General features: G+C 42.5%; 2 protein-coding genes across 2 annotated transcripts; one reads left to right on the top strand and one right to left on the bottom strand.

Moving 5' to 3' along the window:
* The first annotated feature begins 4,350 nt into the window (after nucleotides 1-4,350).
* On the top strand, nucleotides 4,351-6,556 carry HEY1 (hes related family bHLH transcription factor with YRPW motif 1). Its single transcript, XM_032182947.1, has 5 exons — nucleotides 4,351-4,442; nucleotides 4,571-4,646; nucleotides 4,770-4,853; nucleotides 4,965-5,046; nucleotides 5,802-6,556. Exons 1-5 carry the CDS (start codon nucleotides 4,351-4,353, stop codon nucleotides 6,383-6,385), a joined length of 918 nt encoding a protein of 305 aa, XP_032038838.1. The 3' UTR covers nucleotides 6,386-6,556.
* Nucleotides 6,557-29,229: 22,673 nt separating this feature from the next.
* STMN2 (stathmin 2) lies at nucleotides 29,230-65,235 on the bottom strand. The gene is made up of 5 exons (XM_032183333.1): nucleotides 65,010-65,235; nucleotides 42,718-42,813; nucleotides 41,899-42,071; nucleotides 34,235-34,426; nucleotides 29,230-30,594 (listed from the first exon to the last, which is right to left on the bottom strand). Exons 1-5 carry the CDS (start codon nucleotides 65,026-65,028, stop codon nucleotides 30,535-30,537), a joined length of 540 nt encoding a protein of 179 aa, XP_032039224.1. The 5' UTR covers nucleotides 65,029-65,235; the 3' UTR covers nucleotides 29,230-30,534.
* Nucleotides 65,236-71,815: the final 6,580 nt, after the last annotated feature.

Below are 71,815 nucleotides of genomic sequence, written 5' to 3'. Positions count from 1 at the left end.
CTCTTTGGAGAAGGGCCTCCCTCTCCAACCATCAGTGTACCACATGAAGCATGTTTTGGTCACGACTCTTACAACATTAAAGTTGCAAAACTGCACAGGAAAACCTGGCTAGTTAGATTGTTCCTTGGTGGACTGCTAGGATTTTGACAGCAGAAAATAAGAACAAGTTTCTGTATTATTATTTCTTGGTCCAATCACAGGAAAAGTACTGCAGGAGCAGAAGAAAACTGTTTTGGCAAACTACAGATGACTTGGTTGAAAAAGTTCAGCCAGAAGAAAAACACGGTTTTACTGTGTGGAAGCCATACTGTGTGATTTTGAGGAATGAAGACAGGGTTAAATAAGCTGCCCAGCTATGGTGAATTTTCCCCCTCTTGGGAAGGTGTCTGTAGCTGCCATGTATCTGTGGCCATTGACCCCTCTACAATTTGGCAAAGCTGATAGAAGTTGTCCTGCCAACAGCACATTACTGAATTCCTTTTGCTATTTTACATACACTCTTATACACATGGACACTATGGCATTTTCCTGTAATTAAGAAGGTGGCTGCAAATCAAACCAGCATTTTCTCCTCCCCCCCAATGTACTCTGCCCCCTTCAGCATCTTCTGCAACCTGGTGTTGTTCCTCGTGGAGGAGCTTGGCTTCCTGCAGCACACACTGCAGGCTGTGCCTTGTGAGTGGGAGAAGGGAGGTCTCGTGGAAACAGCTGCTGCCTGGAAGCACCTTGACTCAGAGCTTGCATGGAAAGAAAAAAGGGGTTGGCCTGATTGGAAAGGAAACCAGGCGGTAAAATAGCCAATCTGCCTGCCCCCACCTCAGTCAGAGGGCTGACTGAGTGAAAGGTAGCTCTGCCTGGGTGGCTTCAGTGTGTGCTCGCAGACTGGCCTTGTGTACAGTTACATCCCAGGTCTGGTTCTGGAGATGAGCTGAAGCCTCCTCAGGTGAAAGCAAAGACTACCTCCATTATTCAGGGCTGTCCAGAAGAGGGATGAAGCTCTGCTGTTGCCAAGATGCTGACAGTGTGACAAGTGACAGACTTGCTCACTCATCACTATACACAGCTCCCCTAAAGTGGGAGCTGAGACCAGTGCTGCAGCACAAGTGGTGCAGCTGAGGCACTCAGCTTACGGTAGGGACTTTAGTGTGGCAGTCATCCCTGTCCTTGGCCAGTCTGAAGGAAGAAATGCATTCCCAGCACCCAGCACAGTGAGAGCTCCCCAACGAGCCTCTGTGTGGGTGCCTTGGCCTCAGAGATGTGCAGGTGTGAATGTCGGCAGCCAGCTCCTGCGAAAACACCCTCGCACTCAGAGTGCTGCTCGCAGACCACACAAAAAGCCTGAAAAGCTCTTCTGCTGTTTCCAACAACTTCGCAGGCACTTCCACACGACCTGTGACACAGCCCTGAGCCGTGTCGGTGGCATGGACAAGCCACACAAGTTCAGCAAGAAGCCAGCAAGGAAAATCACAGGAGCTGGAGCAGCAACTTCTTGCTTGCAGGGCTGACACCGCAGCTTGGTATGTGCTGGGGGGCAGGGGGGGGCGTTGATGTTTTTGCAGGGCCGCAATGAGAGTGCCAGAGCCACTGCTTGAATTGGGCACCGTAACCATAGAAACAGCAAGTTTCCGGGCGGGGATGACAGGTTGATGGGATTACTCTTCAAAGCACTTGCTGCCTTGGGAGAGCAGGCCGGGAGGGAGGGGACCAGAGTTAATTTAGCGCACGCAGCAGAGCGGGGGGCAGCGGCGGCAGGTCCCTGCTGGAGTGAAGCCTGCAGCAGTGACAAGCGGCTCCTGTTCACCATGACTTGTGCTAGTCCTGAAATCAACCTAGGAGGCACACAGCGATGAAGAATGGGGGGGTGCACACAAAAAAAATAAGGCCACCCCCTTCTGAGTGACAGTCATGACCAACAGGTGCTGTGCGCCGCACTGCTGAGGCTGCACCTCGAGTATCTTGGTCAGGTTGGGGCCCTTACTACAAGAATGTGGAGAGAAGGGCAACAAAGCTGGTGAAGGCACTAAAAAACAAGACTTATGAGGAGTGACTGGGGGAATGGGGTTGTTCAGTGTGGAGAAGAGGAGGCTGAGGGCAGACTTCATCACTGCCTACAACTACCCAAAGGGAGGCTGCAGTGCCTGGCCCTGGTGAGGAGGTGTGAGGGGAGCCAAGGGCCTCAGTGTGTGTGAGAGGAAGGGTGTGGGGTACAGCTGTGGGGCGCAGCGTCCAGGGAGGTAGCAGACCAACTGCGGCATGGCACAGTATGGCATAGTATGGCACGGTCTGGCATGGCATGGCACGGCACAAAATGGTGGGGGTCTCTGAGAGGGAAGGCTGCTGCCTTCTGAGGCCCATTGCCCCTATGCTGCGGAGGCATTGGTGAGGTGCGAGATGAAGTTCTTTCAGACGTGCCCTTCTCGTGCACACTCTCCTTTTAATTCCCTCGGCCTTGGGCATGCAAAAGGCTGCTCTCCTGTCTGCCCTCCTGACCGCTGCAGGCAGAGGTGTGAGAGGTGCATGACGGCGCTGTCTCTACATGTTAGCAATTTCTGGCTAATAAAACTGCCCTTTGGGCCATGGTTAACAATTAGACCGACTCTGAGCACTGGGCCCTGCCCAGTATCACAGAGGCACAAGGTAATTGAAAGCTGTTCGTGCTGCTGTTCCTCCTCGTGCCGGACGGAAAGGTCGAAACAAACAGACAGGCAAACATTTCTTATCTTCCCCCTGCAGCTGACAGCCAACTGCAGTTATTGCCTCCGAGCCCCAGCCACGCTCTGCCTGATGGCTTCTGCAGGTCACCTGGAGAAGGCAGCGCCTGCAAAGAGCTCCCAGAGCATCCCTGGTGGGCCTGGCCCCAGTGCTTTGGGAGCTATGGGTGGGCTGAGCTGCAGGAGGCGACTGCTGGGACCTGGAGGTCAGACCCCACGCACATGCAGTGCGTGCTTGCTGCCAGGTAATTTCTCCTACCACATTTTTTCCCCGTGTTAGGAAGGGGTTACATGCACCTGGACGGGAGATGTCAGGTGCAGCATCTGCAAGCCAAACAGGCAGAAACGTCACGGCGCCTGCCAGGGACCTGCTTCTGGTCCTGCAAAAGTGAGTGAGCGCTGCAGACAGCTGTTTTCCAGCAAAAACACACAGGCTGGAAAGGTGGATGCACTGCAAGTGCTGACACAAGCTTAATTACACAGCACCGCAGAACAGACAGACTTATGAAAAATGCAGTGTGGGAACAGAATATTTCTACCACCTCCTGTTAGCTGCTTACAGGCAGCTGCAGCACTGCTCTGGGTTTCTCAGCTGCAGCTCCTACTGCCTGTAGTCTGGTCCCTTCTCCCTGCTCCTTTCCCAGAAGGGGTGCTTGGTGAAAATACAGGCAGCTGACTGAAATGTGCAGCAAGTGCATGCTGATTTCTACCTCAACAGCTGGGAGGCTGAAGGATGCTGTTCCAGGGGCTCGTCGCTCTCTGCTGTGACACCGGGCACGTGCCTGTCACCCTCCTGCCCTCCGGCTGCGACAGTCTAAGGGATCAGCTTTGAAAGGGAGCCCTGCTGGAAAGCCTTCGTGTGCATGAAAACTGAATCGTGACGAAACTGTCTCAAACAGCACAGCCTTATCTCACCTGTGCTTGTTAGTAATATTGTTATTTTTTATTATTTAGTACTATTTTTATTTTTAATAATTTTTATTATTTATTTTTATTATTTAGTACCCCTTTATTATTTATTATTATTTATTTTTATTATTTATTTTTATTATTTAGTACTGTATTTTATTATTCTTGTTATTTTATCATTTTTTCCCTTCCTGCCCGCACCTCAGCTTCACACAACAGGAGGCAGCGGCTGTGTGCGGGGAACACACCCAGGCCCGGCGGGCCTTCATGTACGGGCTCCACACACACCCTGCCACCACGACACGACACCACGACACCACGACATGACACCACCAACCCCACACCGCAGCTTTCCCACGGCCGCGCGCCGCGGGGGCGGCGCCGCGGCGGCTGTGCCGGGCGGCGATTGGCCGAGCGCCGCGCGGCGGCGGCCAATGGGCGAGGCGGGGGCCGCGCGTGGCGGCGGGCGGCGGCTGCAGCTGCTGCTGGTGCTGCTCCTACTGCTCCTACTGCTGCTACTGCTGTTACTGCTCCTACTGCTGCTGCTGCTGCTGCTGCTGCTGGCCGCGACCCGCCCGCGGCGGCTCGAGGGGCGCGGCGCGGGGCCGCCATGGGGGAGACGGGCGCGGGGCGTGCGCCGGGCCCCCTGCTGCCGCGCGCCCTCGTGCCGCGCGCCGCCCGCCGCCTGCCCAGCGGCCGCCCTCGCCCCGCAGCCGCCGCCGCCGCCGCCATGAAGCGGGCGCACCCCGAGTCCAGCTCGTCGGACAGCGAGGAGCTGGACGAGGCCGTCGAGGTGGAGAAGGAGAGCGCGGATGAGAACGGGTGAGAGCAAGGAGCGGGGGGGTTATGGGGTGTGGGGGTGTGGGTATGGGGGTGTGGGGGGTGTCCCGTCTGCTGCGCTGCCCGCTCTGCCCTCCTGCCCCCCTGCTCAGCCCCGCTCCTCCCCGCAGGACGCTGGGCTCGCCGCCGGGCTCCGTGTCGCCGTCTGCCACCTCGCAGATCCTGGCCAGGAAGAGGCGCCGAGGGGTGAGTGAGGGATGGATGGAGGGATGGAGGGATGGAGGGATGGAGGGATGGAGGGGGGCAGTGCCTGCCCGACGGGACGGGCTGCCCCCTCCCCGCAGCCCCTCACCCCGCTCTGCCCCGCAGATCATCGAGAAGCGCCGCCGCGACCGCATCAACAACAGCCTGTCGGAGCTGAGGAGGCTGGTGCCCAGCGCCTTCGAGAAGCAGGTCGGTGGTTCCCAGCCCGGCACCGGGTTTGCCCTCCCCGAGCCGCTCCGGGAAGGGCTCGGGCGTCCCCGGCCCTGCCTGGAAAGTTTCCCGCTCCCCCTTCCCTCCTAGGGATCGGCCAAGCTGGAGAAGGCAGAGATCCTGCAGATGACCGTCGACCACCTGAAAATGCTGCACACGGCAGGAGGGAAAGGTACGGTGTCCGTGCCGCACAGGAGGAGCGTGGCCACCCCCAGCGTGCGGGAGCTGCTGGGGAAAGTGGATGGAAAGCCTGCTGGGTTTTGCCAGCTCTTTAGGGCTTTCTTCTTCTTGGGGAAGATTTACAGCCCAAACGTTTTACAGCACTAGCTTCGGCTTGTTGTAAGGGAGAAGAGCTGCAAGTCTAGCACTGTGTCAGCCCTCTGAGGCGAACTGGCAAGTTGGAAAACACATATTTCTTGCTGTTGTCGAATGTTTGTTTCTCTGGCATTCTGAAATTTCAGAGCAGAAGCTAAAAAACAGCTTTCAGCGAGTAGTGCAGAGAATGAGCAAAAATGGTGAAATGTGCTGTGCAGCGAATAAACAAGTTGACTCTCTAAGTCAGGACTTGTGTTTCAAACGAATTTCACTGTGCTGTGGTTTTGCTTGCACTGGGAGACGTGAAAAGAACAAAAGTACTTTCCTCCCAGTGGTAGCGTGCAATTTCAGTTTAAAAACGGCAGTCTGTGACCGGTCTTGGGACTTGCAGCATCACAGCACAGAAATAAAAGAAAACCTTGTTAGCCTAAAAAAACTAAAAACAACAGCAACAACAAAAAGAAATAGAAAGGAGTTTGGCAGCTAATCTATGGTTGGGAATACTAACCACATCCAAGTGAAATATGCTTTATAGGGCAGGGTGGAGTGGGGAGGCAATGTGTAGACAAGGACTAGAAAACAGCATCTTAAGACTCCATTCTTTTCTCATAGGTTATTTTGATGCTCATGCTTTGGCTATGGACTACCGGAGTTTAGGGTTTCGAGAGTGCCTGGCTGAAGTAGCTCGATACCTTAGTATTATAGAGGGTCTGGATGCCTCTGACCCTCTGCGGGTTCGACTCGTGTCTCATCTCAATAACTACGCCTCTCAGCGGGAAGCGGCGAGCAGCGCGCACACTGGCATTGGACACATTCCTTGGGGCAGTGCCTTTGGACATCACCCTCACATATCTCACCCGTTGCTGCTGCCTCAAAACGGGCATGGTAACACCACTACTACGGCGTCTTCCACGGAACCGCATCACCAGAGCAGAATCGCCGCCCCACACGCTGAAACTTCCTCACTCAGAGTGCCCCCAAATGGCAGCGTCGGACCAGTGCTCCCCGTGGTCACATCCACGACCAAACTGTCTCCTCCTCTTCTCTCCTCCATGGCATCTCTGTCTGCGTTCCCCTTTTCGTTTGGCTCCTTCCATCTGCTGTCTCCCAACATGCTGAGCCCGTCTGCACCAACGCAGTCAGTGAACCTCGGCAAACCGTACAGACCGTGGGGGACTGAGATTGGAGCCTTCTAAGGACTAACCCTTTAGTAAGGGTGGGGAAGCCTGCAAACCTAGCTGAGCTGGGTTGTGCCACGCTTAAAATTGAAGTTTTTAATAACTGGGACAAAGGTACAGCTTCAACTTAACTAAGTTTGTCTAAAAACTTTCTCTTTGGATTTTTTTTTGTTCATTTCTTTTCTACATTTTTGTATTAGCTTTTTTTTTTTTTTTTTAAATAGTTGCTGAAGTTGTCCAAAAATAAAATTACAATAGTGGATGTTAACACTTGTGTTAGATCTGTTCTGAGCATTTAAATCACTTTTGTAAACAGCTTGTTTCCAATGTTCCATTTTTCCTGAGTACATCAGACCGCCTTTTTATGAAGAGATATCACCTGTTATTGTTAGCAACAGCTTAGTTTAGCTATTAATTTTTCCAAAACCACTCTTCTCAGCCTTAACAAGCTGTGTTTTTGTTAGTATTTTGACATTGAGATTTCTGTAACGAATTACTCTTTTTGTAAACTATATTGGAGTCTTATATTTCTGAACAAAGCGTTGACAAATCAGATGGACCAGCTTGACCAGCTTTATCTCAGAGCCCGATTTCTATTTCTTCTGCAGTGACTTGGTATATTTGGTGATCATATTCTAGTCCCTAGTGGACATTTATTCGCATCACAGAATCACTACATTATTTCTTCCGCCCAAAAGAGCAGCATGTGCTTTAGAGCAGACTCTGAAATGTGGAGGGTGCAAAAGTGAAATTACAAACTACACTGGTGGTGAGTTTTGTTGCGGGAGATGTGAAGGGGAAAAAAAAAATTGTCACCCACAGTAGTCTTACAGCCAGAGCAGGTCATATGCATATTCATTTCACAGGGCCAGATTCTGCTCTGAGTTACAGTGGAACGATTGTTCTGTTACCCTGTGTGCTCGGGGAACTGAAATCAGGCTCTTTCCCTCTGTGAGCTCCAAATTTGCACCTGAAAAAAGTTATGCTGGTATTTAAATAGCCAATGGGATGGTACAGTGGGAACCTGTTCAGTGCCCAACCTTATTGCTTAACAAATGTATCCTAACTGGTGGATTCTTTTTTTTTTTTTTTTTTTTTGGTTGTGTTTTACTTTTAGGTGCAGTTCAGTGCCACTCCTCATTTTGTAAGGGCGCTGCTGCATTTTTGTGTGTGTGAGTGTGTGTGTGTGTGTGTGCATTTTGTTTGTTTTCCTGAGAATCTTAATCTGAACAGGTTTATCTAGTGAGTTCCACTGGACTGAGTTTGACTGCTCTTGTATTTGTGTTGTGGCTAAATAAAGGAGAAAGAACAAAGTATTTTAAATGACATGTTTGTCTGATATATATTATATATCAGTGGACAATTCTGTGCCTCTGCTATCATATACACTGTTGAAGAATTGCTATTGAGTGTGTCTGTGGGTATATGTGTTTACTTTTTCCTTGCTCGTGTATTACCTATGCTAGCTGAGTGTAGCATAAAGAGCTGCTGTGCCTCAGAGTAACAACCAAGGCAGTGAAAGTTAAGGATGCATTTTGTGTGTTACTGCTACCTGCCTGGCAGCATGTGGGCAGAGGGTGAGGAGACCTGGGTTGCTGCTAAAGAGGAGGTTGAAGCTGCACAGCAACTAAATATTACTGCTTCATCTTAATATTAAAAAGTGATCATCTTTACCAACGCGGAGGCCTTTCTGGTCACTCATGAAATCTGTAACTGTTCTGTAGCTCTAACACAGGTCTGTACTTGGCAGCCTAGTTGTGTTCAGATGTACCCACGGTCTCTGACAGGTTCTGTATTTGTCACTGAGCAGTGTTATCATCACAGCGTGCTGCTTTTTGGAAGCACCAGCCTGACAGCCTTAAACACAGAAGGAAGGTTTTCTCCTTGAAAGAGTTGTGAGCGGATGGATCCATCCTACCTGCAAATCTCTACCTGGAGAACATCAACAACTTCTGGAAGTACCTCACTTCTTCCCTGTGCATTTGAGTTTGTAGTACACTTGCCTTGGTACATGCTGTATCCCTGTGGATTTAGCTCTGCCAGAAAATAGCAGAAAGAGCTCGGTCCTGTGGGAGAAGACTGCTTTGTTTGAAGAGGGGCTCTCGGGCCAATTAAGGAGTGGCGTTGACGAGAGGCTGAGAGAGGGCTAGGCTTTCTCGGAAGGATTGCCATGAGGCTGGAAAGAGTGGGAGGTTATTTGAGTGTGTAACCTTGTTCTACCTTCCGTCCCAGGCTGCCTGGGACCACTGCTAGATATGAAATGCAGAACACTGTGGGCAGCTAGAACTACACAGGTGTTATTGAGGAGAGATTAAAGTGTATAGTATTTCATGTATAAACATGAAACAGGAGGCTGTAAAATTCCAAATCTAGTTTCCTCGTCACAGTGTGTATTGTCTCCTGTTTAATTATGCTCTGCCCTGTCCCTAATAGGCTTTTATATTAAATTAGCAACTCCAACGTAGAAGATTGCTATAGTGCATGCAACTATACTTTACATCTTCTAATCAATGACAATGCTTCTCAGCCTTTTAATGGTTATTTCATTGACATTCAGATGACTTTGCCTGCCTCTAAATAGCTGGCTCTTTTATTTAGAAAGACCCCTATAACTATTTCTGTCCCACTGTCCTAATCTTAAGCAAAATTGAGAAGCATTTCACAATAAATATTTAGCTGCTGGTGTTTATCTATATGCAGTCTTCTCTTTCCATTCCCAATGGCAAAAGTATTAAAGACAAGTACCAATCTTACTCAACTAGTTCAGTAAAGCTATGTTAACTCCTAGAGACTGAAGAAACAAGTCCAGGGCTATACAGCGACTTGTGCTGCTAACTCAGTATTTCATGCCTGGCAATCACTTAACGATATCCGTTTTGTCAGCAGGGAAAAAGGAATAGCATTGTTTGTTCTCCTTTCTTCAGGAGACAGTGGTAGCTGGAAATTTTCTGTGTAAGTGACAAATGCTGTTGTTTCTTAAAAACTGCAGTTCTGAGACATTCTGCTATTTTTATTTCCCGTAGAATACAAGGTTTCTGCAGACAGACTGAGAAAGGCAAGATAAGCTTGCTCCCATAGGCAGCAGATAGCTCCTGAGCCCAAAATATTTACTTGTTTACCCTAGTGTAAAAAAAGCAATTCAGGAGCAAAAGCTTACCAGAGAGGTAGTGGAGAAGAAAGGAAATGCAGATGTGACTTGATCCCATGACCCCCAACTACCTTAAATCTCTTTGGATGAACCCTGTCTGTCCGGAAATCCTCAGGCTAGCATTTTGTGTGGGATGTAAGACGATGTGGTATTTTATACAAGCAAATATTGTCTTCCTTTCTTGAGGAAGCTGGATTCAAGTGCAGGATGAATTTAAGAAGCTGGAAATACTGCATATAATCAGATACAAACCTTTGGAAATCCACTCCGATTTGGCATAAAGGAATAGCTCTTCAAAGTGATATTTTTTGCTTTTGGAAAGAAGCTGTCACTAGTTCTTAGGCCTGTTTCTGTTCAGCGCTCCCGCCTTACACTTGCAGCGTGACATGGTTTATTAGGATCACGCTAAAATACACGAATCCTGACTGTTGCCCTCTTCACTCACACATCAGCGTGTGAGTCCCCAGGTGACAGGAGCCTTTCCAGGCTATTACTTAGTGGTGGGAAGCCCACGTTTTTCCGAGAAACAAACAAGCCCAAGCGAGCACAGATAAACTGAAACCCTTCTTCCTGTTTTATATTGTGTGCCTATTCACAGGCATTTCTTGCCAGAAACTCCCAGTTTGGATCACAATATACTCCATACTGAGCTGAAGCCTGCAGTGAATAATGTGCAGGCCACTGGCTTTGTGCTGGAAGGCAACAAAAACGATTTACAAAGCCCTTTTCTGAGGCCTCACATGAAAGGTTGTAGAGACGGGCTGTGGTGCTTGCCAGGTGACTCAGCACACGAGGTGTGAGCGTGCCCATGTATTAACCGGTCTACCTGGCCCCGTAGAGCAGCCCATGCTTTGCCAGTAACCGAATGCCTCTCCTTCCACTTGCCCAGCTTATAAATAAAAATGAGGACAGGCCCTTTCTTCTGGAGCCAGAAGATGCAGGCACTGACTCATGCTTGCAATATACTAGCTTGACTGCAGTAATAAATGTTGAAATGCCGGTGCCAAGCAAGATACTGAAATTTGAAGGTGTCTTTTGGGAGTCTGAAGAATTCATCTGGATGAAGCCTTTATTAAAGAAGTACTTGGGTATTTCATGTTGTTCTCTCTTATTCCACCTCATCCCACATATTTTTTTTTTTTATAGCAAATTCTACTTATTATTCATATAGGATGAAGGAGTTGACCAAACTGCCTTGTTTTGACCCATACTGTCTGCAGCCTGCCCAAGCCTTCCCAGGACCCCAGAGTTCACAGACAGAGGTTCTCTTCCAGCTGTGTCTTGTTCTTCAACATATCCTGTAACGCAGCTGTACGATGCAGTGCTCAAAACAGCTGACCACTTGGAGCATCGTGCCCTGCTTATAAAGCCCTTAACCACGTTCCATTGCTTGGACCTTTTCAGAGGCTTTTATCAGGCTTCTTTCTTCAGGAGAAGCCTCCTGGAAAGGAAGAGGAGATAGCTGGAGCCAGTTCTGCATATCTTTCGTGCTTCTGCTTGTCAGGGCAGCCTCAGCACAGGGAAACCCCTGCAGACCACTCTCTTCTCTCTGCATTGGAAAATCTTCATGGAGTATTCCAAGCAGCTTGCATGGTCTCCAAGGTAAGCTGTAATATCCAGGAGCAGACAGTAGTAATGGGTTAAATCCTGGTGATGTGTGCGTTTCTCTGTCTTGCCCTGTTTCACAGAAGCAAGGATGTTGGAGCAGAAAAGTTGGTGGAACAGCTCTGAGAAGAGAATGGTAGAGAGCAGGAAGGAAGGCTAATGTGGATCAGAGGAAAGCTAAGGCTGTGAGCAGATGAATGAAGAATCACAGAATCACAGAATCACAGAATTTCCTAGGTTGGAAGAGACCTCAAGGTCATCGAGTCCAACCTCCAACCTAACGCTAACAGCCCTCCACTAAACCATATCCCTAAGCTCTACATCTAAACGTCTTTTGAAGACTTCCAGGGATGGTGACTCCACCACTTCCCTGGGCAGCCTGTTCCAGTGCCTCACAAAGTTGCATTGCCAGAGTTGCATTGTTTGCATTGCCTGTTGCAAAGATACGGAAATAACTGTCGTCAGATGACAAAATAAGCTGCATGCAAGTACGTAAGTGATTTGGAAAGGGGAAGGGAATAATCTTAGTAAATCACAGTTTTGCTCAGTCAGCCAGAATCAAATGAGCAACACACAAGAATTGAGGCAAATAATTTAAAAACAGTAAGGTGCTGGAAGAAATGTGTGTGGATATCTTTGTCTACTCTGGTGGGTCATCTCCCCAGCTGGGGAGGAAACAGGGCTTGGGGGACCTACTGCAAGAATGCATCGCAGCATGATTTGCTGGTTGTGTTTGTACAGTCTGGTCAAATGACCGTAAGAGAGTGAAGGAATTAAGTGTGGCCTGTGAATGAGACGGGGCTTGTAGCCTGACATGATGGAGAATTTGATATATTGGGATAACTGATATAAGCTCCAAATGACTGGCAGCCATTTCCACGAATTTCTCAGTTTCTCACCTGCTTAGCTCCCAAATTTTGGTACATTTGATTTTCGGTATGTGTTAGTCATCGACATAGGTGTGAGGTCTCCTTCACCATGAAGTGAAGAGGGCAGGTGCGTGTTCTGGTAGAGAGAAGCTAGACCTAGTGAAAGTGAGTATGGAGCCACTTCTCTACTTCTAGCAGAGAGCACCAAGAGCACCTGACTTGCTTTGCATTATATGTAGGCTATTTATAGTGCAGATAACGACTTTGTAATACTGGTTCCTATTATCACCAAGCCTGTCTTCTTTATCAGAGAGGCCATTTCAGAGACTGAATTTCAATATCAAAAGATGAAATGAAAATAATTGTCATCTATTGTTGTTCAGTGATGGTTATGTAAAAACTTGTGGGATTTTATGCTGATTTGAAAAAGTAGCGAAGGGAACTGAAGTGGGTGCTGTAGGAACTCTTTCACATGCTACACAGCAGGCAGATCTATTTTTTACTTCGTAAGGGAAACATCAATTTGATTGAACAATGTTCCCTGTATAATGTCGATGCCTAACTGTCTGTAGATTGCCCCTTTGAATTTCTCTGGGATTCATTGCGTCTTCTGTTAAGAGGAAATTATCAACAACAAGAGGAAATCCTGTACTAGTACTGAATAGTCCTTATTTTAAAGGTACTTCCCTTCTTGTGGGAATTGTATATAATCAGAACAACACTCCATAAAACAGACGAATTATTTTAGAAGGAGACGGGTCAGCCTTTTATTTAAAAGGTCTGACGTTATCGTACAGAAGAAAATCAATTGTTAGAGTGGATGACATTCTTCCATGAGTTGCTTGTGCTTCACAAAGGTGGGGCAAAGTTTAAGGCATTGGTAACAGGAAGTTTGGGCTCCTTAGAGACTTGTTTTTTGGAGCACACAATGACAAAAGTACTCTTTTTCTTCCCAAAAGCAGCACGAGGAATAAGAATGATTAAACTTTACCCTCTTAAGAATTTGCATGGGTGGGGATGTGAAGGGTGCGCGTACCTGCTGGACAAAACCAAATACCCTTCACATTTGGTGGGGAAGGGGGCAAGATGCACCAGTCAGCAGTGTTATAAAGGACATGCAGAACAGCAGCTCATTAGAAAACAGACCCTTCCCTTATATTTTGGTTCTGAGGTACTGCAGTTATGACTACACAGTGTGTTTTTTTTCCACCACATCAACCCGTACAAGTTGAGCAAGAGGCAGGTGCAGCCCCAACCTGAAGCCAGGGGCTGGACTGCAGTGTCCCAAGACTCGGGGCACCAAATCAAACAAGCGCACCGACAGGCGTGATTGCAGATCCGAGGCCAAGTTGCTGTCACTCCCTTGCCTGTTGCAAAAGAGAGGCTTGAAACCCCACATACTCCTCTCGGCCCAGCCAGCCACAAGCCAGACATGCACTGAAAGAAGTTCAAGCAAAATCTGTTACAGAGCTATAAAAATCTGTGGGTTGTTGTTGGTTTAGGCAACGTTTGTCCAATTTTTATCTCCTCTCTGGGAAGGAAGAAGGCTCCCTGCTTTTCCACAGTGCTGACAGAGGTCTGTGTGACTCCTTGCATAGCCCCTCAGGAATGCCCTCATCCTGCCTGTTAACAAACTGAGGCCTCATTTTCCGCCCCGGCAGCACAGCAGTATCCCAGGCTGAAAGCACAGCTTCAGTGACAGAGCTGGCCGAGAGCCATAAGGGCCCAATACTGGGAATTCCCATGGTCTGCCCCCAGGGACAAAGCTGAAGGAGTGACGCATCAGGTTTCCGGTTAGAAAAATCCCTGCTTTTCTTTTTTTCTGTTTTACACAGCATTAATATCCTCATAATGTGCTAGCCAGACAGTCTGACTTTATGCATTTTTTAAGCAAAAAGGGAGCCGTAATGAAATTGTTCATTAGCTTTCATTTTGGCTGTATGCTTTCAAGTAAAAAAAAAAAAAAGAAAAAAGAAAAAGAATCCCCTCTTATTGCCAGCTCCTATGCTAGGAAGTGCAGCCTTCCCTCCATATTATTTTCATTGCCTTGCATGAAATAGAAACCCAGTCTGTATCAAACAGTTGCTGAGAAAGCTGTGATTCAAGCTTTATATAATGAAATACTTTTATACCGAAGTCTATTGGGATGCAGCCTGTTCAGCTCAGCTATCTGCATTGCATTAACTTTTATATCCCCAAAACTCCCATCAGAAAGGAGATTTTTATGAGATTGCATTTGACACACCCCAAACAAGGTTCCTTTAATAACTATGTCTGAAGCTTCTGACTGCAAAAGGCTAAAGAAGACTTTGCCAGGGGCTAGTGCCACCTCGTATTTAATTTTCTGGTGACACTATCTGCTCCTTACTCATTTGCAGCAGACAAACTGTTGCAACAATGCTGTTAATCCTAGGGAACCGTGAGAGATAATGAAGACAAATTTGTATATGCAACCCATACTCAGCATCTTTGTTGAAAGACTGCAAAAGTTGCAGGATGAATTGTATTCAAGGGGAGTTGGTAGGGCACAGCAGAAAATTTCAGACACTTTTTTATATTTAAATCTGACTAAAGAGGGGATTTTTCTTATTAATCCTCCTTCTCCCAATCACCAGGGCTTTTCAGTTTCAGCAGTGTTTTGTTTGCTCCTCCAGAGTTAGGTGATCTTTGCAATGTCCCATGGAGGTGTAGTTCTGGGTAGGGACCTGGGACTCAGAAAGGTGAAAACAAAACGGCTGGTTGAGGTGTTTGGCTGAGGTGTATGGACCTGTTGTCTTTTTTTTTTTTTTTTTCTTTTTTTTTTCCCCCTCTTTCAGCACTTAAACAAGATTTCCTGGACTCAAAGCACAATGGCTCTTGACTTTCTGGAAGCCATGGATGATGAGTACTTCTTCACATCAGACAGAGTTAGTTCCCATGTCAGAGTTCTAGGCAATGAGGAACACTGGCAACCCTTAGAAAGCCTTTTCCTAGTATCCCAAAGCACTTATGCAAATGGAAGGAATAAAAGAACCCAGTTCCCCCAGCACGCTTCAATCCCCTTAGCAGTAGGGCTGTATTTCTGTATTGCACACTCCAAAGTCTCCAAACACCTTCATCTACTTCAGCAACAACTAGATCCCTTCACTACTCCCTGATGAAAGAAAATCCAGCCTGTAGTTGGAATGAAACAGAGTTCTTAGGCAAAATTAATGCTCCCCTTAGATGCATTTTTGTGTATTTGACTTCACAACTCAACATCATGTTTTTAACATACTCTTTTGTGTATTATGTACTAGGTCTTAAAAAAAATATTTGAAGGCACAGCTTCCCATATGAGGTTTCAGATCATCATGCATACAATTCATTGGTAGGGCTGAAGGTTTCAGATTTTCTACTTAGACCCCTTCAGCTGGAAGGGATAATTGGTGACACGTGAGGGTTATCTTCATGTGGACCAGACCTAGAGCAAAGCGAGTGTACAGGGAAGGAAAATTATCTGTCTAAGGATTTCTGTGTGGGGGTGGTGGTGCAGGATGCACAGCTGAAGGCTCTGTTAGGATGGCACAGATTGCCAATGTGGGACTGGGTTGTGGTAGGAACATGAGGTGCAAGGTGGGATCGCAATGGGAAACCTTGCAGTGACAAAAATGTCAAGGAGGTGGAGTCCACCGGTATAGCGCAGCTTTGGGAAGGATTTAAAGAGATGAAAGAAAACCTGGTGGGACTGTGGAGAGAGGATAGGGCTGAGGAAAAGTTCGTGATTGAACGGAGAGGAGGCTCCCCCCAATACTTCTCATTGCTAGAAATGGTGGTTAGCAATCCTATGTGATTTATCAGAAACTTGGACAGGAGAGGTGGGGGATGAGTGAGGTAGGATAACTTGGACTGTACCCTTATTAAGATTGGGGTTGCCTCTATTTACAAAATGAACATAATTATCCAGATGAGAAGCTGGCAGTAAAATAGCTCTCCTTTTGGACAAGGTGGCCTGAAGCCTGACCTGCTGCAGACATGTCTGTGCTCTTACAATCTTCCCTGGACATAAGCAGTACTGTTTTAGATTTTATTTTTCCTGACTAATTGCTTGTTTCCCTTCTGCTGCCTCTCTAGTTCTACTGCCAGATACCAGCAATAATCACAAATATGTAGCACTAGATAAACAACTACATGCTTTGGCAAAGCATTTGTGCCTACACATGGCTCAGTTGCCTCAAATGGCAAATCTGTATCTTGCAGTGATGGCAAGAACCTATTCAAGAAGTGAACAAAGAGTCCTTATAACCTTGGGCAAATGGCCCCTCATGATAGTGTCAGGACAAAAGATGTAATTTATACAGGAGACCTGTTTAGGGATTCTCAGTAAAGAGAGAAAGGCTGAATCTCTTTTCGGTAGGAAGGAAAACTCTTTTCTGGAGGACATACAAAACTATGTCAATTATGACTTTCCTTAGGGAGCATGCAGAAAACACAGTACAGATTAGTGTCTCTGGAACAGTTTTGGTTTATGCTCTGGCTTTCACAAGACTGGAGGAGGAAGCCTGTGAGGCAGCAGAGCAATTGCTGTGTTTATTTGGGTGGCCCATGGGAGCGAAGCAGCGCCATTTGGGGGCGGGGGTGTTGGCTCTACAATAGCAGTGGAGCTGTTTGGGTAACACTTGCATACAATTTTATGAGAGAGAGAAAAAAATAGGCTTCTATAGAAATAACTTTTACAACTCTGTTGATTTAACAGAGAAGGAGAGTGCAATGAGAGTGCTTTTGTTCCAAAAAAGGACTTTATAGCATGCATTGTCTCCTGAAGTCTCAGTGGCATTCTGCAGGTTGAGGCACAGGGGGCTGGCTCTGGTTTTCCTTCCTGTCCCTCTCTAAGGCCAGCAACTGTGGCTGGGCTCAGTTCTAACACATAGGGCACCAGGGAAAGAGGATTTCCTTAAAAACCCAAAACAAACCAAAAAAAAAAAAAATCGGTGCAGAGACTTGGCACAACACATAATAATTGAAATTTTCGCCCTGCTGTTTTCATGGAGGCAAGATTCTTGTAGCAGTCCAAGAATGCCTTTTCTTCCTAAGACCTGTGAGATCAAGTGTTACGTGGTCAAAACTGCAAAACAATTATTATATAACCAAGCAGGGAAATTTCCCTTCCAGAAAGTAATCTAGTGTCGGAAAGCATCTTTTGTCCCAGAGCTGTACTGGCAACTCTGTGGAGCAAGAATGCTGTGCTCCTGCAAATGCTTTTTTCCAAACGAGGGGCTATGTTTCTGCTGGTGAAATAGTCACTGTTATCAGGTTTGCATTAACTAAAAATGGGGATATTGTTCTGCAAAGGCCAGTCTGAAAAGTAAGTCACGGTGGACACACTGAATTATCAGAGCCTCCTGGCTTACGAGCAAGCATACATAAAAAGTAACACCAGTTGTAGGCGTCACTGCAAATCCTCCCTCCTGGCCCCTGAACTTTCTCTTATAATCTCAGAGATAACACAGCCTGTGCATGACACACAGGGAATGACACCGTGTGACCTTAAAGTTTAAAGACACGTATGCTTCTAAGGTGTCCAGAGGAGCAGGGAAGGATCTGTATAACATTATTATTATTTTTTTTTTTTTCCTAACAGATGCTTCGTTCTGAATGAATCATTGAAGAAGTGAGGCTAATTTGAACCATGTACACTAGTGGTGTGGAGAAAGCGTAGAAAGAGTCATGCTACTTTGAATTTTAAGAGGCAGAGATGCCTTGTCTAGAGAGGAAGCATGATGGCAAAGCGCAGAAGTGCTGGCCGGAGGATTTTGGCTCTCGTATCGCCAAACAGACAGAAAGTAAGGCCTCATCCTGGGAGGGAATGTTTGCCATCTACTTCCCTCTGTTGACTGAGTTACTGAAGTACACTAAACTTGGGTAAACCGAAGGCAAATCTCACAGACAACAAAGTGGGATTCAAAGGCAGAAAATCAGCCAGATTCTTGGTGTTTGTAAACTGGTGGAGTCTGGCTAAAGATGTTGTAATGGCTGAGGACCGGACCACTGTGCTTGTAGTTTAAGCAGCCAACTTTTTATAAGACCATGCTCCCAAAAAGAAAAGGCACGTATTACATGTACACACTTCTGCAGGCGCTTCTCCTTCATCTTTTTTATGTCTAGATAATAACACCCCAATCTAAATTTTTCTTTGCATCCAACTGTCAATCATAACCTGCACTTGGCAATGAATTAAAAAGGAAAATGAAGCAGAACTACATTTTTCTTGTTCCAATCCTGTTTTTTAAAACAACAGCCTGGTATTAATCACCACAGCTACCGAGTGTGGGCAGTGCTTCAGGAGAGCTTTCCTTGAGTATTGCTTTCTGTCCCTGAAACATTGGTAAACTCACACGGGCTAGGAGAGTCTGTTTCCAGTTCTTCATAGAGTGCTATGGAAATGTGATGTGCCTTATAGAGGGACACCTTTATCTCAGTAATATCAACCCTCAGCAGCTCATTTGCACTGGTGTCCAACTGCACAATATCTTTCATCCTATCACGCTCTGCCTTGACCACAGAGTATACATTTTCCTCTTTTGGGCAGTCAGAAATGGCAGCAGTGACTCATGTTTGACACTTATGTCATTCGATATGAAAACCATTTCCACTGGAGACTTGCAAGGCCCTGTCTTGCAGTTTCTTTTGTTTTCTCACTACTTCTCTGGCATCCTCCTACGTGACATTATGTTTCAGAATGCTAAGAGGGTTGCTCAGCTGGCACAATTTCCACACAATTGATTTTCTGCTGACAGAAGAGTGTTATTCAAAGGGGCTTCAGCTCTCCCTAAAGCATCCCTCAAATTTCAACAGATTTATGTTTTCGTGGTTGCCTGAGACACTGCAAAACAGCATGTCTGTGCTCAGAACCAGACTTCACCCATGCTAAATGCACCTTCATGGCCTTGACATGACCCTCCTTCTGGGTGTATGGATGGCTTTGCCCCATCACCCGCTGGACACTGTTTCACAGCTCAACCTGCACTGAGATGTGACTGCTTGGGAGAGAGCTTAGAAATGCTGTGGTTCTCTTTAAGAGAAGGTTTGCAAGTCTCTTAAGGCTTTTTGGCAACAAGAGGTGATCATCTGTCCATCCGCAAATTATATTGGCTGGCCACCACATGGTAGTGGTCAAAAATAGCCATGGGATCTTCCGAACTTGCCAAGGAATGCTGCAGCACTTTCTTGGTGGCCTTTGATCAGAGGCACAGGCTCATGATTTGCTTGGCTCTGTTCGGGAGATACATGCTTTAGGGCTCTGGCTTTAGCTGTCATCACCAGGCATCATTTATTGTTATCCTTACTTTGGGCCTGTGCTGGTACATACAACTACCAGTGGATTTACTGTTCAAAGGTCAGTCGTTTTTTAGCACTGGCACAAATCGGGTTCTTCTCTCTTTCAGCTCCTACCCTCCCTTGGGTTATTCTGCCAGAATCCGAAGTAATCCCAAGCGACGTGGGATCGCTGCTGAGCTCCGCTGCTCCCAGCACTTTCTTCTGGTTCCATCAAATGCTCTGAGTGCTGGGTCACTGAGGGCATGTTTGAAAACATACATCACAAAACAAGTCCTCATCAAGGTTCTTCAGGTGAATCATTTGCAAATCTCTATCTGCAGATAAAGAAACTCTGCTAAACATCAAGTTTTTTTTTGTGGATAGATTAAAATAATGATAAGTAATCTTTTCTGTCATCTCCACAGGTTCCTAAATACAACCTATATATCATCTCCTTGACTTTAGGTTTAGCACAGTTCCAAATTAGCAGCAATGTACTTCCTATTTTAGGGCATGCTATGAGGTGGCATCTAGATGAAAAGATGTTATCTGCAATGCCATAGCATGTGCCCTATTTTATTTACTCTAGAGACTCTAAATGTTTCCCTTTCACAGTGACTAAGCCTTTCAACTGTGAGATCCTGAATGACATATTTGGAGCTTGATTCATCATTTACTAACATTAAGGAACAAATTCCTGTTGATATTAGTGAATATTAAGGTCAGATCCTTTACTAGCTGTGCAAAGATCAAATGAGCGAAAAACACCTCTTAAATATTACTTTGTCCTTTTCTATGATGTTGCCAGTTAATTTTAAATAATGTTTGTTTCTTTGTTTTAAGTTTCTGTAAGAATACAAAGGTTTAAACCTATAACTAAAAATATTTTCCTCTGAGGACATATTTATTTGTGGGTGTTAAAACACTACTGTTTTTTCTTGGAATAATAAAAAATGAGATAATGTTTCAACACCAAAAATTAATTCAGTATTCTCTTTGGGATGAAAACATGAATGATCAAAACCAAATAATGCTAACATAATACAAAACATTTGCAGCAGTTATTAACAACGTCCAATTAAAATATTCCTTACATGTTCATGAAGCCACAGCCATTTCACTATAATCCATACATTCTTCTTTGAAGCATCCATGAAAAAGGTTCAGGTTTAAATAAAATTATTGCTCTGTAATCAGATTGTGATTAATGGTAAAGAAAAGGAAAGAAACTTTTCCTTCAGTAATTTTGCAGATCCACATCTTTTTTTTTTTTTTTTTTTTTTGAGAGGCAAAGTCAATTCTTCAAAAAGTAAAACACTTCTCCAGTTTGACAAGTGCTGCATTCTGTGCAATTCCTTGTGTGTGACTTAAACAGGTTTTCACAGGGTAAGCACTGCACTGTTTCAAGAGGTGCACATGAATTTATGAGGTCCAAACACTCAAAATGATGTGTTGCCCTGTTATTTATGTTGCTTTATCCACTCATACAAATCCCAAAGAATGACCTATGTTTGCCACACAATGTTTTTGTCAGGGCTTGTAAGTATTGTCTTATTTTATGGTATGATGGACAAAATATCTAAGATGGGGTGAAACAGGCATATTTTAGAAACTGTCTTTTCCTTTGCATGTCTTTCTCTACCATTGCCTCAGGAGAACTCTTATTCCAGAAGACATTAAGCGGGTTGTAGTAAGAGGGGGTCCTTTTTAAGACATTCATTAGCCCTTAAGAAGTTCGTAGGTTCTCATTCTCTTTTGACTGCTGTACAAAATGAAGCACAGTGCCATTCACGGGCTTAGTCAGAGGGTGAGTAGCTTATGTGGGCAAGTCAGAGTTGTCTGTAGGACTTGGGTCATGAGAGAAGCCTACCTAACTAAGGTAGGGAGTATGTGAGTCATCCAAAGTGTGGGTGAAAAGACAAAATTAGTGAAGCTTTATTTTCTGCTTTAAATTGCCTAGAATCTAATACTCTTTATAGGAACAGCACCTGTGCTTCCTTTGAATTTCCAAGGGCAGTTTAAAATGTTATTGGTGACCTGTGTGATGGCAGAAACTCGAACACAGGACATTTCCACCCAAACTGCTATCCATCTGGCCTCCTGTTTGCAGCAGTGGCCATTCTGTGTCTTGTAGGTGGCTTCCTGTTCCTGAGCAGGTTGTTTCTGTGTAGGACTAGAGGCTGTTTCTCCTCTACTGCGTGAAGAATCCTCCTGATGGGTCCCTTGTCAGAGGGTGTTTTTTTGTGTGTTGTTTTTGATAATTATGTTAAAATAATTTTATGACCCTGTATGGAGTTGTTAATGCTTCACAGTTTTTTTCAGTGACTTATGATACCCAAAGTCTTTGAAGTTATGTAGTTAATGCTTTGTCTAGTAGCAGGCCGATTGCAACACTTGCTATTAAACATGCCACGTTTGTAATTTCATAGTAGGGTCATTTCTTATATTTAGATGTAATAAAATAACTGTAGTTACTGACGTGGTTACCTTTGTTGACAGGTAGTAGCTACCTCATACGATGCAATGAATAACATGAATATTCATGGTATCACCCACATACACATTTGCTTTCGTACTCCCAAGGTCTATTGCTTCTTTGGTGTGATTTATCTCCATCTCCAGGCATTTTCTCAGAATCAGCCATCAAGACGGTAAGATTCATGAGTCTTACCTGATTCTGTGAAAGTTATGGAGTGGTTCTGACTCTCCTCTAGGCATTTTGGTACCTCACATTCACAGTCTTTCTCTGAGGCAAGCAGCTGAATAAAACTACAACTGCTCTAGCTACTTGTAACCGTATTTTCAGCCAGTCCTTGTCTAGCCAAGTGTAATGGAGATTATTTTATATTTCATTTCTGTTTGCTTTCTTTTTTCTTTCATTTGAAGAATATTACTGTCTTCACAGTAATGCAAAGATGTGAAAGCATTTTTAAGCCCTTTTCCTAATGAGATAACATGCACGGTGCAAAAGATTTTCTGTGCTTTCAGTCAACTATAGCTTCTAATAAAAGGCTAGTGGAAAGAAAATAAGGCCTTTTTAACACCAGAATAATGAATAAATCTGAGCAGAATAAGGAGAAAGATAATGTTTTCCCATGTTACACAAAGAAAGATTAAGTTTATGTGTATCGCTATTCCGGGATTCAGTATCAGAGTATTTGTGTTTGATTTCCACTTCAAGGCAGCAAAACTCAATACTACATTCAGCATAAATCCATATACTGCTTGGAAACACAGTGTGTTTCTTTTTTAATGATTCGTTTTATTTACACTCCAGATCCATACATCATTCAGTTACTGCTAACTGGGTGTGCTGGTCACAGGACTTTAGAGCTACAGAATGCGTACAGAGCTCTTAACCACCAAGCTGAAATACTTAGCTGAGGTCTTGCTTTTGTCCCACCTTTAAGCCATTGGAAAATGGTCTGAAATGTGGTGGGAAAAAGGGAGAGATACAGGCTATGCCTATGTGCTTTATTCCCTTAGGAATCAATTATCCGTGCTTTAGAAACCTCTTGCCTTGTTCTCTTTGCCTGGAGAATCAGAAGAAGGCTACAGGTAAAATAGTATCTGATTGCATGTTTGTCACTGTGTATTAAAGGACAAGAGGCAAGCAGGAATCCCTTTACAGTGTAGGGAATAATTTTTCTCTGAAAGAAGAAAAATCTAGTTTCTATGTGAAAGGAGTAAAATGGGAAAAAGACAAAATGTTCTGTATATTTTATGGGTACAAATAAAAAAAGATGATTTTTTTCCAGTATTAAAACTTAGAGGAAAAAAAAAAAAAAAAGAATCCAGTTTTCCAGTTTTCCCTGTAATCTGGGACAGTGCTCTGAGCTTTCAGTAGCAAGCAGTAGCATGTCTGGGTGGCCTGTGCCAGCCAGGAGGGCTCCCGCGAGGGTTCCTAGGTCTTCACCCTAGGCCAGACACTTGGAAAACAGACAGTGCACGTGGGTATTCATTTTCAGTGAGCAAGGAGAAGAGCCACTCCATTTCTGAAACCCCAGGTGGAGAGAGGCCTGCTCCTCGGGGGCAGGATTACTCTGGGCTGGTGTTTGCCAAGAACAGGAGCTGGCTTGTGCAAGCCAGCAAGGCACATCTGCACGGCTGTTGTGGAGTGCTGTGGAGCACATCTGTTAAAACAAACCGACACCCAGGAGCGCTTACGCTGGGAGGAAATAGGATGATTTGGTAGCATACAGGCAGCCAAGCTGTACTTTTGAGGAACGACTCTGCCTTCGTACGGGTGTTTGAGCAGGGGGTGGGTGAGCTGGGTGCAGAGAGATGGGGGTGCTGCTGGTCTGGAGGAAGAATTTTGTCCAGGATACTCCCCTTCTGTGACAACAATTTCAAAGTTTTCTGTCTGCTTCTGTCTCTGTCTCTCTCTTTTTCTCTCTCTTGAAAAAACTGCTGAGATTCTCAAAGATGTGTCAGGTGGCAGACACCACTACCAGGTGAAATCAAACCTGTGGGGCCCATACACCCGTGAACGTGAGTTCACACTATGAGTTTCCATAGGCCTCAAAAAGTGATCAGTCATATTAATAAAAGAAAATATCCCATCAGGGATGTTAAATGTACTGTGTAATTCTTGCTTGGGCAGCTTCAGAGGTACATGTTGTTGGAAGCTGGAGAAGAACTGCCATGAGCCTGTCTTGTTCTTATACTTGCCTGTGAGCATCTGCCACCACCCACCAGACAAGACCGAGTAGGTCTTGACCAGAAGGACACCCTCTCTTCTGCTCTGGAGAAAAAAACAAAGACAAAAACAAAACCAAACAACAACAGAGCTTGGTGCAAGATAAAGTGCCAACCCTGCTTAGGCTCCATCCGTGCAGCCGTGGTGTCCCTGCCTCCCCTCCGCAGCGGCTGAGCAGAGCCAGCTGTGAGCTGGAGCCCATGAGTTGTGCTGTGGCAGCCAAGTGCTTGCACTGGCATGTCCTGGGACTCCCAGCACGGCACTGCTTGGTGGGGGAGCTCCTGTGTGCAAGCTGAGCTCAGCCAGCTCTGAGCCCAGGCCAGGGAGCTTGGGGCTCTTTGGATGCATCCTCACACATGTGCTGCAAGAGCCAGCAGCTGCCTTGGGCAATGCAAAGGCCTTTCCTTAGCCAAGACTGCTTGCTACATCTGTGAGCATTAAACATGCCTCGGCACGGAGGCCAAATGGAGCAAACAGTCTCTTAGTGAACTCTCACAGGGACCAAACAACACGGCTGTGTGCAGGTGGGAGTGTGGGGCCCTGCCTGTGACCTGCCAGGCAGAGCAGCACCCTGCACTGGCCAAAAGGTGCCCAGCAGCACTGTACTGCTCTGCATATTCCAGAGCTCAGAGTGAAGATGTCCAACTTATCAGCTCCTTGTTAAAATGACCAGGTAGGGAAGACTGATTTTGTGTGGCTCCTTTATATTTAACTCTTTTCTCTTACTCATCCACAGATACATAGTTTTGAAAGAAAAAAAAAAAAAAAAAAGGAAAAAAAAAAAAGTATGTGGTCTTGGTGTGGAGAGACTGACCATGATGGATCCATGATGGATAATGATAAAAATAATGGAAAATAATAAGGGAGAATCACCCCCCCCCCCCCTTTTTTTTTTCATATTGAAATGTCCAGCTCGGTTTGCTGATGAGATGTATCAAAGCCATGGAGGTATCCTCCTGAGAGAACAGAGATGCCTGCCTGTCTTCCAAAATTATCTCAAGATAGAGATAAGAGGGGGTGCTGCAGCACCCCCTGCAGCACCCGACGCATGTCTTCTCCTTCCCCTCCAGCTCTGCTGCAGGCTGTGGTCAAGTTCAGGAACCCCAGCTGACACTCCAACCTGTGCTGAGTCAGGCTCCTTCCAGCACTGGTAAGGAGCACAAGAGAAGGAAATCTGAGCTGGCCCCTCATAGGGATGTCTAAGGTCTAGCAGGAACTGTTAATTCAGGCACAGGCTGTGTTTTGTGAGCAAGCAGCTCTGCCGCTCCTAAACCTGTCTCTGGAGGCAGAAGACATGCATTCATCTGGCGCTGCTCCCAAAATAATACCTATGGCAGGGATAATCTGCAATCTGAATAATACGTTCATGGTTGATTGAAAGCTGTTTATATGGCATTGTACTCCACCAGTTTTTCATCATTTACAAAGGGGGAAGTGTAAAATACAGTGCAGATGTTGAGTCCGGTCGCTTCTTCATCATCCTTTCCTAAGCTGCTCTAAATTCAACTTTAAAGGAGTTAGGTTATACATAAAACACAATATATACAACACGACATATACATCTCCTATATTTATATTGTCCCATTCTACTCTGTACATATTCTACTGTACATATAAACTCAAATCGAGATTTTAGGGCAAATAATAGAGCATCAATCTTCGTGATGTCCTAAAGCACAATAATGCACAGCCTGACAGGTTTTTCAAAATAAAACTCACCGCCCACAGCTGTATGTTAAATAATCAGAGTTTGCCCTCTTCTGGTCACAAGAAGTTGTACATGACGATTTTTACGAACTTGTGAACCTACGGAAATCATCATCTAAAAGACTCTTTGGCAAATTACATATTTGAAGAGGTAATGTTTCAAAAACAGATTTTATTATGGAATAGTTGTATTCCATACAACTTTGAGTTTGTTTAACAACCTGTTGCACATATAATAGGTAAGAGAAATTTAAGTTGTAGCTTGGCTGTTTCCTTACATCATTATCTCCTTAGGTCATAATTTCCTGGGATGTATCTTGGATAAAGTCTTTCACGTCCTTCTTCTTCAGGAGCTGCCCAAGAGCTTCCTTTCCCGGGACCCGTTTGACCAAAGCCAACCTGTTACAGCAGGAAGACATTTCCCAGCATCCATTTACTGGTACCCAAAAGAAAGGGAAGCTGACATCCCAATGTAGACTTGATGGAAGTGGATGTTTCCCTAAGTAAATTATCAAATATACATATGCTTACAGTCTCTGTGGACCTCTGAATAGAAAAAAGAACCTCCCTTAATTTTCCCAGAGGAAGATTTAAAGCTCAGTTGCTATCAGCATAACACTGAAGTTGTGAAAGCTCAAAGTACAGGCGTTTTCTTGTACGTCAGAGAAATGTACAAGATCCATGGGGAGTCTATAGCAGACTCTTGCTTCTGCAGCTCACAGAGCTTTGGGTATATTTGCATGCTTTCTGCAGGCTGGGTTTGAGGGTCCTCTGTCTCGTGCCAGTGTTTGGAGAGGGAAAAAAAGAGTTCAGTGTTTTTGAAGGGTGGCAGACCTAAGGATGACCATCCTCTTTCTTCTCTCTGAGCTGTTTCATGGGTTATTTAGCCTCTGATCTGATGGTGTTTTTTTGATGCTAGCTTTTCTTGCTGTTCCATACATTTCTGAAGTTGCTTTTTTTTTTTTTTTTTTTTTTTAATCACCTCCCCAGTATCAACTTCATGGGCTTCTGAATATTGCCTGTTGCTTTTTAGACATATTTGAAGCTGCAGAAATGTACATGTAGATACTCTCACAGTCACAAGTTTCTGATGGCATTGTAATTCACACACAAAAAAATATTGTTTTACAGCAACCCGTGGCCATGTCACTCATGTTACACTGGAATTAAAGCTGAAAATATCTGGGCTAAGTCTCCAGATTTCAGAGCCATCATTTACCCTATATAAAGACCTAGTGTGAACTGTGCAGCAGGATGTAATAGCTATCCTTCAGAGGCAAGCCTTGCAACCCCGTGTATTTAGAGATTATCTCACTTCTTAAAACCGACCACTGCATGGCACTGTTGCACTATTATCACTGCGGCACCACCCCTGATGCACAGGGAAGTTTATCTGTAATTCTCCCACTGCCCGGCGAGAGCCCTTCGGCGGTGTGAAGTGCTGGCTCCATCCACCGCTGAGACGTGCTCAGCACAGGGCATGTGCTGCAAGGTGCAGGGAGGTCCTGCTGCTCCCCATGCAGTCTTAGCTCCTTTCCACCAAAAACCTGAGAGAATTTCATTTGACGTGATGGTATCTGAAAACAGTTGGATAAGGTAGGTGTTCGTGCTGACCCAAGCATAGGTTTTAAGCCATATCCCTCTTCTGGGAGAAGAGAGAGAAGCACTTCTTGGTATGGCTTAAGGTGTCATGAATAAAGCTCTTTCCTACACTGCTCACACTTCTGAAAGGCCTGCTAAAAAGCGATCAGCTCTGTGTACGTGTGCACCCTACATCCAAACCTCCTGACTTTGGAAATATTTGAGTCTGTATGAGCACCAGTTTTGTGGCTTCAGTAGACCACATGAACTTTTCACAGATTTGCAGCATTCCTGTCTGAGTACTCAGCCAGCCTCGATCTGACTGATGGATTAACAAAAAACAGAGCCCTTACCCCATTTTGGAGACAGTCCTGGGACATAGGTCAAAACTGCCTTTCTCACTGGGTTGCCAGCTCTGCCCAGCAGCTGAGCCTTCCCAAACCTCAGAGGGAGGAGGGAGCATCTGCTCTGCGCAGCACTGGCGCTCCAGGCTCCCTCCTGTCCACAGGGAGGTTTCAGACAGCCTGCAGAAAATGCTCCCCACAACAGCACCAGCTGCTCTAAGCTCACAGTTAATCCATCTCTGCAGTTAATCCAAGAAGCAGGCTATTTTTATTTTTATTTTTAAGTCCGGAGAATGCTACTGGCCACTGAATTAAAAAAAAACAATCTGAGATACTTCAAGTAGCCAAATGGTAATGCAGGGTATTAGTCAGAGGCTTTTAGAATATATTTATACTTTAATAAAATGAATTCTACACCCACAAACTATTAAAATATCCAAATAAACCCAACAGGAGCAAAACATCAGCTCTGACACTGAGCTACTGAGGCCACATGGCCTTTTTCTTCATTGATTTCTCTGGTGCAGATTTGGTAGCCATGGAGAAGCATCTCCCAGGCAATGCCCAGGTCTGGTTCTGTGGAGGGCATGTGCCATGGAGCCTTCCAGCAGACACGCTGGATGTGGACACCCTTGTTTGTGGAGGCTGAAAGGCACCAGAGGTTTGTCCTCGGCCTGTTGTCCTAGCAAGTGCAGCCAGCAGGACAAACAAGAAAAGGGCCTGAAACACAACCAGGTCTTGTTAAGTCAATGGACAGGGAGAACTCTGTAAGTGACTTGTCATTTGGAAATGAAACCCAAATCCAGGAGACCTCAACCCAAAATTCGGGACCTTAAATAGAGATAAAAGCTTGACTGACTCTTTTCATTGGGGCTTATAGCAAAATGCAAACTTTGAAGACTTGGCAGCACTGAGGCTTGTGTCATCCAGTTTCAGAGTTTGCTCTATGAATCCCCGGCCAGGTTTAATTCTAATAATCTTGCCAGAAAGACAAGGAGTTTAGGCAATGAAACCAACTTGCCATAAAAAATTTGTATTGTGCCTTTCACGCCGTTACAGAGCTCATTGTGCACAGAGCTGACCTTGCAGCCCTGTGCCTGGGTGAGCTTCTGCAGCTTGTTGACTGCAGGCCAGGACTTCCAGGGACATAACTTGGCTCCAGATTAAAACAGGCTGCATAGGTCAGAAACCGACTGTTGCAGATCTGGAACTTTTGGCCCATCTCTCTGAAGGAGCAAATGATGCCACTTTCATCACTTTAAATCAGAAAACTAATCCTAGGATCCTAGGTGTAATTCTTGATCACCTTTTGAGCTTTTACCCTGAGTATTTTTCCCCCAGTATTGAGTGAGGATTAAGGGAACATGTGCATGTGTGTGTAGCTTGTTCTTTTTTAATAATCCCAGTGCTAGAGGTCACATTCATAGGCTCAGTTTATACAGTAATCTTTAAAAATAACCAGCCTAAGCACTGAAAACACATAGCAGGGGTCAGTCCTGTATTAGCAAAGAAATAGGCTTGATTTATTAATAGGTCTTATTTAAATTTAATTTGCATGCTTTTATGACTTCATTAGACTTTCACCTCATACGGGCACATGTCAGAAGTAATGGAGCGAGAGAAGAGACAAGCCCTTTTTCAGTTCACAGAACCCCAATTCTTTATTAATCACAGCTTGCTCACAATGACATACAGGAAAATAGCACTAATGAAGAGTAGAATATGCAGGCAGCAACCTCCGGGGGGATAGGGACAACTTCAAAACTGCAGGTATTTTGGGGATGATGTGTTAGGTTTCGTGATACTGTACTTGGCACGAGCACCCTGTCTAGTCATTCCTGCTGCTTCAGCCCTCTTTAGTCCTAGATGTCCGTCACTAGGTAGGGTTGGCTAACACTGAAGAGTAAAGATCATGATGAATGGAAGTCAGCAGTGTCAAAAACAAAAAATAAAAGGTAACACCTGGCTCATGGGTTCCTGGTGAAATATTTGGTAGCCTCTTTAACTGTTACACACGTACTATGGTAGCATCAGAGAAGTATCATAGATCATGGCACCTACAAATAAAGCCATTTGATGCTATCTATTATCTGCTCCATTAATAAATTTTCAAGTGGTGAATTAAGCTCACTTTACAATTAGCATTTGTATGGCTGTTTGGCATCATTTAGAATTTGTCATAGCTGGATGGTTACAATGTGCCTTTCAAATTCACCTCAAACTGATACCACTTACTTTTGTTCAGTTGCAAAGCTGTATTTGTTGCCTCTTGCCTCAGAAGCAGAAGCAACAAGCACTGCACACGGTGATTTAACCTCAATTCTACTGCACGCTACAGAGTCCTGTAGCACAAGTTGCATTTAAAGAAACTACATTTTAAGAGCCTTTTGTCTCGGACAGCTGAATGTGAAGTCACGATACCTGTGATCTAGTCACTGTTTCAACAAAGCTTATCGATGGCAAAGCGGTCTAGGTTATCAGGCAATGACTGGTCTCTAGCACCATAGAACTACTACTGACCTCGTGGTGGGTGGGAATGAAAGTCGCAGGGAATGGAGTTAGACGTGAGGTGCTTCAAATGAACAGACCCAGCAAATTCAACTGAGTGGAAATAGACAACATCAGAAGCCTGTTACAGGACATGTAAGATTATGAAATAACTTGCATAATGCAATACTTGTATTTTTTAACAAAAATGTAAGTATTTACAAAATAAGATCCAAGTTTTTTAAACATCAAGCAAATCATTCTGCAAAGAGACCGCATTGTTTTTGTTTTTATTTTTTGTTTCTTTTTTAAAGTTTTTTATTGAGTTCTTGATTTTTTTTTTTTTTAAACCATGTCATACATTTCCCATACTGATATCGCATGATCCATAATAATATAGGCAGGGGGAGTTTACTAATGGTGGGGATGGGTCACATCCACCATTGCTGTTTTCAGCCAGACAGTTCCACCTGGAGCTCCTTGTTTCTACGGACCTCTGCAGCATGCCTCTCCTGGAAAACATCAAGAAGGGAAAAATCAAACCTCTTTCTCATTCTGCCTACCTCGGAGGCCCCTGATGCTAACACATTTAGGTTGTGCATTGGATACCTGTGCAAAACGTGTTTCGCAGCACAACCATCTTTAGAGGATGCAGCTCAGGAGGGGTGTCTCCTACCTGCCCAGCCCAAGGCATATTCATTGCTTACATTCTCTTTATGCTCTGGAGTTCAGTTTTTTATCTTTTATGGCCTTATAGTTCTCAGCACCTCAGAAAGGTTCATTTTAAGGGTCCACATAGAGAGGTGATTCTTGCGGCCTAGAATATGTCACATGCACACATTTCCTCTTTGAATTCCTAGATACTGAACTAAATACAGGGAAGGATGAATGGGCTTAAATTAATTGTTTGCATGTTGTATGCAGAAGAAGTGACAGCTACTGTGTTATCTAGAAGCCATGAACAAAAGTTCACAGATTGTAGTTCTGCTAAGAAGCGTCAATCTGAGTGTTTTGAACATCCGGTACAAGGGCGGAAGGCATGTCCTATGAGGAGAGGCTGAGGAATCTTGGTTTGTCTGGTTTGGAGTAAAGAAGGCTAAGAGGTGACCTCACTGCTCTCTGCAGCTTCCTGAGGAGGGGAAGTAGAGAGGGAGATGCCAGTCTCTTTTCCCTGGTAACAGATGACAGATGTGCAGGAACACAGGCACAAAGCTGCACTGGGGAGATTCAGATTGGACATTAAGAACAGTTTCTTTGCCATGAGGGTGATCAAACACTGGAAAAGGCTTCATAGAGAGGTTATTGATGCCCCATGCCTGTCAGGGTTCTTGGACAATGCTCTCAATAACATGTTCTTGTTTTGTTTTTAGTTAGCTCTGAAGAGGTTAGGCGTTTGGACTCAATGATCTTTGGAGGTGACTTCCAACTGAGCTGAACTGAACTATGTTATTCTATTCTGTTTTGCTCTGTTCTGTTATAATCCCCTTAGACTGAACAATGAGGTTAGCTGTCCTCTCCATTCTTACTCCTGCTGTGATGGAAAAGGGGAGTTTTTACCATAAGTCAATGTTATCTCCTTCTGCCAAGTTACAGCCATGTTGCCTTTTACAAAAACAGCCACAATTAATTTAGACTTATTAGAGCCACTGTATATTCAGATAATTCTGTGGAAATGGGACTGTGGTCAGGAACAACATCTGTTAAATGTTAGGAATGTTCCACTCAGGGTGTTTATAATACTGTATTATTTTTGGCAGTTTATGGGGTTTAGGGTTTTTGGATTATGCCTACGTCTTTCCAACTGTCAAACCACCAGACTTTTACCTCTCATGTCTGACTACTGGAAGAAAAAAACAACACATTAGACAACTAAATGACAAGTCACAAGGTGGCTACAGAAGCAAAATTATTCCTAGCTGTCTTCTGTTTAAGGCACGTCTAGGTATTTTTGTACATTAGGGGATCTTTTATGGGGATTGGTCAAAATGAACTATGGATCACAGGCCAAGACTGCTTATTGTGTCAACTGAACCTGTAAATCACAGTTTCTTATAAGCTCCATAATTTTGAATGCTAGATTTTCTAAGGGACTCATTTCTCAGGACTTGTATTAACTGTAGTATACAAAGGTATCTTTCACTGTAGGAGCTTCTAAACACCACAGCCTTGGGTCATCCACAATTCTTGGTCACTCTTGAAAGTTATCTTACTTCATCTTTTTCTGCATAGTCAGAGTTGGCTTTTGTGTTGGCAAAACTATAGTCATAAAATTTTTAATTTCTGGTCTGTACAAATATTCCCAGATGAGTTATTGACATCTTAGTTCAGCAGCTTTCTTTGGATTTCATGCACATTTGCCATCATATTGCAGAGGAAAAGGGGCTTAGGAGTCTGTTAACAATAACATAGGACAGAGAATATCCAGCTGTCCATCCTATTTTCTTTTGGACCTTAAAGACAGCTAATTGGCTCTTCCCTTTGTTTTCATAAAATTTGGGATATGTGCCTGCAAACTCATCTACCACAAAAATGTCAAATAACCTGAATACAGTTCTTAAACTCCAGAGTTACCCGGTTCACTTATAACATCAATCTTTGGGAAACTATTATTTATTTCTTACTTTATGAGACTTTTCTTACCACCAAGGGAAAACAGGTGCTTTTGGAGATCTCATTGGAAATGTCTGAGAGCTATTTTCTTTTTGTTAAACCATTTACTAACACATTAGAAAGTTCATTGTTGAGAGAAAAAAGCGTATTATTTTTTTAACACTTCTAAATCTTAATTCTAATGTTTCTCTTTCTTGTTTAGAAGGGCTGATTTGGAGAAGGTCACTGTGGTGTTTGGGATTTACTAAAAGGAAATTCCTCTGCCTTTAACAAAGATCTTCAAAAGAAAACTTACTGTCTTTTTTTTTTTTTTTTTTCTTCTTTTTCTTTTTTCTTTTGCAAAGCTTCTGGAAGAATAGGTCCCTTTCGATATGTAGGAAAGAGTTCTTTGCTTATTTTTCCCCTTGTCAAAAAGGAAAGTCAAGAACTATACATCCACGGGACAACTGTTTTATTTGGTCACTGACCTTTCTTAAAGACCAAAATCTAAATGCAAGTGACCTTTAATTTGTTCACAGCATTTTCTTAAAAGCTAGAAAATCAACATGTCTTTGTCTTGCTTTCTCCTTTTCATGATGAACCTTTGTCTTCATAACTCTGTGAGAATAAACATGAATGTTGGCCACCACAAAGGTCCCAAACCAAGATTAAGAACAGAAGCAGGGGACAGCTGAGTTTTTAATACACATTTCACCATGACAATCTCGATAGCAGCTTTGCAGAAAAGGACATAGAGGTCCTTGTGGACAGCGAGTTGAACATGAGACAACACTGTGCCCTTGCTAGTAAGAAGGCTGACAGTATTCTGGGCTGCGTTAGGCAGAGTATTGCTAACAGGCTGAGGGAGGTGAACCTTCTGCTCTACTCAGCACTGGTGAGGCCACACCTGGAGTACCGTGTCCAGTTCTGGGCTACCCAGAACCAGAGAGACACAGTCATACTGCAGAGAGTCCACCAAAGGACATCTAAGATGATGAAGGGACTAGAGCACCTCTCCTCTAACAAAAAAATGAGAAAACGGAGACTGTTAAGCCTGGAGAAGATAAAGCTCAGGGGGAGCTTTATCTTTATCATTAATGAATATCAGTACCTGAAGGGAGGATGTGAAGAGGACAGAGCCAAGCTCTTTTCAGTGGTGCCCAGTGCCAGGACAGGAGGCAATGGCCACAATCTAGAGCACATGAGATTCCCTCTGAACACCAGAAGCACTTCTGTATGGTGCGGGTGACAGAGCACTGGCACAGATTGCCCACAGAGATTGTCTCCTCCTTAGAGATCTTCAAAAGCTACCTGGACATGGTCCTGGGCAGCCTGCTCTGGGTGGCCCTGCTCCAGCAGGGGATTGGACCACATGGCCTCCAGAGGTCCCTTCCAGCCTCAACCATTCTGTGATTTTTCAAAAGTGGTTTAGATAGGCATCAGGGGGCTCTGTTTTAAAAATAACTCAAGTTTTGCAACAGAAAAGAGCTACCCTCAACCTCTCTTCAAAATATTGGCTAGATTTTCTCCTCTAGTCTAGGTGAGGAGTGATGGTGCAGTTACCTTTTCTTGAAGACGTTCAATAAGAGCAGCTAAATTAGCTTCACGGTTTTCTTTGATCTGTTCCATTTTCAGTATCAGCTTTTCCTCTGCCATTTTGCTGAAGTTGTTGTTCTCCTCCAAAGCCTTTTGGAGCACTTCTCGCTCATGTTCTCTCTTCTCTGCCAGATGTTTCAGCACCTGGGCCTCCTGGGACTGGGAAACAGAGAGACATGTGGCTGAAATTAGTGTCTCACACACCCACGAGGAGTAAAATAACCCCCTCAGGGCTCTTCACAGTGTTTAGAAACTGTGTAAAGTTTGTTCCTTTGTTGTTACAGGCACAGTTTGGAAAGATCACTTCTGTATATAAACAGTATTAGTGTCAATAATAGGGGCTTAGTGGCACTGGCTAAATGTGGGGAATATGACTTATGCAGCAGCAGAGAAGCCTCTGAAGTACTTCTGTTAAAGAGAAATGCTGTTAATGAGAAATGCTGCCCTCAGCTACTGCAGTGGTTGCTTAACCTCTCAGAGCTGTGGTCTTTTAGATAAGAGAGTTTTATTTGCAGAGATCTGGGATTGGAGGCTGAAGTGCACAGTGTTAAAAAGGAGAAGAGGCACATTTTTTGCCCAGGCTGGACAGTCCTTCAGTGTGCATGAATTGTTAATAACAGGCTTTGAAGTTTACCACTGTGAAAGATAAACAGAACCAAATCAGACAATGGTTTTTCCTCATGATATTTGTGTTTCACTCCATCTTGGTAATTATGAAAGAAAAAAGGGTTTTATTTTATAGAAACTAACAACAACAACAAAAAAACTATTGCTAATTTAAAGTTTAAATTCTACCAGGAAAATGAAAAGTGGAGGAAGGAATTAAGCACATTCATCCTATGCACAACAGTGTGCTATTCTTTGTGAACGCAGAAGCACAAGCTTTGTCATTGTTTTTTAAATCAAATTACTGACATGGAACCACTAATCCTAGGAGGGAAGCCAAGGAACTTGCAGCACTGGGCCCATCCTCCAGGCAAGTCTAGTAGAAAAGACAATATGTTTCAGAGGGGTTATTTGGAAATGATAAACAACATTGTATGCTCTTGGGTAAAATAAATTAGAGGGAGCATGAGAGGCAAACAGAAATCATGGAATGAAATAAGGCTCCAGGAAGATAAGTGTATATTTCAGTGCAGATAACAATACACTGTTGCCATTGTTAACCATAAAAATGAATTAGTTTAAGGCCTAAATTAAGGGTTTTAACCAATAATTACAATTAGCGGTAATGAATCCTATTAAATTATATCATGTGGTTTTTAATGGAGTGAAAAAAGCTGCAGTTCTCTTACATGTAGAAGATCAAGCGAGGAAGAGAAAACATTTTAACAAAGATAAGGTAAACATACAGGCAAATGTACTGACAAGGCAAATTAAGCAGATTCTAGAAAAGGGAGCAGAAACCAGCCAGAACACCTTGCATCAAGACATTGGAATAAAACATCTATAGCTTTAAAAGGCTGCAATGGCTTGAGATCAGAGATAAATGCAAGTTTTTAATAATCTTGGCCACTTACTATATTTGCTTTCACCTCTATCCTGGTCACAGTTACGGGCTCATTTCTCAGTCTACGACCCTTGAAGCACTCGATGATGAGAGTGGTCTACTGAACTGGATTGTACCTTTCAAAGATCTTTGTTGCTTTTACCACTATAGCACATGCTGAACAGCTACTAATAGAGCAAGTAGCAAGTACTTTTTAGATCTTTCCATCAGACAAAATTAATGTTGTGCAGGCTAATAGATGTTGCAAATGGGAACAGAAAGTCCCCAGACAGGCACAGGCAAGAAGAGTTGAGGGAGTTTCTCTGGCAGAGAATGGAAGGAGAATGAGCCAAAGGGAAAGGCACCTGAGCAAAGAAGGTGTAGCCTGACTCAAAATTCATTAAAAAGCACGCTTACCAAAAATATCAATAATTTTAATAATTGCATGATAAAAGGCTTATTTTGAAGCAAAATGCTTTTTTCATGTCCTTAATGTTTATCATTTCTTTAAGCATATGCCGTTTCAAAATGGAAAAAAGTTCTTTTGAAAGATTTTGTAAAATGTAAAAAATAAATAACTTAATATTTCATCCTGTTGGAATGTCTTTGGACCAACCTGTGTGGCTAAGTTTGACTAGTGCTTATGAAGTTTTTCTGCATTTTCTTTTTAATTTAGTCTTTAATGGCAATCTTCTGTTTGCTTTTAGAAAAGTTATCATCATTTTGGCTGCTGATCTGAATTTTGTGAACATATACATAAGTGATTTAAAAGTACCTTTGATAATCTAAAAAATACTTTCTTTTCTGTTGGGAGTTTGAATCAAAAAAGATAATATGATACTGATCTTCATGTCCATTCCCATGAAAGGTTAAAGAAGTGTTTTAGTTTGAAAGGCTAGCATTTCAAGATGTTAAAACATACCTTGGTATAAGGTGTTTATATACAATCAAGCATTTTGAGATTTGGTAAGTAGACATGTCCATGGATGTATCCCATGGAGATGCTATAATAAAAAGCAAGCTTTGGACTATGACTCTAAGCAGTATATTTGAAAAATAAACATTGGCTTTCAGTGGGAGGTGTCAAAATGCCTTTGGGTCTCTGGGGCACTTGCCTGTTTGTCAGAATTTGTTATCTTCCATTGAAGCCCTTTGCCTTCTGGAACTACTTCCTATTATCATTAAGTCCATGAGAACTGTGAAAAATTAGAGTTACTTATCAGAGTACACACAGTTCTAGAGGCCACACTAGCAGATGATGTATTCAAAAGTAATTTAGTCACTAATGCCTGATAAGGAAGAAAATGCTTATGTGGTAATTCAGTGTTTTCTGGAAGCAAATTGCATAGACACTGGTAAGAGTCCAAATGAAAGCTAAGCCAGGCCACGGGAACTGACTGCATGTTCCTAATATGATTTTCCTTTACAATGTGCCTTAAAAGGCATTCCTTCTTTTCCTCCTTCAAAATGTTTGGGGTACCCAGAAGTGGTTCAAAATAAAGGACTCCCCTCCCCATCACAAACCATCCAAGGGGTAGAGTCTCATTTAAACTGATGTTCTCCTAATGCCATTTACAACAGCTGTGAGTCTGTCTGTTTGATTGTATTCAGATCACTTTTGAAATCCCCTTGTGATGATTTTGGAATGTAGTTGGTGTGTTTTTGTACTGGATTGTTGAATGATTTTCTGTTTCAAACACATTTGGCAAAAGAAGTTGGCCACCCAGCCTGTTCAAAGTCTACTATGCATCCAGAAATTGCCAAAATGAACGACCCTTGATACCTAGTGTGGCTGGGATTAATGAACTCCCTTTGTTGGTGTTGGCTTTTAGCCACTGTGTTTGGACAGTCTTGACATAGGATTCCAACATACACAGGAAGTTTTTATTCCAAGTTTAATTTTCAACATTGTATTAAAGTGCTGGAAAGGGTATTCTCAAATCCTTGATAGTCCATTTTCTAATATACTTGTAAATGGTTTACAATAAATGCTTCTTGCATAGTTATGAGAAAATGAGGGAAAAAAATCTGGAAAGGGAATGGGAGATGAAGATTAATAAGGAGAGAAAAGTATAAAATGGTGGAGAAGGGAAAAAAGAATACTTAGAGAGGAATATTCAGAAGACTTCTTAAATATTAAATGGCTTAATCAGTGCAGCTACAGCTGCAGCTAGGTGTAGAGGAATAAAAATGTAGTTAGATTATTCCTGGTACAGACACTTTTGCTCTCAGAAATGTACTTCTGTGCTAAAAAGATGGATAATGTAGGCCAGCTCTTTAAGAAATTCATGCCATTTTTCTAAAGGATCATGTGCAACCTCAGTTTCCAGAGATGAGTGCTTCACAAAGAAATCTTTATCTCATGCTTATCTGGCCAGAGATAGATGCAGACAACTTAGAGCTCACTTTAATAGAAAAATTATTTACAGAAATTCTATTTAGAGATGCTTTAAAAATTGTTATTATTATTAATTACTAATTATTATTATTATTACCGAATCACAGAATCATCTAGGTTGGAAGAGACCTCCAAGATCACCTAGTCCAACCTCTGACCTAACACTACCAAGTCCTCCCCAATTATTATTATTATTATTATTATTATTACTCACAGGAAGAAAATTCCACTTACCTGAATAACAGGTGCTCTTGTTTTCTCTCATTTATCTATTTTTCTTTGTTGTATAGCTCCAAATATTGAAATCATTTATGCAGAGATAAAGGATTACTCTTAAAGCAAGGAATGGCCTCAGAAAAATTTTAAACTGGGAAACTCAGCTTGAGTGCATTTCCCTGACAATCTTGGTTATTAGAGTGTGTGAGACACACTACCAGTCATGAGAGTTCCACTTTCCTAATACATTTATTCACTCTATGGCTTTATTTTAAATTAAATTGTTCTGCAGAAGCTGAGAAAACTTTGGTATTCTTCAGTATATTGTGTACTTAAGAGATACTACAGGGCAGGATTAAAAGCTCCAACTGCCATGCAATTGCCAGCATATAAATGCCCAGTTATTAATCAGAAGGAAGTCATATGTTGAAGAAGTGATGTTTTCAGGGCTGGAACTGGGATTTTTCCTTCCATATAAAGCAAGGGAATGAGCCCAAGTTAGACATTACTCATAGCACTGGCTTCCTCCATCTCTTTGTTGTTACATCATATTCCTCATCACTGCCTACAACTACCCAAAGTGAGGCTGCAGCCAGGAGGGTGTTGGTTTCTTTTCTCAGGTGTAAGTAATAGGATATGATGCAACAGCCTCAAGTCGTGCCATTTAGATAGGAAGATCAGATAGATTTAGATAGGAAGAATAGGAAGATAGGAAGAATTTTTTCATGGAAAGGGTGCTCAAGCATTGAAACATGCTGCCCAGAGAAGTGGCGGAGTCCCCATCCCTGGAAGTAAGTAAGAGATGTGTGGATGTGGCACTGAGGGACATGGTTTAATGATGGGACTCAGTAGGTCAGATTGATGGTTAGATGATGATCTTTATGGTCTTTTCCAGTCTAGATGATTCTATGACTCTTTGATTATATGATTTTATATTAACAGTGTTAACAACTCATATAGCTTTAACTCTACAATCAGCAGCATGAAAGCTAAAAAAGATGATTGTTCTCTAGCATTCGTTGTGGTGCTAACTACTAAGGACTGACATGATTTAATTTCATCCCAATACAAAGCCATTAAGAGGTTTTCATTGCATATGGTTTCTCTCCCTCATTCCAAAGTCTACTAAAAATGTACCTCCCTTTAGAGTTTCATTTTCATGCAAGTTGAATATAGGCAATAAAGATATATGATTCAACATACAGCTTTTGAAGTCTGTACATCCAGTGCAATTGTGGCTGAATATTCAAAACCAATAGGTAAAATTTGATAAATGCCAAAAGTTCCTTAAGAAATTAAATTCTGCTGCTTCCAACGTCACTGTGCACTAATTTCTTAAGAGGAAATGATGACGAGATCTTTCTGATTATCTACCAAGATGGGAAAATATAGTGCACACATGCCAAAGAAGTAATGGGATAATAATGACACACAACAAAGAGGGTTCTATAAACAGAAAGGACAAGTCTGTCACTAGCTCAAATGGTCTTGCTGTATGATGTAAAAAGGAAAAATATCTCAGGTGAAAATCTCAATTTGGTCTGAGAGTATGAGGTCACAGTGACTGTCAATTGAGGTAGGAAAAAGGAGGAGAAAAGGAAGGAGCCCTATAAAAACATATAAGGAAATAAGCATGAACAATGAACATGAAAAAGCATACGCAGGAGGCTGCTGGATTGCATGTATTGCTGTAGATATTCTCACGACTTTTAAAATTTATTAAAGAAAACACTGCCTAATTGACAGAGCAGGGCGTAATTCCTAAAAAGTGTGAAATCAGTTAGTAGTGTTTCAAAAAAGGCTATTCTCATCAATTAGTTATACTTGATTTTAATTAGAACTGTGCTGGAAGGACAGGATCTGGAACGGTTATGCCAGATAGCTGCCATACATAGACAGAAAAGTATGATAACAACTGCCATGTTGGATCTCAGAAAATGTCTGCCTGATTTGTCTAGCAGCAGAGAGTGGAAGGAAGATTCTTAGGGGTAGTGTATACAAAGCTAGGCAAATCTGCCTAATTCTTTCCTACATACATCTGTCTTCCTAGTTTCCATCAGGTTAGGTATTTTCTGAGCCAGATGTTGCATCCATATAATCATGTTCTGCAAGGTACCGCTCTACCATTTTTTTTAATTTGCTTTTTGAAATAATTAATATTTTAATAACATCTAAATAACCTGTGTTAACAAACACAAAAACTTGATTAAGCGATACATGCAAAGGTAATTCTCTCTCTCTGTTTTGAAATTGTTATCTAGTTTCATTGAGTGTTTCTTCCACTTTGGATTGCATGAAACAGAACATAATTGTTCCTATTCATCTTCTCATTACTATTCATGACTTTATAGAATTTTATCTTCCATCTGTTGTCTGTCTCCAAGCTGAGAAGTGGACTGTTTAATTTATCTTCTTATACTCTGGTTGCTTTTTACCTTTCTCTGCACTATACACTTTTTTTTTAGACCAAAACTGCAGGTGATACTTGGGATGTGTGAGCACCAAGGACTTGTAATGAGGCTTGGTTCTTTTCCTTGCAATTTCTGCTGCATTGCCAATATGGAAGATTTAATCTATTAAAATAACTCAGTTAGTTATATGTTCATTCAGAATGAATATAGTATTAAGGGGAAGAAACTGCAGGTGTCTGTACTGCCATCACTGATTACTAGTTTATGGCATAATGAGCTCTCTTTTAGGAAGAAATGAACAGTAATGAAATCAATGAAATGAAATGTCTGGGACATTCAATCTATATTTCCTACTAAGTATATGCATAATATCAGGCTTCTTAATTGCTGCCATTTCATTCTGTGTCCAAATCTTTACTTGAGCATTTGTACTCAGTACAGAGGTACTTCACAGATTGAGTCTTTGAAGCATGTCATCATTTGGGTGTGTGAAAACTCATACTTCTGGGCAGGTGCTACTGCTTATGTGTATGCCTTTCACATTTAGACATGTCCTTCTGCTTTGACACAAGTAAAGACAGAAGCAATAGTGTTAATGTGCAACATTCGAATGACTGAATTGTTCAAATTAGTGAGATTCAGAATAGTCTGGTTTCATTGCAAGTCAAAAATAAGGGCCAGGTTTTAAGCAAATGTCAGCAAACCAGATTTACTAACTTCAGGGGATTCACTTTTCACCACACACCACTGTAACGGATCCACTGACTCTCCCAGGGACCCCTGATCTGGTCTGACAGAAGCAAAAGGAGAGCAGAGAGCTTTTTGCTGTTGAGGCTGTCCCATGTGCTATCTGCATCTCAGGTTTCTTGTCCAAAGCTATCAGTATTTTAATGACATGTGTTTCCCAAGCATCCAAATCAGTCAGGTTTGTCTGCAAGCTGCTGAAAGAAAATAAACTAATTTTTTTCCTTTAAAAACATTAATAGATTTTGTCCATGCAAACATACTGTGGGTCAGTGATGGTAATGCAAAACAATGATGGCAATGGATAGGGAACATGGCTGTTATCCTGTATAATGTCTGGTGTAATTACTAGTATTTTATTAAGGCAAAATACCTTTCTCCTCTCCTCTGCAGCCTCCAGCTTCTTCTGGATCTCCTCAAGAGAGAGTTCTTTCTTCTTTGGAGAAGCTAAAGTTCGTGGTGCTTCTGAGACCGGGGATGGTGGCTTTAGGATCAGTTCAAAAGCCTGGCCTGAGGCACGTTTGTTGATCTGTTTAACTTCCATGTCTGCACGATAAAGTGAGAAATGTTAAGTCTTTCAATACTTTGGTGGTATCAAGGAGAGAAGCAGCACTGACATTAATGTAGGATCAGAAGTACAGACAAAAGATTTAGCATCTTTGCATTGGACATTTAAAATGAAATAGCAGATTATGGGCTAAAAACTGTTCTCAGAAGCACATCCCATTTTATCTACAATAGTTTAATTATACCCTAATCTTATAAAAATAAAAATTTACAGCAGTTTTGGAAGCTTATTGGCGTTCTGTGTCATTTCACGCCCCATGCGAGCAGTGCCCAAGCTGATTAATTTTTTAAGCATGCTTTCATCTTTTCTTCATTTCCTTGGAAATTATGTCAGCTGTGAAGATCTGTAATTCTCAAATAGTAAGTATTTCTCAGGGTACTGGGAAAAAATACAGTTCACCGTGAAAGGGCTTTAAAAGTTTAGTTAGTTGCTATTAGGACCAATATCGAGCATCGCAGGTAATATACAATCAATAGTAGACAACAGCCAAGACCAGCAAATGAATTGTTAAATCAGTAAAGTATCGACTGCCTAACATTAGGTACCAGGATGGTTATCTGAGTCATTTCCTAGCATTAGCACATTATCTGACCTGCAGGATGATTTCCAATGAAAGTTACTCACCATCATATTTATAGATGTTCATGTTGCGAGGTTCAGGATAAAAACAGGAGCAGATCAGAGAGAGCATGGACAGCTCCTTCATCTTTTCCTTGTAAGCTGAAAGGAGAGACCTTATTAGAATAATTAATTTCCCCAACTTCTCCTTAGTGACCCTCTACCTGGGATGACAGAATAGTGACCAGCAAATCTGATTGATCATGCACCTGGCAGATTTATCTAAAATATTTATTTTCAGCTATTTCTTCTGGACATGGAGACTTTACCACATCAAATATGAGATGCTCAGTACTGCAGAGACTGCTTCTGATCTCCTGCATGACCTCAGCCTCGGCTAAAATGAATACAGTTATCTTTGGTTTATAGAAGGTGAGTCTAGCTACTAGGCAATGTATTTAGTATTGGAAGAGTGCCATGACCCCACTATCTCCTGGCAGGTGGAGAGAAATGAAGCTCTTATAAAATTCTATGATGTATCCAAATGCAATTGAGAACAGCTCTGAAACACTGCCCATGTATTGCCATAGGCAGATGCTAAAGACATTATCTGTTACAAATGAAAATGTCATCCAGATAATTAAAATTAAATCCAGAAATGAGGATACATTTATAAAATCCTTAGGATAATATCCTTAATATGTGTAAGGCCTTGAGACAAAGAAGCTTTTCCTTCCGCACTTGCTGGCCAAAATACTTTGCTTCCATACTCAGGTATAGTGCATATCAGCTGATGCAATAAAGATGCTTGTATTTTACCTTTACTGTTAGTTTGTAGCCCAGTAATTACTATAGGCCCCAGTGATATACTGAGGATGAGTTTTTCTAGAAATGGTGATATCAATACCTAGCCATTACATTTGCCCTTCCTAACATTTCAGCTTATTAATTGGAAAATAGTCTTGTATCTGGTTGCTTGGCAGGTCAATGACAGAGCCCAGACTAAAGCCAGCTCTCCCAAGTCCTCCTTAGTCAACACGCAAGCCATTGCACACACAGCATAAAGTATATATGTTGGGGGCTGCTTCAAAACTGACCTTGACACACACATATTGCTGCTGCTATCAAAATTATATCTACAGAGGCAGACACATGTTTTCTGCCAGCATGTGAAAATATGGCTTAAAATATAACTTGGGCTGAAAGTATTGTACTTAACAGAATAGACCAAATTAATCCTTGTTACAAAAGGAAAATCAGAGAGCCCTTTGATCTTCAAATAGTGGATACATATGAAATTGTCATTCAGTCTTTCTTGTGGCTGCTTTAGAGTCTTTTATTTATTTATTTATTTGTTTATTTATTTTCCTCAGAAAGGCCCCTTGAGGTTAATGAGGGCTCAAGAACCCTAGGGTACTGCTCAGAATGGTGATATTTGAATGATACATCAGTTTACAAATGGATTTCTAACTGCCAGAGCATGATTAATGTAGCTAATGTAGCTTCACATGGGCAATCATGGACACTAAATAACCCATCCAAAGGACATACAGCTTTATAGATACCACAAGAGAAAGACAGCACCTCAGACCAAGAGTATACTGAAGGCTTTGCTTTCTCTGAACTAAGGTTGCCAAGGAAGCTTGGACTTTTTTTTTTTTTTTTTTTTTTTTTTTTTTTTTTTTTTTATTGTCTGTTTGTTTTTGAAACATAAGTACTAAATTGCAAGATATAACTCAAAAATCCTCTGAAGAGTCAAAGACATCAAACTGATATCTGTTGGTAGTCAAACATAATGAAATGCTTAACCATTTAAGCCTTAATTCAACAAAACATTTAACTGCATATGTAATTCTAAGCACACAGGTGTGGTCGTCCAGACTGTCCTTGGAGGAGGGCTTGTCTAGCCAGCTGCTCACACCACCAAAACTGCATCCTTTTCAGCAGAGAGTTTGTGGAGTGGGAGCACAGGAGGCCCAGCATAAAGGGCTAGTAAACATACAGAAAACAGACTTGAAGTTGCCTATCAAAGACGTGGCCATTGATGGCACAAGCTGACAGCTAAACATTCTTGTAAAACGTATGATGAATCACTGCTACAACACATAGCTTGAAACATCTTTATAGATAGAGGCATGGAAAGAGGTGTCCTAGGAACCTTGTCTTTTGGGGGTCCTTGTCATTATTTTTTATCTTTGTTTAACATTGAAGATGTGTTGTTTTCTAGCAGCATTTAAAATGATCAGAAAATGATGTCTGTTCTGCCAGCTTATCATCTGCAAAACATGGCTGGAGAAAGATAAGAAAATGCTCAGCTCTCCTTCCTTTCAACATAATAGCTGCACTGAAAGCACACTGGTGAAATGACTGTCTTATTTCATTCTGGCTACTGACAGAATTAGGATGATTTTCCACGCTTTGCAAACATTAAATTTCTTTTCCTCATTGTATTGATTCAGTCTCTATTTGTCCTAGAAAGTCCTTCAGCCACACTTAGAACCTGGCTTGAACACTCACAGCAAGTTCTGGAGGCTGCTGCAACCCTGGAAACCAAGCAACACACGAGTTACATGGGGAAAGCATGGAAAAGGAGACCTGTTCTGTCTCAGGCAGCTACTGGGAGAGTGTGTAATATACTGCACTCCTGTCCTGTACTGTCAGTGCTGACATGTAGTGTTGCCTGTTGGAGAATTGAGGTCTGAGGGCCTCGAAGGAATTGAAGACCTACACACCTCTTCAGGTGTCCAGCATCAGCGGTGTGAAAATTACTCCCCCATGACCAGACAAAAACAGCTTTACTTAGCAGCTTTAAATATCAGGAGCCATGCATTACTCAGCTGTCCTTTCCTTAAAATGCCATGCATTAAAGAAAAAGCTGTATTATTAGCCCATTGACAACTACGTAGGTGCCTGTAGATGGTGATCTAACTAGAGTGATTGGCCAGTGTCCCACAGGGAGTTCGTGGCTGAACAGGGATACAACCCTGGTTTCCCAAACCCTGTAAAGCTAGTGTTTTAGCCATAAAAACATGTTTTCCCTAAAAGAAACCCTTTTTTTTTTTTTAATGTTAAAAAATCAAAAAGCCAACATCACAACATTTATGTAATCTGCACAGGATTTATTGTGTTAAATGAAGTAGGCACAAAAATGCTCCATTTTATAGTGGAGCATTTAAAAACCCCTAAAGAGAATCAGTGATTGCAACAAAATTTATTTTTCAAATAAACTTTTCCTAACTCATTTTCCAAATGTGTTTCAACTGGCTTGCTAATTATATAGCTCCTTGTGCAGTCATGTAGGGTACATATCATAGCATTAACTGTGCAAGTTAAATGAAGGAAAGTAAATGATGGTAATCGTAATAATACAAAAGCTTTGATAGGGAAATTACTAGGGAAGAACAATGTTGACAAAAGACAGCAACATCATCTTCTCAGTTACAGGCAGCAAGATTTAAATGTTTAGATGCATTAAATGCTTTAAAGTTGGGCAAGATCCCAGAACACTATTTTTTGCTAAAAATCAGAAGGTATTTTGGTATTAGCAATTCTTGTGGTTTTGCAATGAATATCCTATTATTTACAGATCTTCTTAAATTCTAAGTTGTGTATTATTTCAGATTATTATTATTATTATTATTATTATTATTATTTTAAGAAGTGAATTCCTCACATCCATAGCTGCTGAAAAGGCTTGGAAATAAAATATTATCAAATACCCATAAAACCTTTGACAACTTCAGAGAAGAAGAATCTCAGATTGGCTTGAAACTCAAGATTGCATGTTTTTTTCCCCTGAATGAATCCCCAGTGCATCTTAATATCACAATTTTAAGCTAATATCACCACCTCCTGAAACTTCTGGCATAATATATAACAGCTGGTTTTAGAAAATTTTTTTGCTTTTTTTGCTCTTTTTTTTTTTTTTTTTTTTTTTTCTTTTTTTTGATGGGCTCTCTACTTGCAATCCAAGTTAGATCTCTCAGTGGCTTTCAAGTACTACTACATCTACATGAGCAAGTAGCAAAGCATATGGCAGGATAGGATCTGTGAAAGGACATACTTCTAAGTACACCATCCCCATGCTGTGTGTATTTTCTTTAGAATATATCCCATGTTCTGACCAACCATTAGCTCCTGGAGCATAGTAGTACTACTAAAGGATACCTTCTAGTTTTCTTCACCTCTCAACTAAACTAGTCTGTGGGCTTTGAGATTGCTCTGCAGTATAGACCAAAGCATGGTCAGCTGGGATATTTGATGATTCACTTCAAAATTGCTCTCCAGATCTCAAACAATGCATTTACTCAGATGCATTCCATAGTCCTTCACTAATGGCAGAAAATTTGTCCACTACCAGTCCTTCAGCTCACTTGCCCATTTGTTGAAGCTAACAGGGGAGAGTGCTATGGCTGCCATTGAAAGTCAGCAACCAGTTACCTGCTGGTGAGAGAAGCAGGGAAAATGCTGGTGAAACTACCTTGTCTGCTCTTATCTGTTATCAAATAGCTATAAGGAATTTTTTACAGTTTACACTGTAACATGAAAATCTGTCCTGACTGATGGGCCATGGGCAATTTTTGTCACATTTTGTTCCTTGGCAAAGCACAGTTAGGACAGATTGCTGTGTCACAGCAGAGTCCATTATTCATAATCAAGACTATTTTTAACACATGAAAGCAGAGAGATAGTGTAAATGTTACTTATAATTAACATCTGATGAATGCAAATCTGTTGATTCATTTTACTTTACTGAATCCAGTCTGTATATAAGAAAATGTTATAGCTTTTTGAAACTTGAAGTACCACCAGCCAACTAATTCCTGAGGTTCTGCACACCTGGAAGGAAGCAGGAACTGGCACAATGCCCATAGTCAAAATGTGCAAGCCAGAACATGACTCAGCCCTGTTCCCTTGCCTGGGAGACAGTCAGCTTGCTGTGATGAATTACAGTCACTGAAGTCCTTCTTTGTCTTTTTGATTTGGAAGAGACTGTAAGAGTAAGAAACATGATTTGATGAAGCATGGAATGCAAGGTACAGAAGACCTACCACAACCATCTTCTGTGCTGATTTCTTAAGGGTGTTACTGACACAGCAGTTTGCTACAAATTTTACTTTGTTAATGCTCCCTTTGAGGTGATAGAGTTTTTGGTTTGTCAAAGCAACACTTTAATTCATTAACGCCAGAAGGCACACTGTTGGCCAGTAATTTTACTTTATGTTGGTAATCCACTTTATTAATGTACTATGTTATTTTCTGTTAAATAAGACAGTGTTGTATGATCATAACTGTAACTGATATTTAACAGAAGTAAGCCAAGACAACCTTGTATATCTGGCCTGCATTTCATTCACTCTTTGTTGTTTTCTTAGTCTTTTAGGCTATAATTTTGATTAATCTCTATTGATTAAAAACAAGCAAACAAAAAACACACACACACACAAAAAACACATTTAATTGATGTTATTATCACTTCTGATCATAAATGTGTCTATTCTTTTGTAACTAGTCTTTAAAGTTACATTCTTCATGTACTGTGAAGCAGCTTAATATTGAGACAAGTATAAAGTTTTGGTCATGCCCCCTGCCCCTGAATTTTGTGATATGTCAGTATCTACATGTATACCACAGAGGAAGTGGGTACTATGAAAAGGAAACAAGAAACAGAACAAGGAAAACAAGTTGTGAATTACTGAGATTCCTCTGTGAACACTAACTTTAATTTTTCCTACCATAAGTCCAGAAAGAAAGAACTTGGACAGATCTAATCTACATTGCGATGACTGAAAATGTTGTATCATGAGTTCTTCAAAAGACAAAAAATGATGCAAGTGACAGATCTGACCCTTCAGCTGCTTATTATGATTGTGTCAAATTTACCATGAATGCAACCATCAAATGCAAGCATTTATATGCCCTTTCTACAGCACAGCTCAGGTGACAGCACAGTATCTGACTGGAAAACCCACACAAAGGAATACACAAGCAACTGTTTGCTTATGCAAAGCCCAATACTGATTTTCTTGAACATGCTGGTGCATAGATGCAAACACAGGTGTCTTGTCAACATGCAGATTGCAGGGTGGCACAAGTCAAGTTGAAAACTGCCCCTAAATTTACAACTTAATTGCCAATCATGACTATACATTTTCAGATTGAAATGGACTACTCCAGATGCCATATCTATGTTTTTTACTTAATGAGTGTGATTGGATTCAAATGTCTGTTCACTTTATTTTCTGATGTCAGAATGTTAAGAAGTGAAGTAACTATTTTGTATTATTTCAATATATGTAATTTTCACTGGTGAGACTATAAGAAAATCCACTTACTGAACCCTGACTGCACTGCAGAGAACTTCTCCCAGGATGCAAATAAAAATAAATAAATAAATTCCACATATCTGATGGTACTGTAGAAATTTTTGCTATCTCATGTCTTACAGAAAAGTCTTCAATTTTACTTTCCATTCAAGGCTACTGGTAAGAGCAGTACTACAGTAGTACAGGTATCAGCCTGAGTCTGATCCTATCATTAATATTCCTGTTCTCAAGGAAAATCCCTATTGACCAACTTCTCACTCAGAGACTTACACGAATGATTTAAGGATCAAAACCTTAAGCCCTGGAATTTTTGAATGCATGGATTTGCTTTGCATGATTTAATGCTCACTGTTTAAAGTATTTCCTTCACCTTGTATGCCTGAAGTGTTGTCACACACTTTTGCCAGCACATTAGAGACATTAGATTCCTTCACTTCTCTGACAGATTACATATAAAGTGGTTTAAAAAGTCAGATATTTCACCCCAAACTTTCTACTGACAGCTTTGAAGATCATCCCTGCTAAGTAGCACTGAACCAGAATCTCAGTCTCCACATAGGCTAAAAGCCATGGTTTAAGGAATGCTAATGTTCAAGGATAAAAGCCAGAGAAGCAGAAGGCCTCAACATACCTATCTCAGTGCTGTTGTACACAGGTTATCTTGTCTCAACATTTCTGAGACTGAGCCTGCCACCTGTACTAACCTGCCATAACAGCTTAGCAGAGTTGCCTCAGGAGTTCCCTGTAGCAGGAGACCCCGCCACATTTATGATCCTTCCCTCAGAAGTGATTTCCCTCAAACTGTGCTGCTTCGTGGGTGAAAAGCTGTGGTGCTTGACTCACTCCTGGGTCCAAATGGTGGCCACAGCACAAGGTAAAAATGATAACCACTTGGAAAGGAGATGGGACTTTCTACTAGATAACAAACAAGTGAGGTGTGGGGTGGACAGAGTTAGAGCTTGGAAGGACACAAGTCCCAGAACCTGCAGCCAGCCTATTTTTCCTGACAGGCCTAGCATGCAGGTACCAGTCACCATAACAGCAGTTATGCTGCTTGCTGGTGACCCAGGTACTGGGTGGGATGTACAATTTTGAGTCCTTTTGAACACATTACTTTCCCCTGGAGCACCCGGTGGTCAGGGATCAGACTATTGGAGATGACTGCTGTCTCCCAGCACGCTCTTAAGGTCATCTCATTATTGTATTGCAGGAGCATGCTGGAGTCCAGCTGGGATCTGCGCTACTTTCTGTACGAACACGTCAGATGTGAACACCCGGTGCCAAAGACCTTACAGTGCAAGTGAGAAAGCCAGGCAGAGAACACCAGGGATGAAATGACCCAGAGGTGACAAAAATTGCCTCAGGTCACAGACTTAGTCTGTAGGAAAGCTTCATGGAGAACCCATGTCTGATTTCTGGGTGAGTGACACCTCTCTTGGCCCAGGTTGTCTCTCTGAGAATGGTGCAAGCAGTACCGGTGCCAGCTGGTGAAACAGCCTCTCGAGTGAGGATGTAAATCAAAAATGATGAAACAGAGCTGTAACCAGTTAGTTATGATCAGCCTGCTATGATCAAACAACGTCTCCCAAGGTATGAAGTGTGCTGCAGGTTCTATTTTAGCAATAAGACTGGGTTAGTAGAGCTGGATTCCAGCACCAGATTTTTTTCTGAATCTCAGACTCGGCCATGTATGTGTGTTTGTAACAGCTGCACGTATTCAGTTTTTCATAACGATCTCTACAGCAACTTCCACTGACTGGATTTTGTATCACTGTGATCCCTCTATGTAGGCTCAACAAACTCTTCCTGGTCTTTCATCACCTGGCCTTGCATCATCCACTAACTTTGGCTGACATTTTATTCTGTGTTGGCTGTGAATATTATAGCTAGAGAATCATGACAGAATCCTGGCGTATTTTTCATCTCACAACTGAAATAAATGTTTTGCTACTGCTTCCTGTCATCTTGACACAGTAGATTCTTTCTGGACATGTGCTGATATTATTTCAGTTACATTATGACATATTCCCCCCTTTCTCCACATCTCTGGACTCATATTGCAATCAAATTGTTCTGAGTCACAGTGGGCTTCTGGGTAGAGCAACTTTTAGCAGAATTACCCCCAGGTTCTGGAAGAAAGCTATTGATACAGCATCAAGCAAAGGGATGGCTCAAGATACTTCTGCAAAGCAGACAATTAAGGAAAAATGGCTAAGGAGTCCAGCTTTTTCTGTTTTCATAATTCAGCTGTTGTGAAGTAGAATATCTCCATCAAGTGAACAGAGCCACATTGCTCTGTGCCATTTTCCATTAACAAAGAGTATGGTCCTTGCTGTTTATCTGGAATCTGTTATACATGCGTTTTTTTCAGAAATGTAAGTCAGATACATTTTTTTTTTTTTTATAACTCATACAGAGTTTCTAAGCACAATCCTCATTAACACACGTCTTGTACCACTCCAAAGACATCCTTGATGTCTTCCAGTGTTTTAAAAACTGTTCTTAGAACTAAAAAAAGTGAAAATATTAATTAGTGATAACTTAAGGCCCGGAAAATGATTTGCAAATTAAATTGCAAGGTGCATTTGTTTGTTTTAGGCAAAGACAATACTGTAGGCAAGTCAGATAAGTAGAAATTAGTGTTTATATTATATGGGATAAATACAATTATAATTTGCAGTTAGGATGGACTCTTGATCTTTATATTCCAGTAATTAAATGTATTCCTTGCTTGCTGAGTCATTTCTGTGAATGCAGAACGTATTGCAATTATTTTTACACTATAATTACTGGAAGAATCCATTTTAGAAACAGTATGCTGCTGTGAGGGATGTATAAGGTACCCCTCAAACAAACGTGGTCCCATAGGCTAGAAAGCCTATTTTATAGAGTCTGGAAGAAACAAATAGGAGCATTTATTAGGTTACAAATATGAGTATACATGTACATTACACATATTTATATAAAGCTTTTTTACATAAGTTTAGTGGTTGATTTTGAGCAATCTGCATGTGTTTAATCTACTTAACCCAAAGCCAAACACATGTAACTGCATCTTTGTGCTACACAATCACTCTTATGAGCTGCCATGACTACCGGCTAAATATCAAAATGCAAAAGACAATGAAAGGAGACAGCCTGAAAAATCCATTTTTCTTCTGGATTTTGAATAGAATTTTAATGTTGTGGTACATTTTAAAATAAGGATGTCTCATCTGTGTGAATAAAGGCATTAGTTATTCCTGTACACAATTACATACAGCATCTATAAGTAGATTATGTAAAAATGAAGGGCTCTTATCTTTGCAATAATACAATGACATACATATTATAATTGTGTTAATTAACATAACATTTTAAATTTGAGTACCAGAACAAAATGAGCTCTAAGCAAATGAGTTTTAAGTCTTTATATAAAGTTCTTTAACATTAGAGTTTGTATATGTGAAAAACAAGTAATTCTGAAGATTTTTGCTTTAAAACCATGCAGGTGTGATAATGACAACTCTGCTGCAGATACCCTGATGCTCTGTTTTATGGATGCTTTATGTCATATGGCTTAAATCCTTTTCTTTTAAATGTATTTATAACAATGTAAGAGTTCCCTTGATTGGGTATATATGGGAGCAAGGGACTGTATTTTCATTACAGGTATTCCAAAGAGATGAATTTCTGAGTTTAGACAAATTTAAAACCTGAGTTAAGAAAGTCTCTCCATATAGGAAGCATAACTAAGGTATGTTAATCTCTGGAGAAATGTTTTGGTCCAAAAATAATGTCTTGAGGTTTTAAAGGTCTTTGAAAATACTGTGCAGAGTAAGTTAGATGACAGCAACTCCCTGATCAACCTTGTTGATACAAAACAGTTTCTGTAAAACTCATCTTTTCATTTGGCATTATCTTACAGTGAGTGGGAAGCAGATTGACTAGAAAAGTATCTTTTGGAAGATTCCCAAGTCTAGAAATTGGGGCAGCTCACAGACATTTCAACTATCAGTATATTCACAGTGAAAATTTATTTTCACAGCATTGAAGAGCATCGGTAATTGTCTGCTAGTCTTCTACACAGTCCTAAGAAATCCTACAAATGCCCAAGTGAGATTTCAGATGGTGTTTTAGTGTGTGGCTATATAAACCTCTAACTGTCAATGTTGAAAGATGAAGCCTAAGCACAATATATGAATGGATACCGGGGGAGTGACTTTTTTTTTTTTTTTTTAATATTATTATTATTATTTATTCAGAGAAATTATTTCAGTATTAAAAGTCTCACATGAAAGAGATTTTTTTCTATTTCTTCCACCACTCCTTGAAAGGTATCAGATGAGATGACCCCCAGTTTAAGAGGAACATGGACAAACAGGAAAGGGCCCAGTGAAGGGTTGCCAGGAAGGTAAGGGACCTGAGCAGGTGGCCTGTGAAGACTGGTGGAGGGGGCCGGTTTTGTTTAGCTGGGCAAAGTATATCCTAAGGGATATAGATAGACTATACTAGCTACTTAGAGCTAGGGGGAAGATCAGTGAAATGACAGATTCACACCTGCATGTTCCCCAGGTAATGCCAAGTAAGAAGAAGGATCAGCAGCCACAAATTGTGGCTTGGGAATTTGTGAGATCATCCATGGAAGTTTTCAGAAATTGGCTGGACAAAGTGGTGATGGCCCTGCTTCAAGCAGCAGGACAGCCTAGATGACCACTGGATGTCCCTCCAACCAGAACCATGGTCCAGTTCCCACAGTTCCCACAGTAAGTCTTCACACCCCATGATATTGTGGAAGGTAAGGGTTGCTAAGCACCTTACAGCCCCAGCTCCCCTCCTCTTTTGTATTCACATATTTTAATGTTTTCTATCCCAACAAAAATGCATCATATCTCACTGAACCTCTGCACTATCTCTGTCATTCAGGACTTGTACATTAGCTGCAGGCTTTTGGTGAGCTTATCCTCAGTACATTACAGGACCAAAGCCCTTAGGCTCATTCTTTCGTTGTTCCCCCAGCCAAACATTTCCTCACTGGCCTCCATCCTACCTTCTTTCATGCCAAAAAAACCTCCTGGTTTCCTTTTGCCATGTTGCAAGACCACCTTGCCATGGTAGCACAAAAGAGACACCAGCCCATTCAGCTACTCGCCTTTAGGTGTAGTCATCACCAGAGGTCACTTCTCCAATCATCCTACCTCTTTTTGAAATGCAGTGATTCAAGTACCCTTTCAGGTTTGCAATCAATAAACCATACAGAAGAGATGGGGTCATTTAAAAGAAAAACAAACAAACAAATAAATAAAGATATAATTGTAATGTTAAAAAAAAAAAAAGGCTTTGTGTCACTGGGAGGATTTTGTATAGCTTGTGGTGTTTAAGGAATTATTTAATTCCTGGAACTACTGCATATAAAACGGCAGTCTGAGCATCAGTGAATCTTAACTTACACAACACAAGAAATACAGGGTCTCTGCAAGATTTGTTATTGAGTGAAATCACTACATCATATTGGAAATAGAGCATGCAAATATAAATGTGCCTATTTTAACTATAAAATGTTATACCAAATCCAGTCCATGTAATAAATCTAAGAGATTTATTTGATTGGACATGCTTTGCCTTTATTAGTAAAATTGATTTGGGCAGTGTCGACAATGAAGTGACTCTTGCAAAGCAATGGATGAAATCTTCAGTAACCTTGACTCCTGTTAAGTGACAAGCATTTTCCAGTTTGTCACATCTTCTCTCAGTCTGAGAAAAAAAAAAAACAAAAAAAAAAAACACCAAAATATGCTATGCATGTATACTACAGTAAAGTGTGACCACTGAGCTGTAGCCATTTATAAGTGGTCCTTTATAAGCCTCTCTGGAAGATATGGTCCATGTTCTGTAACATTCTACTGTCAGGAATGCATCCTAACTCTCAGTAAAATTAATTACAATAGTTTGAAGTTACTGTCAGTCCTGAACTTTAGCTGATTAATACCACATTTTACTAGCCATTAGATTATTTGTGGATGAAATTCCAGCCTTGTTGCAAGTTGATTGAAAAGTTCTCTTTGACTTTGACACACTTAAGTTTTACCCAGTAGATGCTTTCTGAGGGGCTAAGATGGAATTCTGGATCTACTTGTAGAATGTCTATTCTGTGGCTTTCAGAATTTTTTTTCTGCATGACTAAACTATCTATGCAGCTATTATTACTAATGAACTGATTTACACTTTTACTATTTTATCCTGGCATGTCTTTATGCATATATTCAAATATTTGATTGCCTAAATTAAGAAAACAATGATACCACTCAGCATCGTATCGCTAAAATTTATCAGCGAGGCATAGATTATAAATATTTTTGAGTACTTTAATCAGAGGATGTGTAAAATGAATGAAAAAAAAAAGGGAATGACAGCCTCTGCTTTGAAACCATGCTGATGGTGCAACTAAATTAGTATATTATTCAGAATTTATTAAATTGCCTGAGAGAGAGCAATTGTTGGTGAGATATTTTTGTTAAAATAAACACAATAAAAAAACTAGAACAAAAAACACCGGTTAGTTGAAGCCACCTGTGTTTTAAGTAGCTTTGCTCAGATTTACATAATAGAAACATACTGATTTTTGAAGAGGTAAAATAAATGCATAAATTTATAAGCTACAATAAGTTATATGGGTTTTAATAATATGACTGCTCTGAATTAAGTCTTTCATGATCAACCACAGTTTTTTGTATCTCTCTGTTCTCCTTCCCACTTTTATACTGTTTTAAAGTTTAGCGATTTTTTCAATTTATGAAATATTACTGAAAATATAGGTATCTGGAGTTCATGTGTTCTGTCAGCCTCTCTGTAGCTGTCTGTCTGCTAGCCTGTCTCTATTTTCCTGCAGTACTGGTCCTCACTTACACGGAAGTGTTGATGAATTCAGAGGCACCTCTCGGCTGCTAAATTAACCACATCTGGAGTCAATCCCTGCCAAGATGCTCTATTGATTTCTGTGGGGCACTGGTGGAAGGGTTCTTGGCTCATTTACAGTAAGGGAGATTTTTTGCTTCCAATAACTAGATTTTCAGGACACTGTGCACCAGCATATCCCAGTGTCAACAGCCTGTCATTAAAAGCAAATGAGAGCCTCTTCTGCGTTGTTCTGCTTGTCCTTTGTAACCTTATCAGCCTTATCAAGCTTCCACAACTGGACAGGCTGTCACATTTTTCAATATATCCTAAAAGTAGCAGGAGCTGGAGATATCCAAATGTCAACTTATAATGGCCTGCTTTTTCTCTTTTATTGTATAATCAAATTCCTTTTCCTGTATTAAAAAGTCTCTTTTCCTGTATAATCAAATTCTCCTTTATTAGCGTAGCTGGCTCTTATATGACTTTTCAAAATAATAAAGGAGATGTTTCCTTCCTAAGCTGCTGCTTCTGGAGATTTAAAAGGGGAAAAATGGGTTCATCATACATAAAACAACACGGGTCTATTACCGTAGATTTACATTGGTATCAGACCTAATTCTAGCACAATCGATGTTCCTGACCTTCACCCATCTTATCCATTCAGATGTACAGCCCATACGCCACAGTTGCTATTTCCCATCTACTGCCACTATCTTTTTTTCCTCCACTGCATTAGAAAGTGTAGAACTCCTTCCACTGAGTATTTCTTTGATAAATTGCAACAATTTGGTCAATAATTTCGTTGGCTGGAGGGCCACCTCTTGCTGAGTTTGGGGAAAACTTTTAGCAAAATTCATTTCATCATTTCTGGGAAGGTGAATGAAATTAATGAAACTAGGGAAAAAAAAAAAAAACACAAAACAAAAAACAAACAAACAAACAAACAAACAAAAAAAAAAAACACAGAGATTGTACATAATAAACTGAACAAATGCTTATTGCATTTGTTTGAAGGGCTGTAGAGCTCTGTGCCAGGAAATCATTCCTCCATTGAAAAATCTGCCCAGGCCTGGCCATGGAATATCATTGAAATATCTGATTACAGGCTTCACCCATGGCGAGGAGAGACATGTCCAAGCTTTTCAGCCAATTTCTCTGAGGACACTTTGTGCTGTACATGACTGATTCCACATGGGCTGAGAGCAGTGTTTCAAACACTGCTTATCCTGCTTGCTGTGCAGAAGGGTGCTGGAAACAGGAAAAAGAAAACAACTATCCCATGGTGTCAATTCCTCCCTTTCTGGCCCCTCAGAACTGGGGAAGATTATTGGAGGATTATTAAGGGTTGTGTGAAGGGATGAGAGTTGAATCTAGATGGTGAAAGAAATTGTAGACAGCAGATAAATAAAAAAAAAAAAGGGGGGGGTAAAGTTGGTTAAGGAATGGGATGATTTAAAAATGACCAAGAATGAAGATGACATTCTGTAGTGGATAAATAGATTGGGTTAAGAAAACAAGGAAAACTGCACCAAGGAGATGGATTGGGACTGGAAATCAGTAGGTGGGGGGGACGGAGCAGATGGGAAACTGTGTTTTGGATGGCAAGCTGCTTGGAAGGAAGTTCAGAGGTGAGAAATCAAAAATAGAAATCTTCTTGAAGGCTAGCTCAGACTTTTTTCTGAAGCATAAATAGCACTAAGAGACTATAAAAATGTCAAAAATATCAAAAAGCGCCAGCTTGGGGACAGACTGAGGTCTGTCTGATCCAGTATTCCATTTCCAGGACACTTTTCCTTAATTTTTGCTTTATTCTAGGAAATTATATACCATATAGCTGTTTTCTTAAAATGTGGCCCATATGGATAGGACAGGGGTCATCATAAAAGCACGGGCAACCACTGCTTTCTTTTAAAATGCTACTGAGGAGAAACATTGCTGGCTGTGTTACTGCTGCTCTTTGATACAACTGTCTACGGTGAGCACATTGGATTGGGAAATGACAGAGATGGGTTCAATCTCATTGAAAAATTAGGGGGTTCAAGCTGAAGGGTCCTAATTACCACCCAAAGAAACTCATGTTTTGTTTTCTGCTCCCATGACTGTTTCTATTTTTTATCCTCTGGATGTAGCGTGCACAATTCATCGATGGTTCTATAAGCTAGAGCTTCCCAGGTACTAGGTGGGGCTCATGCCCTGGCTTGTTTGCCCTCTTGTTCTCTCTCCAGTGTGAAGCTGCTCCCATGGGATGGCAGTAAGGGGCTGCAGCTTGGTGGCTCTGGTGTTCTCTAGGGAGGGTGGATACACAAGGACTAGGGCCACCACATCCCAGTGCCATACTTGGAGACCAACCACCAGCTGTTTGGCCAAGGGAGAGGAGTGGACCCGTTGCCACCTTTTTCCTCCTGCGGTGATAGAGAAGAGAAGTCTGAAGTAGGTCTTTTCAGGAGCTGCAGGGGAAGTGCCTGAGGGAAGGTTTATGTCTCAACATTCCCCCTACTTGTATTTCCTCTAGGAGATGGTGATGAGTGCAATCACTCTGGGAAGACCTTGACCATAGCCAGAGGTGCTGACCTCTCCCCACCTTTTGTGTAGATGCAGTCACACCTGTATCCCACTGCAGGTGCCCTAGAGGTTTACTAAATGTCCTCAGTCACTTGCCTAAACTAAAAAACATTCATAGTCAGTAATGGGAATGAAACAAACAAACAAACAAACAAACAAAACCCTATCCTGGTTTGCAATTCAGAATCTAATGTGTGAAGGATCAAAATGTGTCCACATAATAACTGTTACAGCAATGATGGGTTTTGTGTATTTGAATGAGCGTACAAATTATAATTTTTAATGAACAGTTTGGATTAGACAAACTTACAAACATACAGAAAATAATGTTTCTAAATGTAGGTAGCAATGCCTAATGTTTCATGTAGATGCTGTGCATCAGTTTAACTGTACATCCTGCTGAAAGATCTTAAATTCATTTCTTTTGTTAAATTATGTATTATCAGACAGGAAAAACATAGTAAGTGGAAGAAAATGAAATAATTAGAGAGAAGCTTTGTACGTTGGATATTGCTCAGACATGTGATCTCTTGAATATTTTGTTCCCTAGGGGCCAGCACTTCTGCATTAGGCTTTTTTTTTTTTTTTTTTTTTTTTTTTTTTAATATAAATTGGTTGAGGATGCAGGTCTGTGCATGCTGGGATCTCCAAAATATTTTCTTCCAGTTTTTGAAAAGTGCTGAGCCACTAGAGTAACAGACACTGCCTTCACCATAGACATGGATGCCCAGCACCTTTCAGAATCGAGAAGTGCCTCCAAGGTAGAACTGCTGGCTGCTGCTCACAGACAGACTGACCCAATTCTAGCATCACACTGGAATTTGCCCTCCACAGTATCCACAGAATTCATCACATGAGGTTTACGTGCACCCTAGGAAAAATCATGAATAGCAGACATTCCTCCAAGTCATCTACCAGATTTCTGCATCCCCCCTGGCTCAGGACCTGCCCTGACTGTGCTGAAGCCAGTGGCTGAACTCCATTACCCCATGGCAGCAAGACTTGTTTTGTGAATTTGATGCATCTACCATCCATTTTATAGTATTGCTGAAGAAGACATGTTCTCTGCAAGTGCACTGATGACAACGGTAACTTTTGCTTATAAAGGTATGGACAATTCACAATGGATTTTTGAAGGTAGTTACTGTGGTGGTGGTGAGTGATCACTACTGGTTCATGATGACCTATTTGCTCCTCTTCAAAGCAATGTGCTACTGAGAGTGTCAGGATGAAAAAAAAATGAGGCCTGACTATCTAAGTTGAAAGACAAATGTACTTAATACAGATAAAGCCTGAGGGGAGCGTGTTCAAAGAAAAGACTTGTTGGACTTCAATTCCAGCTGAGATGTTGCCTACTAGCAGAACAGTTGGTGACTAGTTGCCACCCTCAGTCCCCTGGGGTTAAGTGGTAACTGAAGTGCTGTATAGTATTTGACAAATCTTTCAGTGAGTTAATTTTGCAACTACATTGTTTTTTTTGGAGTGGTACCATTTTAGGCTGCCCAGTTTAAGACACCTAGGGCTAGATTTATTTCTCAGGAGTGCTAAATATCTCTTGTTGCTTTTGTCTATGAACTAATAAGGTAGTTCAATTAGACCTACAAGAAAATGCTACATGGGTCAAGTACTGCCCAGACCTGCCTGCCCTGGGAACCCTCTGATTTCTGTGCTTCAGACTACGTGATATTGCCTACTTCTCACAGGAGGCTTTTAGGAAAACTAATTAGTTCATTTTTGCACAGTCTTTGAAGGCTAAAATGCCACCTAAATATATTGCTGAATATGATCATCCAATCCCTCTGCTATAATCAGTCTTTTAATTAATGGTATTAATTTGAAAATGGAAAATTCTTTTCTAAAGAAATGAATATAAATGTCACCTGGGAAAAATGTAACCATGCTGTTATATTACATGCATAATTATGGTAAAAAAATGTGTGCGAAATGTGATCTAGAGAAACGTGTTATTATAGTTCCAAATACCAAAGAAATGAAAAAAGATTCCAGGCTTAATTAATTAAGGGAAAATCTGAAAAAAAATCAATGTGAATGAATTATAAGAATACATTATTAAATAAGGAAACCTTTAGACTAGATAGAGCTTATATTTGGACAAGAGGTGATGGAAGTAGAGGTGAGAGAACATTTTGGGAGTATTCAAGCTGCTGAATTTTATTTTTATTTCCTCAGCATGTTGTGGGATGCCTTCCATAAGATGATGGAATAGATGACGCTCTGCTCTCCTGCCTCTGCATTTCACAGGGTAAGTAAAGAACTGCTATCAGGCAATATAAATTCTTAACCATATGGACTGTTTTCAAAATTATTACTGCCTGAATTTTCAGTAGCAGGAAGAGTAATCTACTTCTTAAAAACAGGGAAAAAATGTAAGTAAATGTTAACCGTGAGTTCTCTAGTGACTTGTACTCACTAGTAAATTTGCATTAACATAGTGATCAAACCTATCAAAAGAATGATCAATAGACTAATTGAAATGTTTCTTCTTCTAGACCCTGACAAAATTTGGAATAACCATGTCTCAGTCAAAACACATTTCTGTCAACATTATGAGACAGCAAACTCTCTTTTCTGAATCTTGCCTGCATTCATTCTCGTCTTAATCTCCTTTTGTTCTATTCAAATGTGTATTTTTCTGACAATTAATAATAATTCATTGATGATTTGTGTTCCTTTCTATATAAAAGGGGAAAAAATAGGTTAAAACCTTCGCTTAAAACCCGTACAGTATGGAAAGGAGGATGTTGAGTCTGAATGCAGCCTGGCATTTAGCCATATGTTGTTTAACTTAAAGCTTGTCTCTGCCATTGATGTCCAGATGACTACTAATGTGAAATTGTTAAAGACAAAGCAGTTGTTTAAGTGTAGTGGCAAATCAGGGCAAAATGCTTAGCACTGTGCAGTAAAAAAAGCTAGTTATTGAAATAATTGAACCAGTTAAAATCAACAATCACGCACATGTTTATGACTTCACATGTATGTTTACATACCAGATAAAACGATAATGTAGCAGTCCATTAACAGACAAAGAGCAGTGGCATTACATCCATCAAGCTAAGTATCTAGATCTGAGCATGTAACTAAAATGCAGAGGATAAAACAGAACATTACTCTGAAGCACTTTTACAAAGGTTTGATCAGTCCCACTGAGGGGCAAGGTAGGGCTGCTTAAATTCCCTTATTATCCTAATGTCAAGGTCCGAATTAAAACACTTCTTTAACACACGAATCCTATGTATTTCTGTTAGATGAATTGCTATAAAATAAACAAGGCCTATAATCAGGACTGAGACTTTTTTTTTTTATGGTAATTGTCTGAACATGTTTTCAGAACAAATAGTCCCTAAATTAAACACTATAAGAAAATACTCAAATAATGGGTTTAAACACCTTTTTTAGTTCCACTGGCACAACTGCCTGCTTCACCCTCACACTTTCACATACTTATCCTAAGAGAGTTTATTCAACCACATACATGGTCTACATTGTCTGTAGTGACCCCACCCAAAAACAAAACAAATAAAAAAACAGCTGATTTAACTGATTAAATCAGATTAAATCAGCTGATTTAGCTGATAAATCTATCCATATAACCCAGATTTTATTTGGAAGAAGGTGTCCAGGGGTGAGCAAAATTTAAAAATCTCCAGATTTTCTGCAGTCATGTTATATGAAATTTTAAAGTAAGACAGATATGTGCATGGTATGCATAATTTATATATTAAGCAAACTAAACAGGAAAACTTTATGAGCAGTCAGGCTTTACAAGAAAGTTCTTGTAGCTGTTGAAATTGCCATGTAAATCAATGGAGTTTTCCTTTAAAAGATTTTATTTAATAGAGCCTTAAAAATTTTTTATTATTTATTTATTTGTTTATTTATTTATTTTTTTGCTTTCTGTGGAAGAAGATTAAAAGCAGATTTATCAAGGTATTTAGCATCTGCCTAAACTGAGTTAGGCAAAGACTTCTGCCCAAAGCCAGTGGGACTGTTCACATGCTCAAACTCAGACACCTGCTTAAGTGTCTTGCTGGAGAGGGGCCAGAAACGTAATGGTGGACCAGCTTAAGCCGATTAGAAATGTTCTGTTGGCTCTGATGGCAGCAAGACCTAGCCTTTATTGCCACTTTGCAAACTACAGTGCTCAAAAGGAAAAAAACAAATCAGGCACTGTGTAGTTCTCTCAGTGGTCTATTGGGTAAAGCTTAGGTACCAAGCAAATGTAGCTTATTTAGCAGTAGCTGGAAATGTGTATGACTGAGAACAAGTCTATTCTTCTACATGACAATAAAAATTGTTCTGCTGAAGAAATTCTCAAAATAGAGATGAAATGACTTATTCTAATATGCTGCCTAGATCCCAAATCTCTCTAAAATGAATACGGAAAGGAGGAATAAAGTTAAAGAAAAGGCTCCTCTTTGCCAATACCTTCAGGAGTTTAAAAAGAAAAGATGCTTTTAATGATGTTTCTTTCCTTTTTAATTGAACGCTGTTGCAATTAGCATTTTTAGAAACCTGAGCTAGGTGGTTATATTGCTTCTTACTGCTTTTCTAAGCAGCTGGTTAACCAGGTATTAATAGGCAAACGGGAACCATATAGCCAACCAGTCTCTGGGCAAATCTAATGATTTCCGCCATGTCTCTTGCTGCAGAAACCTTTATATTTGTGTGCTGCGAGCTCATTAATCAAAGGCTGAAGAGCCCTTTCCTTCCTACTGACAGGATTCCTTGCAGGGCCTTCTGCAGCGATAAGTCTCCAGCTGACTACAAATTATCAATACCGATTACCAGATTGCTGCAGTGGGGAGGGGACGGCGTGCTCGGCACTGCAGGGCTGGCCAGACTCCCACAGCCCTGTCTCCTCTCCTCTATTTGCATATCCAGCTGTCTCATGCCTCCTTCCCAAGGGTGCCACAGCCAAGGTAAAAGGCTTTCAATCCCCACCGATTATTCCTCGGGAGCGGAAGATCAGCATTCAGATAAATAAATGTGCAATGTATCACTTATAGCCAGCGCCAGGAGGATTCGGAGCAACTTCGTGCAACACGGTTAAGAGTGGTAACAGCATCTGCACGGAATGGGAGTCTTTTCTTAGGAAAGGAGCATAATTGCGGTGGGGCACTCCATCATTATTTTGTGTGATTTGTGTGCTTTAATGGTGAATGATTGTGGAAACTTGTATTTGAATGCGACAAGCGGAGGGTTTGCCTCATTCCACACCCACCCACCCCACCCCCCCCCCCCCAAAAAAAAAAAAAAAAGGAAAAAAGAAAAAAAGAAGAAAAGAAGAAAATAAAAAAAAAAATAAAAAGAAAGGAAAAAAATAAAGAGAAAGAAAGAAAGAAAAGGAAAAAAAGCATGAAGTAGCAGGGTTTGGATGCTTTTGACCCCACGGTTGTTCTGCGTCTCCCTCTCCCACGCCCTCCCCTGCGATTTTCTGCTCCTCCACCCATCTCAGCAGCCTCCCGCAAACAAAGGGGCAGCAGCAGCAGCCGGGCTGGCGCCGGGCCCCCCCGTTTTCCCCCTTCACCCCCCCCCCCACCAGGACCAACGCCCGGCGGCCACAGCGGGGCTGGGGGCTGGAGCCCCCCCTGGGGCCGGGGCCGCTCCCGGGATGCGGGATGCGGGGTGCGGTGCGGCGGCAGGGCGCGGCTCGTGGGGGGGCACCGAGCAGGGCGGGGGGGCTGCCAGCTCCAACGCGCGACATCGCCCCAGCCCCGCAAGCTGCCCCTTGGGAGAGAGAGCCAAAGCAGGGTGGGAGCCGCTAGAAAACACCAGCTAGCGACGATGCAGTGACCTACTTCCCTCCCCCCACCCCATTTTTTCCCCTCCATCTTCCTTCCCCCACCCCCCCCCTCCCCGGCAGACTGCAGGTGCGGGCGGGCGGCGGCTCCATCTCCTCCTCGCCCCCCCGCAGCCCCCGGCGCCGGGCTGGGCGCGGCCGGCCCGCAGTGCGCTCCGCAGCAGGTGCCCGCCGCAGCCCCCCACCCGCAGCCCCCCCAGTCCGTCCCCCCTCGGGGTGCCTCTCCCCTGGGACCCCCTTTCCCCAAATTACCCCCCCCACCTCCGTCCGAGGCTCTTTTGGGAACGAAAAAAGGGGAAGCGCTGCCTCCCGCGGCTGGGGGCTGCGGGGCGGTGGGAGGCGTATTTACGGCGGGGATAACTTTCCGGCTCGTTTTTCTTTTTTTTTCTTTTTTTTTTTTTTTTTCTATTTTTTTTTTTTTAATAAATATATCTGCCTCTGTATCTTTGGTGCCGTGAGATAGACTAATGTTTAAAATCAGAAAAGCGAAATGAAAATTGTCATTTTCGGAAATGAGGCTGCGCTCACGCTGCCGACCTCGCCCATCAGTAAATCCTTCATCCGATCTCAGGATGCTAAAAGAGACCCGGGGTCCCCTCCCCTCTCCCCCCTCTTTTTTTTTTTTTTTTTTTTCTTTCTCCATCAAAGAAATAAAAATATGTTTAGCGTCGTCTTGATTTTTCTAAACTTTAGGGCCACTGAGAAGAGCTGCCGGTGCAGGCAGTGCTCCCAGGAGTTGTACTGGCTGAAGGAAAAGAGATGCGTTTTCTTACCCATTGCTGTTTTAGCCATGGTGGGATGTGCAGGCTCTCAGAGGTGGTGAAGGCAAAGGGGTCCAGCTACAGCAGTGGAGAGAGGGAGAGAAGACTGAATAAGGCACTGAGTCAGCAGAGTGGGGCTGTGCAAGAGAAGGAGCAAGAGGCAGGAGCCCATGAATAATTATCACTCCTCTACCCAAGCAGATTGGCTCTAGAGGTCCCCTGACATGACTCCTGCAGAGCCAGAATCTCCGGGCATTAAATATTGATCCACCAATGGTGCTGGAGTACAAAGTGCCAGAATGCAGTTTGAAATGGAAATCAGTCCTTGAATGCCTCTCCCCCCTCGGTCTGGCTTTAATAGTACATTCCATGTCAAATGTTTTATGTCTTACATGAAAAAAGCCTATTGGTGTTGAAGGCGCTGCTGTTGCTACCTGTGAAACATGCAGAAATTCATTTTAACACATTTTATTCCAAAGGTCTGACCAAAAAAAAAAAAAAAAAAAAAAAAAAAAAAATATTACCAATGGAAAGGGTTTCAATAAACCATTTCAATAAACCATATCCATAAAACAGCTGCTTAGATTACTTTTTCCTCTGCATCTCATTTCCTACAATTGCATGCAGATACCATATACAATTGTTTTATGACACATATTTATTTTAGAGTGCCCAAACCTAACTCTGAACAACTCACATCATGCCAAAACCTGGGGAATGACAGCTGGACCTGCTCACACCCATGAAGGGCTCTGGGAAGCCCAAAGCAGGATAAATGTGAAAAGAAGTGCCAGTAACCACTTCCTTGATGAACACTGGGAAGTTGTGAGCCTGATTTACTTGATGAAGAGTGCAGAATGTCACCTAATAAGACTATTACACAAAAGGGGGTGGACTCATTTTAAGGATTCCTTTTTATTCATTTTAAGGATTCTCTGTCCCTGTCAAGAGGAAAGCCGGTGACGTGACTGATGGCTAACACATGTGGGTGGTGATCTGAAATGCTTGCTAGAAACATGGTAGTGCAGAGATGTGCATGCACACCTCATGGGCTGGAAGCAGTTGCTGGCTTGGAGGAGTCACTGCCTGGGGCTGTGCTGCCCCAAGGACGATGCACCACGCTTGCAAGGCCATCTCATCCTGCTCTGCCCAACTGGAGCTCATTTGTCTCTCCCAGGGGGAAACCAGCCTTACTGTCAAAGGCATGCAGTGATAACAGACTCCCAGGCTGCTGGCAGAGAGGCAGCCATCAGGTGAATTTTCAGCTCGGAGTCTGGAGGATGCTACCTGTGGGGTTGTTTTGTGGGGTGGGTGAGAAAGGTGGTGAGCGAGCAGAGGTCTCAGGGAGGAGCTGTGTCCTGCCGGAGCAGGCAGGGCACTGGCACCGTTCTCCTTCCTCCAGCAGTGCCATCTGCAGCTGCTCAGCCCATGCACTGTGCCATCATGAGCTCCAATGCTCTTCCTCTGCGTGCGCTTCCCCAGGACAGGTAATGCAGGTTTATTCTTTTCGAGCTGCCTCCAGGGTCAGAAGAGCATCTTTGCGTAAAGCAGGGCCCGGAGCCTGAGGCCAGCTTTCTCTTTTGAGTCACTATCGATCGTTTCTGAATTGCAGACACTAGGTTTTTCCTCTAAGTGAGAGCAGCACGGTCTGGAAGCGGGCTGGGGGAAGGAAGCAGCCCCACTCTGTGCCCAGAGCGCTGCTGTGATTCAGCGCGCGTGGGGCGCAGCGCAGGAGGTGCTGCCACGGCTCCCCGCTGGGGCAGCTTTGGCTCGTTGGTCCGTACCGGGAGGGAGGCAACCCTGGGGGGGTGATTTGCCTTCCTGGGGACACCCTGCCCCCGCGGACAGCTGTTCTTTGGGGACTGCTTGTATCTTTTGGGGAGAGACAACCTTTCGGAGGGGAGGCTGCGGGAGCGGGGAGAGTGCGCGGCAGGGCGGAGATGTGGCTGCGCGGGGCTGCCTGCAGCGAGGGGGGCTTATCCCGGGGGGGTAGAGGCCGGCTGCAGGGAGGGGAACGCCTCGAGGGGCTGCGGGGGTCCCCAGAGCCCCCCGCCCGCGGCTCGAGAGGCTGCGGGCTGTGAGCGGCCAGGGCAGGCGCGGCCGGGAGCTGCCCACGGTGCTGAAGGAGGAGAAGGAGGAAAAGGAGGGGAGGGGGCGGGCTGGGGGGGGAGGAGCGCAGGGAGGGAGGAAAAGAGGGAGGGGGGTAGGTAGGGGCACAGAAGGGGCATGGAGGGGACAAGGATGGGGCAGGGATGGGGCGTGGAGGGACCAGGGTGGGGCAGGAATGGGGCAAAGAGGGATGGAGGAGGGGTGGATGGAGCAAAGGTGAGCAGGGATGAGCAGGGATGGATGGAGAAGGGGTGGGCAGGGATGGAGTAGGGCTGGGGTAGGGCTGGATCAGGGAAGAAGGATGGAGCAGGGCTGGATAGGGCTGGAGAAGTGGTAGACAGGGATGGGGCAGTGATGGGGCAGGGGTTTGCAGGGATGTGGCAGCCGGGCGGAGGCAGGCAGGGGTGCAGCCCAGCAGGGCAGCGCCTTCCCCCCCTTTCCTCCCCCATCTCCTCCCCCCGCCGGCCCTGCGCCAGCGCAGCGCGGCAGCCGCATGGCGGGGCGGGGGTGGGGGCACCCTGCCGGCCCCGCCCGGCTCCCGCAGCCTCTCCCCAGCGCCTTCCCGGCACCGGGGCTCGGACACGGCTCGACTCGGCCCGGGGAGGGGTGCGGGGGGATGAGGATATGAGGATGGGGATGGAGATGCAACGGGGCGGTGCTGCCATAACGCGGCTCGGCTCGGCTCCCCATCCCCCGCCGCCGCACCCGGCACGCCCAGCAGGCAGCGAAGCCGCCCTGGCATCTGCCTTCCCCGTTTCGTTCCTTTTTTTTTTTTTTTTTTTTTTTTCAGGGAAAGCAGCTGCGGGGCGCGGCAGGCGCAGCGGGAGGGCTCCCGGCCCCGCCGCATGGCAGCAGCTCTCCCCGAGCCCCCCCGCCTGGGTTGCGAGGCCGGGAGGGGGGCAATCACAGAATCATAAAGGTTGGAAAAGACCTCCGAGATTATCCGGTCCAACCACCCCCCTGCCAGCAGCAGCCCTCGGAAAGTGGTGCAAGAAATCGCCGGGCAATCACTGCCGTGTCAAAGCCGTGGTGTAGATGGGAGCGATATATTAGATGTGCCATACATCATGTCACCTTTTAATGCTGTGTTTCATTGGAAAGGAGAACGGAATTAAGCTCCAGCATGTCCCAGCATTGCTAAGACTTGTGCTCTTTCACAGCCTGGGCCTTCTTTCAGTTGACATTAAAAGGCTCCCTTAGCCCAGCCCTACCTCTGGGTCTGCAGATGTATGGGCTGTAAAGATGCACCAGCACTCCTTAGCTGCTCCTGAATGGCAGTAGGATATGTCTGGGGTTTTTTCTGTGGTGTTGGCCAGATTATTGAAAAGTCTTTCCCCCCCCCCCCCCCCCCCTTTTTTTTTTTTTCATTTTGTTTTTCATTTGTTCTTTTCTTCATTTGCTAGAAAGAATCTTAATTTTCACCCCCTTGGAGACAAGGGAGAGAGGGAAGCAATGCTGGAAAGTGAAATGTTTATGCAGCACTTTGAAGGCTATTGTTGCTAGGTAAATGAACTACATTGGCATTGAAAATGCTGTTTGCACTGGCACCTACAAACAGCAGAGGTGGGAGTAGGTCATGAATCTCTTGCTGTCTGCCTGTGCTTTGTGCCTCTCTGCTGCATAGGCTGGGAGGCTGTGCAGCCTTGTTTATCTTACTTAAATAACTTGAGAAATTAAGCTCTTATTGACTTTGCGGAGGCTTGTTTACACTTAGCCTTTGTCATTAGGAAATGTAATGGACCTTACTTATAGCAGCTGATTTTTTGCTTTGGTCTCTCTTAAGTCTTCTATAGGCCTTCCCAAGCAAGTTCTCTTTGTGTCTATGCAGTTTTAGTAAATTAATCAGTAATTAGCTCATGATTAGCTTCTTTTCATCTCAATAGCTTTCACACCTCACCCAAACCTATGGTGAAAAACACTAGTGAGATTGTAAAACGTAATTCTCAAAAGTCAGAAAAAATGGTGCCTGTGCAACCTTAATTACTCCCCTACACATAAATATTATGATACAGTTTTTAATTATGTACGCATATGCTGTTTTTCCACCAGATTCTCCCTGCATCCATAACAAAACGGATGGTGGTCCCTTGGTGAGGACTATTTGATATTTTATCTTCATTCTGTTCTCATAAAACAGGACCTTGACACAGTCCTCTGTGCCCTTGAGCGTGGGGACAATAAAGATTTTCTTGTGAGAACATTTGCCGGAATATTTTTCTAGCATGGGTGAAAAAATCTTTTGTCCAGACTTATTCCTCACAGCAGGTTAAGTATAGATTAGAATAAATTAGCATAGTGTGTATTTCAGTAAGCAACTAAACCCTACATATTTTAATGTGAAAATAGAGAGAGACTACAAACCTGTGATTCTGTAATTTTTGTAACACTTTGGCTTTTTTGTAACTCTTTTTCTTTTTTTTTTATTTCCTACAGAATGCTATAAATATTATACAAAGCAGATTAAAAAAAAAAAAAAAAAAAAAAAGATGGACCCATCTGTGTACTGATGGGTCCATTGGTAGAAAGAGCAAGCACTGATACTTACATGCAACTGTGTCATGTATGAACCATGGTCACCATTTTCTTTTTGAATTATGCCGTTCCTTATCCTTTCATTTTCCTATGCAACATATGAGTGGCAACATGCTGTTACATTTCAACTAGCATTTCTCCACTTCTGAAATTGTGCTTTTTTTTTTTTTTTTTTTTTTTTCTGGGCATAGCCCATCTAAAAATCATCTTGTTATGGCTTGATAGTGGCTTGGTAAGCCAGCTGCAAACAATGTTGCCATTAGTGATTTCAGCTGCTGCTCATTCCAGGCGTTGGAATACCTTAGTGTTAGCCTGGTATCATGCAGGCTTTTATACTTGCACGACTGCACATGGTGTTCCTTTCAGCAGCATTCAGAATCACAGTGGGAAAGCTGAATAATGGTATTACAGTATTTGTGGATTTTTTTTTTTTCCCTAGAAATCTCTAAGCAATGGTTTAATGCTAACATGGGGATTGTACATAATCAGGTCTCCCTCGATGCCCTTGTCCATGAGATGTGAGCTACAGCTGCACAAGGCTGCATGATGGGAGTGACTCAGTTGCACCTAGACTCTGTGTTGTGCTGCAAATACATAAAAAACCCTAGGCCTTGTGGGGGTAGATGGTGGAGGTTGAGGTAGAAACCAGCTGTGTGATTCTGAATGAGGACACCATGTTCACAAGAATGTGGGAGCTATTGTGTTGGATCAGACCAAGTGGTCATATGGCAGTGGCCTTTAAATTGTAGATTCTCCCCTGCTAAGTCCTCACAGGATAACAGGATCTTCTGGTCAATGACATTCTTGCCTTGGCCAAATTAGTCGACAAAAGCTCCTGAAGGAGATAGCCTGAAGGGAAATCCCATACCTGTGAGGGCATTTCAGTCTTATCATCCTGACCCATCTCCAGGTAGGCCACCACTGGGCAGCCTCCCCAGTTACCTGTGTATTTTCAGAGTGCTCACAGAAGTGCTGTTAGAGGTGCCCAGCTTGATGCCCCCCTCTGACATCCTATTTTTACATCTGTAATCCTTAGACTTTTGCCTGCCTTCATGTTTGCAGTTCCATATTCTGCATTTCTCCTCACTAAATTCTTTCTTCTGTAGTTTCCTGTTTACATTCTTATTAAATTTTATTTATTTATTTATTTATTAAGGAAGAGCTGACCCTAAAATTGAAACTTTTTAAGAAGAGCAGCTATAAACATATGTGTAGGAGGAGTAACAGAGAGCAAACCTATCTGATATATGTATGCTTAAAGCCCAGAAAGCCAAACATATCCTGGGCTATGTCAAAAGCAGCATGGCCAGCAGGTTCAGGGAGGTGATTCTGTCCCCTCTGCTCTGCACTTTTGAGACTGCGCCTAGAGTGCTACATTCAGCTCTGGGGCCCCCAGCACAAGAAGGGCATAGACCTGTTAGAGTGAGTCCAGAGGAGGGTCATGAGGATGATCAGAGAGCTGGAGCACTTCTGAAGACAAATGCCCCATACCTGGAAGTGTCCACGACCAGGTTGGATGGGGTTTTGGGCAACCTGGTGTAGGGGGGTTGGAACTAAATGATCTAATGATCTTTAAGGTGCCTTCCAACACAAACCATTTTATGATTCCATGATTCTATGATAGTGCTCCTGTTATTCTCCCAGCTTTTAAGTGCATGCAATTTGGTTTTTACAAATGTGGTTTCCTATGTTTTTAGGAACATTCTAGTAGTCCATTTAGGAACAGTCTAGTAGTCCAGCCTCTCCATATTTTTCCTAATTGTAAGTGAATGCTACAGGAAGGCCAAGAGTTAGACAAGCACGTGCAGTTCTTCCCCAAGGATCATTTCAACCATTGACCTTTCTCAATAGATTCTTGAGCATGACACAATCTTCCTATTCAGTAACCCTTTTTCTTTTTTTTTCTAAGTGCTTGTGCAGTGTGCCTGAGCCCATATGCCTTTTATTTTCCACAATATCCTGTGGCAGTCAGTTCCAAAGGTTGGCTCTTTACTATATAGAGAACAATTTTCGTCTGCTTATTTTAAGAAAATAAATCCAATTAAAGCAGAATATATCCTACTAAGAGCTATTATGTTCATCTCTAGATCTAGGATGCTAAGTATGCTTCCAATCCTGGAATCACAGGGTTCTTTACTCTTTAAAGTAAAGATCCATCTATCCTTTTAAAATGGGAG

The sequence above is a fragment of the Aythya fuligula genome, chromosome 2, assembly GCF_009819795.1.
Source record: "Aythya fuligula isolate bAytFul2 chromosome 2, bAytFul2.pri, whole genome shotgun sequence".
Lineage (NCBI taxonomy): Eukaryota > Metazoa > Chordata > Aves > Anseriformes > Anatidae > Aythya > Aythya fuligula.
Note: the sequence above shows the minus strand (reverse complement) of the source record. Positions and strands in the feature narration are given on the sequence as shown.

Excerpts from the sequence above, each read along its gene's own strand:
- HEY1 (XM_032182947.1), top strand. The coding sequence starts at position 4,351 with ATGAAGCGGGCGCACCCCGAGTCCAGCTCGTCGGACAGCGAGGAGCTG. Across the intron at positions 4,647-4,769 it reads CCAGGAAGAGGCGCCGAGGG|ATCATCGAGAAGCGCCGCCG; the intron begins GTGAGTGAGGGA and ends TCTGCCCCGCAG. Across the intron at positions 5,047-5,801 it reads GCACACGGCAGGAGGGAAAG|GTTATTTTGATGCTCATGCT; the intron begins GTACGGTGTCCG and ends CTTTTCTCATAG.
- STMN2 (XM_032183333.1), bottom strand. Across the intron at positions 34,427-41,898 it reads CTGCAGAGGAGAGGAGAAAG|TCCCAGGAGGCCCAGGTGCT; the intron begins GTATTTTGCCTT and ends TCTGTTTCCCAG. Across the intron at positions 30,595-34,234 it reads TTGAACGTCTTCAAGAAAAG|GAGAGGCATGCTGCAGAGGT; the intron begins GTAACTGCACCA and ends GATGTTTTCCAG.